The sequence below is a fragment of the Aethalodelphis obliquidens genome, unplaced genomic scaffold (assembly GCF_003676395.1).
Source record: "Aethalodelphis obliquidens isolate GAN/ISIS:26980383/991018 unplaced genomic scaffold, ASM367639v1 scaffold1, whole genome shotgun sequence".
NCBI lineage: Eukaryota > Metazoa > Chordata > Mammalia > Artiodactyla > Delphinidae > Aethalodelphis > Aethalodelphis obliquidens.
The window spans coordinates 2,284,548-2,353,147 of record NW_020837945.1 but is presented as its reverse complement, the minus strand read 5'-3'; the positions used below and the strand labels follow the sequence as shown (position 1 = coordinate 2,353,147).

General features: G+C 55.2%; 2 protein-coding genes and 1 long non-coding RNA gene across 3 annotated transcripts; 2 read left to right on the top strand and 1 right to left on the bottom strand.

The window, feature by feature from the left end:
- Positions 1-22,684: 22,684 nt before the first annotated feature.
- PDXK (pyridoxal kinase) lies at positions 22,685-52,905 on the top strand. The gene is made up of 11 exons (XM_027083475.1): positions 22,685-22,954; positions 36,350-36,404; positions 39,792-39,896; positions 40,483-40,566; positions 40,981-41,027; positions 41,655-41,740; positions 42,934-42,979; positions 45,191-45,302; positions 46,225-46,361; positions 47,281-47,347; positions 47,558-52,905. Exons 1-11 carry the CDS (start codon positions 22,868-22,870, stop codon positions 47,668-47,670), a joined length of 939 nt encoding a protein of 312 aa, XP_026939276.1. The 5' UTR covers positions 22,685-22,867; the 3' UTR covers positions 47,671-52,905.
- LOC113607903 (uncharacterized) lies at positions 36,413-38,612 on the top strand. Its single transcript, XR_003428145.1, has 2 exons — positions 36,413-38,017; positions 38,245-38,612. It is a non-coding gene; the product is annotated as an uncharacterized LOC113607903 (long non-coding RNA).
- Positions 52,906-55,740: 2,835 nt separating the features above from the next.
- CSTB (cystatin B) lies at positions 55,741-59,662 on the bottom strand. The gene is made up of 3 exons (XM_027083587.1): positions 59,485-59,662; positions 56,481-56,579; positions 55,741-56,054 (listed from the first exon to the last, which is right to left on the bottom strand). The coding sequence occupies exons 1-3, from the start codon at positions 59,548-59,550 to the stop codon at positions 55,926-55,928; spliced, it is 294 nt and encodes a 97-aa protein (XP_026939388.1). The 5' UTR covers positions 59,551-59,662; the 3' UTR covers positions 55,741-55,925.
- Between the last annotated feature and the right edge of the window lie 8,938 nt (positions 59,663-68,600).

Below are 68,600 nucleotides of genomic sequence, written 5' to 3'. Positions count from 1 at the left end.
CCAGACACGTCCACAGAGGGTCACTTAACCCATAAAATAACACCTGGAACACCCGTGAGACCCCCACGCCCTCATACGTCCTCCCCGACCCCCGTCTCAGCAGCAGGACCACGAGATGCCTGTATCCACCCGTTCCTCCAGCGACGGGCGTTTGGTGCCAGGCTCTTGCTGATATAAACGGAGCTCAGATGTCAACCAAGCTTTCCAGTCTGCCTGGTGCCAGTTGGGACTCCTCCCCGAGGTGAATGCAAAGTCCCAGCAGGGTCTGTGTCCTCGGGCGCCCATACCCGCTGTCCGCCTCTGCCGGTGTCTGGTTCCCCATCCCTTTACCTGAGTGCGGGGCAAGGGGCCTGAGCCCGGCCCACCCCTCCTGAGATGCTGCAGGCACCAGGGAGCCAACCTGTTCCTGAAGGTTCGGGGTTAGGGGCAGGGTTATGTCACTCAGCCACCACTACCTAAAATCACCTTGAAACACGGCGGTTCTCAGAGTGGGGTTTCTGGGGGTCTCTCACCGTTTCCATGCCCTCACCCACAGACCCATCCATGTGTTCAGCACCCCCTGGCATGCTCAGTGCCCTCCCCCTTCCTACGTGGCAGACGATAGCCCTGCAGGAGCCACCCTCCTTAGAAGACAGACTTCGGAAGTTCCCTGGCGGTCCAGTGGCTAGGATTTGACACCTGGGCAGGGAACTAAAATCCTGCGAGTCACGCAACGCGGCCCAAAAAAGAAGACCGCGAAATGGGTATCTTTCCCTCCGGTACTAGCAGTGTGTATCCTCTATAGCAAATCACTCATTCATTCAGCAGATGCTGAGTGCCTGCCGTGTGCCAGGCCGTGTTCTGTGCTACATGCTGCAGCGGCAAGAGTCAACACAGACCAAGTCGGCGCCTGACGATGCTGACCCAGGGGCCGGGGTGAGGGGGGTGAACAAACAGATAAAATGCATGCCTGTCACCTGGGGACAAGAGCTCCATGTGGAAAAAAATAAAGCATGTGGGACTTCCCTGGTGGCGCGGTGGTTAAGAATCTGCCTGCCAATGCAGGTTCAAGCCTGGTCCGGGAAGATCCCACATGCTGCAGAGCAACTAAGCCCGTGCACCACAACTACTGAGCCTGCGCTCTAGAGCCCGTGAGCCACAACTACTGCACCCATGTGCCACAACTACTGAAGCCCATGCGCCTAGAGCCCATGCTCCGCAACAAGAGAAGCCTGTGCACCGCGAGGAAGAGTAGCCCCCGCTCGCCACACCTAGAGAAAGCCCGCGCACAGCAATGAAGACCCAACACAGCCAAAAAAATAAAACCGTTTTTTTCTTAATTTACCTGACTCTGCTAGGAAGAAGGAAACATTTGAACAGAGACCAAAAGAGATTGAAAAGTGAGCCGTGGTATGTGAAGAAAGTATAGCCAGCAGAAGGAGCAGCCCATATAGGGGCCCTGGGGCAGGTGCACATGCAGGGAATTGAGAGAGCAGCCAGGACAGCCGGGACCTGTAGAACAGTCGTGCCAGGAGCTCAGGGAAGCCGCCCCCAGGAGAGACCTGACAGGCTGGTCACACTTAGCAAAGAACCATTCAGAGTCCCTGGAGATTGATCGAAGGGCTTAGGACAAACTGAGAAGCGTTTGTTTGACAATATGTACAGAAGCTCGTGAGAACCGTGGAAGCCGTGGCGCTGGAGCTGGGGCCGTACCCACACCTCACAGGGATGGCTTCAGTGTGTCGGCGGCCGCCTGGCGGTTCCCACCTCCCTGCTGCCCTGGGGTGGAGGAGCTTTTCCTGGGAGACTTGGCGGCTGAAGAGTAACCTTTACCTGCGCTGCTTCCACAGCTCCAGGGAGCACAGGGAGGGCCAGGGCTGCTGGCGTGCTGGTGTAGGGGCTCTGCGGGTAGCACCTTCTAAACCTCAGACAGAAGGGGACTCTGCCGCTCGGGGCAAAAGCCTGGGTCTCCCTCCGGCCCCAGGAGGTGTAGGAACTTCTGCCGGGGGGCCCTCTCTGCTGCCAGGCTGCCCTCTCTCCTGCCAGGCTCTGTGCCTTACAGATATCCCCGCATCCGGTCCTCAGCGTCCCGGCAGGTACATTGTGATGAGTCCCTGTCACAGACAAGGAAATGAGGCCTGGAGACACACGTGCAGAGCAGGGCTCTGATCCCAGCTCACCTGTCCTGCACGCCGCCAAACCCTGACTCCTCAGCGTGGACCCCAGCCGGCAGTTAGGGGTTAGTCGCCCCCAGGCCCGGTGAATCCGTACCAGGGGATTAGGGCACACACAGTGGGAGGAGCCCTGGTGCAAACAGCAGTGTTAGCGCAGGGCTCTCGACGCAGGAGGCTCCTCGGCAAACGCGCTGACCTGAGTCGACCCCAGCTGCAAACCCACAGAAGCAGAGGGCTTTTCTCTGCGCTGCATCCACCGGGTCCGAGCTAGGGAAACCCCGCCAGAGCCCTGGGCCCCAGCCCTCCCCTCAGCCTTGAAGTTTTTGAGCTACGTGAGAGCAGAACAAATAACCCCGCAAGCTCCCCGAGAGCCACCGTCTGGAGTGAAGTGATGCTGACATTGGCCACGGGTTTGTTGATGCTCTTTTGGACTGAACCCTCTCAAATGATATCCCAAACACCCCAGCCTGCTCTGCCGGAGAATGACGTTCTCTGTAACCACATCACTGCAGTCTCGCCAACCCAAATGAGAGCCCCAACGTCCTCTCTCACAAGCCCACGGTCAAATTTCCCCCAGTTGTCCCCAGACATGCTTTTTCTAACCAGGAAATCAAGGATCACACGGCATTTGCTTATTGTGTCATAAAGGTTCTTATGCTGCAGCATCTCCTCCTTTACTTTTTTCTCACGACATTGGATTTGGGAAGAGTGTGTCTAACCTTGACCCTACAGCTCCCAGGTAGACTGTGATTGCTCTGGGGATGGTCTCGCAGGGGTTGTGACCTTTCTGCTTGGTCTCGGGACCCCAGGGTGGGAAGCCCAGCAGTCTGACGCCCCCGGCATCGCTGGCCAGGTGAAGCCTTGGATTGATGGGCTGGTTGCCGTGATCTCCAACATCAGCCTTCCAGCTTTCTCAGGAAGCTGATACAGGGAAAGGCTTTATTTTCAACTCCGGGAAAGGATGAGTTCCCCTAGCCCAGAGTCAGGACTGGGTCCCCAGAGCACAGGCTGGTTTTCTCTGAGACCCGGGCCCAGGGGCAGCCCAGGACTGGCGCATGGTCTGGCCCAGTTCTCTATCTCTGGGGAAACAAACCCAACGAGGAGGCCAGTTCTCACCCGGCCAGGTGCTGAACCAGGCACCGTGGGGACATGGCAGACCCCAAAGAACATCATCTCCCCAAGAGGTCCTGCCTCCACATGCACAGATTATCACCTGATTTTCATCTTTCAGCTGTGGATCCACCTAGGACGTCAGATAAATTCTGGGCTTAGCACACGGGGCAGCAGGCCCGGACGCGGCCGGACTGTGCAAAGAGTCAACGGAACCCCGAATAAACTTGATTACTTTACCAGCACCCTGACTAAATACACGAAACATAAGCCAAGTCAGAGTTCTGTTTACAAGCACAACACGAACGCAGAGAAGTGACGAGGCTCAGCTCTGTTTTCTGAGCCTCCTGCTGGAGCCAGGTCTGCACACTCGGGTAGTGACCCTGCTGGGGGCTCAGAAGGTGGGAGAAGGCCCAGCTTCCACCCTGCGCCGTCACCACCCCCGGCCACGTGCAGAAGCTCAAGATGGCCCCCGAGCTCCCTCGTGGAAGAAAGGGCCCGCAGAGGCTGGCAGAGGGGAGGGCCCTCTGTCTCCCCCAAGACCACCTCGCCCTTCCTATCGCAAGAGCTGGGAGCCAGGCGGCAGGCGGGCCTGGTCCTTACTTGACTTACAATACGGACTGGCCTTTCAACCGGCACGTCGGCTCCCAGCCTGGTCGAGGAGCAGGCCCGAGGCCACTCCCTGTGGGGCTTGTTAGATCAAATTCATATTTTATGGTAAGACAAGAAAAATTTAAACAAAAAGTGCTGCCCTTTGGCGTCCTCTCCCCCGCACTGTGCCTCGTATATCCGCGTTAGGAGTCGACCAGGGCTCCCCATCGACAAATTCCTGCTCGGCCAAGAAGAGCAACATTCTCCCAGCATCTACAAGACAACCCCTTAGAGGTGACGTTCCTTCTCGGTCTTGTAAGGGACCACGTGGCCCAGCACAATGATGCTTAGACCTGGGTTACGTAAAGTGTCAATAATAGGTCATTTGACCTACAGCCCTCTGTCTCAAAAACCTTACATATCTGTGTCTTGACTTCTAATGGGCGGAACAGTCCTCAGAGCTTTCTGAGATGCTCTTCCCGGGTTAGAATCCTCAAATTTGGCTCAAAACTTTCCATTTCTTTCTTAGATCGACTGATTAACTTTTCTGGCGACAGGATTTGGGGGGAGGTGACAGGTGAGGGGCTTCCAGAGGGGGATCCCCTTCGGGGCCAGCGGGTGTATGCACCTCGGCACCCTCTGACCTTTCTCTGGGAACAGCTACCTGAAGAGGGCTGTCCGCACACTGCCCACGAGGACGGGCCTGGCTGCCGGGGGCTGGCGAGGGCAGGAGACGGGGCCTGCTGTGTGCGTGGCAGGGGGGCTTGCTCTAGTCCCGACGGCAGGGGCTGCAGGTGGGCGAGACTCTGGTTGACTCAGCCGTCCCCCCTCTGTGGGTTCTGACGGTACGTTTCCCTTTGGGGAAGCAGCTCGCACTGAGCCCCAAACTCAGCCCGTGGAAGCAAGTGGCAGGGGGGCCGGGCCGCCTGCGTTTTGACTCAGTTCAGCCTCGTGTTCATCAGATGCCTGGACAACCCTTTGTTCCCAGGACTCGTGGCCTCTGAGGCCCCATCTAAAACGACTAATTCCTCCTGGCATTAGTCACCGCCAGCTGACTAAGGCTTCAGGCCGTCAATCTTTTTTTTTTTTTTTTTTAACATCTTTATTGGAGTATAATTGCTTTATAATACTGTGTTAGTTTCTGTTGTACACCAAAGTGAATCAGCTATTACGTATACCTATATCCCCATATCTCCTCCCTCTTGCGTCTCCCTCCCACCCTCCCTATCCCACCCCTCTAGGTGGTCACAAAGCACTGAGCTCAACTCCCTGTGCTATGCGGCTGCTTCCCACTAGCTATCGGTTTTACATTTGGTAGTGTATATATGTCCGTGCCACTCTCTCACTTCGTCCCAGCTTACCCTTCCCCCTCCCTGTGTCCTCAAGTCCATTCTCTACGTCTGCATCTTTATTCCTGTCCTGCCCCCAGGTTCTTCAGAACGATTGTTTTGATTCCATATATATGTGTTAGCTCATGGTATTTGTTTTTCTCTTTCTGACTTACTTCACTCTGTATGACAGTCTCCAGGTCCATCCACCTCACTACAAATACCTCAATTTCATTTCTTTTTATGGCTGAGTAATATTCCATTGTATACATGTGCCACATCTTCTTTATCCATTCATCTGTCTATGGGCATTTAGGTTGCTTCCATGCCCTGGCTATTGTAAATAGAGCTGCAGTGAACATTGTGGTACATGACTCTTTTTGAATTATGGTTTTCTCAGGGTATATGCCAGGTAGTGGGATTGCTGGGTCATATGGCAGTTTTATTTTTAGTTTTTTAAGGAACCTCCATACTGTTCTCCATAGTGGCTGTATCAATTTACATTCCCACCAACATTGCAAGAGGGTTCCCTTTTCTCCACACCCTCTCCAAGGCCGTCAATCTTGAAATCCTATTAGTACTTCTCAACCTAGGATTTTAAGAATAAAAGTTGACAATATACTCAGCTGACAGCTCGCGGGTTTGAAGCCTGTTTTATAGGCACCTTCCCTCGGGCACCGCTGGTAGCCATCACAACGCAGATGTCCTGGCCCGTGTCTCACACTGACAGTGACTCCAAAAAGATAACAGATTCTATGCTCAGACTTTTCCCCAATAACTAGCTTCCTGTCCGTGAGAGGAGACATTGCTCTTTCTTCCCCAGGAGCAATTCTGCCAATGCTATTTACTTTTTTTTTTTTTTAATTTATTTTTGGTTGCATTGGGTTTTTGTTGCTGTGCACGGGCTTTCTCTAGTTGCAGCGAGTGGAGGCTACTCTTTGTTGCGGTGTGCGGGCTTCTCTTGTTGCGGAACATGGGCCCTAGGCACGCGGGCTTCAGTAGTTGTGGCGCGAGGGCTCAGTAGTTGTGGCACACGGGCTCAGTTGCTCCGCAGCATGTGGGATCTTCCAGGACCAGGGCTTGAACCTGTGTCCCCTGCATTGGCCGGCGGATTCTTAACCACTGCGCCACCAGGGAAGTCCCAACGCTACTTACTTTTAACACAGTTAAGTTGGCAGCTTTATCGTAAATGATAGTTGCATAAATACATCGTGAAATCTGCCAATGAAAACGCTGCAAAGAATGGGGATGAGAGCGGATGGCACTCAGGTGTGTTATGCCACAATTTTTTCCTAAGGTGCTGGACAGAGTCCCCCTTCTTTGCCTTCAGAGCCATCGAGCTCCCCATGCTCAACCACAGCCTCACCTACCCCATTTTAACTACACAGCTCACCTTCTGTTCCCCAAACACGCTGTGCTCTTTACCCACCGGGTTCCTGGAGATCCCGTGGCTGGAAGGCTTTCCTGCTCTTCCTGGCCAGTTCTGAATCCTGGGACCACTTGGGAATGTGCTGTGGGCTCCATGGGCACCTCCCAGATGAGTGAAGACCCCCACCCTTGCCTCCAGCTTTCATGAACTGTTTGAATAGATGCATCTGAGATGACTTCTGGGAGCCCAGTGGGTCCATGAAATAAACCTCAAATCATCCCATTTCATCCCCCATGTTATTATTATTGTTGTTGTTGTTGTTGTTGTTTAGGAATAGAAAAGAGTTTTATTTGAGCCAAAGTGAGGACTCTAGCCCAGAAGACAGTCTCTCGGATAACACTGAGGAACTGCTCTGGAGAAGCATGGTTTCCTCTCAGAGCAAAGAACATCAAACGAGTCAGGGATACATTCCCTGAAGGTTTCCAAAAAAAGTCGGTCAGCACGTACACAGCGAGTCAGCATGGCCTTGGCGCCTGGGAAGGGAATCTTATCATGGAAGGAGGGCCAGCTTTGGCTTTCCAGGAAGGAAGGCATTTAATCTTTAGTTTTAATATGGATATTCTTACCTTCTGGTCACTGTGCCCTTTTCTTTCATAATTAAAGCAGATTACAATATATGTTTTAGGCCACAAATAGGCTATTCTAGTTAGCATAAACTTCAAGTTAACTCATGTATAAGGCAGAGTGACTTCCCATACATCAATGTGTGAAAATTTCTTCTATCATTTCCCCCCTTTGGGCATAAATCTTTTGATAGAAAGCATTGATAATTAACATATTTGTCCCCTGATGCTAGAGTGGTTGCAGCCTGACCTGCTCCATAATGTCCCTTGGTGCCATGACTACTTCTTTCTATCTTCTTCCTTTCTCTCTCTCTCTTTCTTTCTTCCTTCCTTTTTTTTTTTTAATAGGAATAGATTTGCCTAGTTATCCTTGTTTGGGGTAATTAATTGAGGTAGTTGACAAACACAGTGGTCTATGCTGTCAAGGAAGAATTTTATAGGTTATACACACTATCAATCATATCCAGTTATCACACAAACATTGTATGTGTGCTTTTAGCAGTAGACTGAAAGCAAGCTGTGATACATATCATGAATAGCTTTCATCCCCCATATTATTAAACCCATGTTATGCATTGAATCGTGTCCTCAAAATAATGCTGAAGTCCTAACCCCCAGCACCTGTGTTTGTGACCTTATGTGGAGACAGGGTCTTTGCAGATGATCAAGGTAAGATGAGATCGTTAGGGAGGGCCCTACTCCATTATGATCGTGTCCTTATACAAAGGGAACCTGTGGACACAGACAAGGCACACAGGGAGAACACCATGTAAAAACAAAGGCAGAGGGACTTCCCTGGTGGTGCAGTGGTTAAGAATCTACCTGCCAATGCAGGGGACACGGGTTCGATCCCTGGTCTGGGAATATCCCACGTGCCGCAGAGCAACTAAGCCCATGCGCCACAACTACCGAGCCTGCCTGCTGCAACCACTGAAGCCCACGTGCCTAGAGCCCGTGCTCTGCAACAAGAGAAGCCACCACAATGAGAAGCCCGTGCACCGCAATGAAGAGTAGCCCCCGCTCACCGCAACTAGAGAAAGCCTGCACGCAGGAACAAAGACCCAATGCAGCCAAAAATAAAAAATTAAATTAAAAAAAAAAAACAAAGGCAGAGATCAGAGTGATGGTTCTACAAGCCAAAAGACCCCGAGATTGCCGGCACACCACCAGACGCCGGGGGAGAAGCCTGGAACAAATTCTCCCTCAGAGGCCTCAGGAGGAACCAGCCCTGCCCACACCTCGATCTTGGACTTCCAGCCTCCAAAAGTGAGAGAGAACAAATCTCTGTTGTTTCAGCCACCCAGTTTGTTACAGCAGCCCTCAAAACTATAGACTCCACTTTCACAACTGAGGAGACTGTGGCAGAGAATGGTCGCATAAGTTAGTGAGTGGTGAGGCTGGTTTTGAGCACAGGCCGTGTCATAACTGCCTGTCTGCATTCCCTCTTAATGACGATGTGCTGCAATGCATCAGAACAAACTGGCCTGCATTTGGGACGGAGCCAGGTTTGGGAGGCGAGCTTCTCAGGATCCTGTGTCTGAGGGGAGGAGGTTATTCCCGAATAAAATATTTCCTCCTGTCAGACCCAAGTCCCCGTTTATAACAAACACTGAACACCTCCATCCTGAAATGAACCTGCTACATTCATATACTTTAAAAACCAATATTATGCCCTGACTATAATATAAAGGAGAAATACATTTATATCTCCATCAACTGATTTCGACATGTACATGCATGGGTGAGGGCCATGCTTGGGCTGACACACAGACCCATCAAAACAAACAATTACAAAAGCCACAGACACAGATACAGACGCACGGAATGGACCACTCAGGTCCCATCTGACATTGCCATTGGAAACATGATTTCATGAAATGGTGAGCAACTCTAGGTAAAGGTCAAAACAAAACAAAATGTAATCTGTCAATTTGCACGGCATTTGTACTCCTGGAAAATTACGTTAAAGCCATGCAAAAATGTCTTTGTGTTTATATTGGTCAGCTCAGGCGGCCAGAACAGAATACCACACACGGGGCAGTTTAAACCACAGACACTCATTTCTCACGGTTTTGGAGGCTGGACGTCCAGGATCTGGGTGCCAGCACAGATGGGTTCTTTGTAAGCCCCTCTTCCTGGCTTATGGATGGCCATCTTCTCACTATGACCTCACATGGTGGAGGGAGCGGGGAGAGCTCTCCAGTGTTATAAGGACACTAATCCCATAGGATCAGGGCCCCCACCCTTATGACCTCATTTAACCTTAATTATTTCCCTGGTGCAAATACAGCACACTGGAGTTTCAGGACCTCAACCTATGGATCTGGGGAGACACAGTTCAGCCCATACAGTGTTTAGATGTAAAACACACTTAGAATCTAGATGAGGCTCATAATTTTAAAAATTTTGCACACTTGAAAATGTGCCAGGATCTTTTGTGTCTGTGAGACCACCTGCACTTTGCTGGATAGAAAGCACCCCGAGCTGGGTTCGCCCAACCGAGCACCACTGTCCACAGGAAGTCACGGAAGACCCTTCTGTTGGGAGGTTGTGGGGTGCGGAGGATTTTTCTAGGGTGGACCTGGGGATAGTTTTCTTTTTATTTGTCCTGCTTGGGGATCACTGTGTTTCTTCAGTTAATGGGTTGGTGTCTTTTGGAAGCTTCTCAGCTACTATTGCTTCAAATAGTGTTCCCACCCCATTCTCTCTCCTGTCCATGTAGGACTATTTACTCATGTACTGGGCCTTCTCACTACCCTCCACGTGTCGCTTAAGCTCCTCCTATGGTTTTTATTTAATTTATAATTAAATATTATTGGAATATAGTTGCTTTACAATGTTGGGTTAGTTTCTACTGTACAGCAAAGTGAATCAGCTCTACGTACACACATATCCCCTCTTTTTTGGATTTCCTTCCCACTTAGGTCACCACAGAGCACTGAGTAGAGTTCCCTATGCTATACAGTAGGTTCTCATTAGCTTCCATGGTTTTTTGATTTTTAGTATTTATTTATTTAAGCTACGCTGGGTCTTAGTTGCGGCATGCAGGATCTAGTTCCCCCACCAGGGATTGTGCCCAGGTCCCCTGCATTGGGGGCACAGAGTCTTGCCCAGTGCACTGCCGGGGCAGTCCCCCTATGGGTTTTTTTGTTTGTTTTTATATTTCATTTATTTATTTTTGGCTGCTTTGGGTCTTCATTGCTGTGCGTGGGCTCTCTCTAGCTGCGGCAAGCGGGGGCTACTCTTTGTTGCGGTGCGCGGGCTTCTCATTGCGGTGTCTTCTCTTGTTATGGAGCATGGGCTCCGGGCATGCGGGCTTCAGTAGTTGTGGCTCGAGGGCTCTAGAGCACAGGCTCAGTAGTTGTGGCGCACGGGCTTAGTTGCTCCACGGCATGTGGGATCTTCCCAGACCAGGGCTCGAACCCATGTCCTCTGCATTGGCGGGCGGATTCCTAACCACCACGCCACCAGGGAAGTCCCACCTGTGGTTTTCAAAAGCTCTGTTTTCTCTGTGTGCTGGGCTTCCCGTTCATTCATCATATGCCCATGTCCAATCTCCCATCAAATCCCCCGCTGACTTCGTTTCAGATGTTGCCTCTTTCCCACATGGTTCTCATACCCAGCTGGCAGTCATTTCCTTGGCACACATTTATACAAGTATGGTGTGGCAATATGCATGCAGATTCTCACACACGTGCACACCTTTTAACCCCAAAATTCCACTGTTTGGAATTTGACATTAGGCAATACTTAGGAGTGTGTGTAAAGGCTGTGCAAGTTTGCACTCCCAGAGCTGTTCATAACTCAGGGGCTGAGTCTATAGTTACCCCATTGGCAAAACTTGGGCGGAACCGAAATTGGCCTGGGAGTTCCACGAAGGCTGTCCCTCTAATGTTGGGACAGGGCGCTGTCACTCTGGTCAGTGGCCAGAAGAAATGTCTGACTTGTGTTTCCAGGCCACACTGCTCAGAAAGGACACAAGAGACCGGCTCAGCTGGCCTGCGCTCCCCTCGGGCAATCGGGGGAAGGGAGAGGAGCTTGGGGGTGGGGTGGGGGGAGGCGGCCCCCTTCTCACAGGGACACCAGCCCTGGCCCAGACTACAAGCCACACCCACACCCACTGCTTTTACTTTTTTTTTTTGACTGAAGTATAGTTGATTTACAATGTTGTGATAATTTATGCTGTACAGCAGAGTGATTCCATTATACATGTTTCTATATAATGCATTCCGTTATGGTTTATCCCAGGATATTGATTATAGCTCCCTGTGTTACACAGTAGGACCTTGTTGTTTATCCATCCTATACGTAAGAGTTTGCATCTGCTAATCCCAAACTCCCACTCCATTCCTCCCCCACTGCACTCCCCCCTGGCAACCACAAGTCTGTTTTCCATGTCCGTGAGTCTGTTTCTGTTTTGAAAATAAGTTCATTTGTATTTTTTTCTTTTAGATTCCACACATAAGCGACATCATATGATATTTATCTTTGTCTGACTTACTTCACTTAGTATGATAATCTCTAGGTCCATCCACGATGCTGTAAATGGCATTATTTCATTCTTTTTTATGGTTGAGTAATATTCCATTGCATGCATGTAGCACATCTTCTTTTTATTATTATTATTTTTTTTTTATTTTGGCTATGCTGGGTCTTCATTGTGGTGCACAAGCTCTTCATCGCAGGCTCCTTTCTAGTTGTGGCGAGAGCCCACAGGCTCAGTAGTAGCAGTATGCGGGCTCTCTAGTTGCAGCGCGCGGGTTTAGTTGCCCTGAGGCATGTGGGATCTTAGTTCCTGGACCAAGGGTTAAACACGCGTCCCCTGCATTGGAAGGAGGACTCTTAACCACTGGACCACTAGGGAAGTCCCTGTACCACATCTTTATCCATCCATCTGTTGAAGGACATTTAGGTTGTTTCCATGTCTTGCCTTTCCTTTCTTTAATAGGTGGTTTCACTCTCTTTTCTTAGGCTGAGCACTTGGAGTTGAATTCACGCAGCTTAAATGAGACTCTACTCTTGTGAAGAAGTGACAACCTAAACATCCATGAACTGAGACAAGGATGTGCTGAAGAAAAAACCATCTATTTGAGTAAACTACAGTCATGAAAAATGATGATATAAAATAATTATCGATGTGGAAAGATGCGGACAGTCATGCATTAATGAAAATGGTAGGTTATAAAATAGAATGAGAGATCGGACTCTTCAACTCAAAAAAAACATAAAAATTCTAGATTTAAATCAAAATGTTACCGATGGGTCATAGAATTACACACGATTTTTATTTATAAACTTGTATCATTTTAATTCATAGATCTTATTTTTTTAGAATAGTTCTAAGTTTGTAGAAAAATTGAGCAGATAGTACAGAGACTTTTGATCCACCACCTCTCACATACACAGTTTCCCCTATTATTAACCTCTGGAATTAGTGTAGTACATTTGTTACAGATAAGGATCCAGCATTATAACATTGTTATTAAGTGAAGTCCATAGTTTACAATAGGGTTCACTCTTGGTGTTGTACATTCTGTGGACTTGAACAAATGGGTGATGACACACGTCCACCATTTACAGTCTCACATAGAGTAGTTTCTCTGCCCTAAAAACCCTCTGCACTCTGCCTATCCATCCCTCCCTGCCCTCCCCGTCGGCAACCACTGATTCCCTTTTCCTACCTGTGTAGTCTTACCCTCTCCAGCTGTCACACAGTGGGAATCATACAGTCTGTCAACTTCTCAGATTGGCTTTTGCCACTCAGCAATGCATTCAAGTTTCCTGCATGTCTTGTCTTTTCGTGTTTTGATGGCTTATTTATTTCACTTCTAAATAACAGTCCACTCTGTAGACGTACCTTGGCTTTTCCATCCACTCGTCTACTGAGGGGTGTCTTGGTTGTTTCCATTCCTGGCAATTGTGAGTAAAGTTGCTATAGGGACTTCCCTGGTGGTCCAGTAGTGAAGACTCTACGCTTCCAATGCAGAGGGTCTGGGTTTGATCCCTGGTCTGGGAACTGGGATCCCACATGCTGTGTGGCATGGCCAGAGAAAAAAAGGCGGCTATAAAGTCTGTGTACAGGTTTCTGTGTGGACATAAGTTTTCAACTTATTAGGTAAACATCAAGGAATGCAATGGCTAGATCGTATGGTAAAACTATGTGTAGCTTGATTAAGCTTTATTAGCCAAACAGTGCTCCAGAGTGGCTGGACCAGTTTAGATTCCCACCAGCAAAGAATGAGAGTTCCTGTTGCTCTACACCCTCGTCAGTATTTGGTGTCGTCAGGGTTCTGGACTTCAACTGTTCTAAAAGGTGATATCGTTGTTTTGCATTTCCCTGATGACATACAGTGTTGAGAAATGTTCACATGCGTACCCTCTTGGGTGAGGTTTCTGTTCAGATCTTTTGCCCATTGTATTTTATTTATTTATTTATTGGCCACACCACGATCCTAGTTCCCTGACCAGGGATCGGACCTGCGCACCTTGCAGTGGAAGGGTGGAGTCTTAACCGCTGGACCGCCAGAGAATTCCCTTGCTTATTTTTAATTGGAGTGTTTGTTTTCTTATTATTGAGTTTTAAGAATTCTTTGTGTATTTTGGACACTGGTCCTTTATCAGTGTTTTATGAGATTTTCTTTGATGGTGGGACACAACACACTGACACCCAGGCAGATGAAAGGCTGGACTCTCCATTACTTAGAGGTCCAAACAGGAGTAGGCTGCCACACAGGGCCACACAGAGGTTGCACCTGGGAACATCAGTAGACTGACGTGACCAAGGAAAGACTCAGTGAGCTTGAAGATATGTCCGTAGAAACCAACTGAAATGCAGAGAGAAAAAGGAATGAAAAACATTGGACAGAAGATCCAAGGACTGTGGGACAACTGCAAAAGTTGTAGCACACACACAGTGGAAACACCAGGAGACAAAAGAAAGGAACAGATGAAATAACTGAAGCTACAACGGCTGATACCTTTCCAAAATCAATGACAGACACCAAACCACAGATCCAGGAAGCTGAGAGAACACCGAACAGGATAAACGCCAGAAAAAACTACACCCAGGCATATCATATTCAAACTGCAGGGAGTCAAAGACAGAGAAAACGTTAAAAGAGGTCAGAGGGAAAAACCACCCTACCTACAGAGGCACAAGGATAGGGATTACATCTGACGTGTCCTCAGAAACGACACAAGCGAGAGGGTGGAGTGAAACATCCAATGTGCTCAAAGATAAAACCACCAACGAGATTCCGTATCCAGTGAACTCTTCCTTCAAAAGTGAAGGAGCAATAAAGACTTTCTCTGACAAACAAAACCTGAGGGCATTTGTTGCTGGTAGATCTGCCTTGCAAGAAATGTTAAGAGAAGTTCTCTGGGTATCCACTCAGAAGCATTTCTGGGTCTTTTCTTCCTCCGCTCACTTGGGACAGCAAGCTGGGGGCTGCCCTCCCCCTTGGTCAGGCAGGCTACGGGAAGGAAGGAAGGAAGGAAGGAGAGAGAGAGAGAGAGAGAAAGGAAGGAAGGAAGGAAGGAAGGAAGGAAGAAGGGAGAGAGGGAGGGAGGGAGGGAGGAAGGAAGGAAGGAAGGAAGAAAGAAAGAAAAAGAAAGAAAGAAAGAAACAAAGAGAGAAACAAAGAAAGAGAGAGAAACAAAGAGGAAGAAAGGGACAAAGAAAGGAAGGAAGAAAGAAAGAGGAAGGAAGTGGGGAGGGAAGGAAGGAGGGAGGAAAGAAAACAAGAAAGGGAGGGAGGGAGGAAGGAAAAAGAAAGAAAACAGTTTTGAAAGAATGACCTCCCTGTGCATCTCTTTTCTAAGTTTGGATTTTTCCTTGAAGGATTCAGTTTTCTTTTTTCTTTTTGTTTTGCTTTGAATGTCCTTTTCTTAAAAAATTTAAAAACAGCTTTATTGAAATATAATTCAAATGACAGAGTTCAACCATTGAAAATGTATATTTTGGGACTGCCCTGGTGGTGCAGTGGTTAAGAATCCGTCTGCCAATGCAGGAGACACGGGTTCGAGCCCTGGTCTGGGAAGATCCCACGTGCTGTGAAGCAACTAAGCCCGTGCGCCCCAACTACTGAGCCTGCGCTCTAGAGCCCGCGAGCCACAACTACTGAGCCCGTGTGCCACAAGTACTGAAGCCCGCGTGCCTAGAGCCCGTGCTCCGCAACAAGAGAAGCCACCGCAATGAGAAGCCCACGCACCACAACAAAGAGTAGCCCCTGCTCGCCGCAACTAGAGAAAGCCTGTGCACAGCAACAAAGACCCAACGCAGCCAAAAATAAATAAATGTTTATAAATTACAAAAAAAGAAAATGTACATTTTGATGATTTTTAGTATATTGACAGAATTGTGCATCCGCAGAATAATCTAATTTTAGAACATTTTCAGCAAAACCCCTCAAAATCGTGTCCGTATTTAGCCATCACTCCCATTCTCTGCCCAGACCTCAGCTGTGAGCAACCACTGATCGGCTCTCTGTCTCTATGGATCTGTAGAGTTGCCTATTCTGGACGTTTCGTAGAAACGCAGCCTACAGTCTGTGACCTTGCGACGGGCACCTGTGTTGTCTGGGGAAAAAACTCCTCTGCCGCCTCCCCTCCCGTCTGCTCCGAAGGGCGGGGCCTGGGCAGCGTCCCGCGGAGCCTGAGAGCCCCAGTCACAGACACGTGGACCACGGGGGTGGCGCCGGGTGCTGTTCCCGTGTCGAGGAGCCTGCGGGCCAGTGCGGATGCCCCGCCCGGGAGGCCGCGCCTGCCTCTTGTCCGACGGGCGCCCTGTGTTGGTGCCCCGGGAGCTGGACAGCAGGAGAGTCAGCACGGGTCAGAGGAGGAAGGAGGCCAGGCTGGAGCTTTCGAGAAAGGAGGAAAGTCACTGGGAAGAGGCTGGGGAAGACGAAGGGGAGGGAGGCTGAGGATGCAGCACCAGAGACAGCATCGTGGGTCCCCCTCCATCCGGGGGCCTCACAGCTGGGGAGACCCTCTGGAGACTGGCTGCCCAAGAGGAGGGAGCACAGGTCTGAGCACCAGGCCACCCCAGGCGCTCGGGGCCTCTGCTTGGCGTGAGGTCTCCAGGCCCCGCCTCAGCTTCCCAGCGTCTGGAATGAATCAGAAGCCCCGGCCACACCTCTAGCTTTGGGTTTTGTTCTGAATGAACGTTGTTTTACCACCCTTGGCTTGTCACTGGGTTTGTTCTGCTTAATTTTGATGTGTCAGCTCCTGGAATGGAGAATTTGCTTTCATGACGCTGGATAACGCAGTGAGCTTGCTTGCCTTGTCCTTTTATTTTGCAGTAAAGTATACAGAAAGTAGATTTACCACTTTAACCACTTTTAAGTGTACAGTTCAGTGATATTAAATATAGTCATAATGTTGGCAACCATCACCACTGTTCTTCTCCGTAACTCTTTTCATCTTGTAAACCCATTACACGCTCCCTCCCCATTCCCACCCACCCCGGCACCCACCACTCTACTTTCTGTCTCTACGATTTTGACTCATCTAAGTACCTCACGTATGCAGCAATGAAGACCCAATGCAGCCAATAAATAAATAAAATAAAATTTAAATGGAGTAACTATGGTTCAGGCAACCAAAATGGAGCTGGTTGGCCATGGTGGGTGTGGCTTCAGAAACATTCCTGCATCACTGAGAACTTGAATTTTTGAACTGTATGAAACTCAAGCACACCACAAACCATTTCCAAAACAAAAGCTGCCGGCAGCTGCCGGCGGCAACCTTGTCGTTTCAAAGTCCCCCCATTTCTCAACTGTGCAATCGTTTGGAACCCCAGCCAATTATTTTTTTTAAGATGATTTGATTTTTTTTTTACCTAGTGATCTATTTATTTATTTATGGCTGCGCTGGGTCTTCGTTGCTGCGCGCGGGCTTTCTCTAGTTGTGGCGAGCGGGGGCTACTCTTTGTTGCGGTGCTCAGGCTTCTCATTGCAGTGGCTTCTCTTGTTGCAGAGCATGGGCTCTGAGAGCATGGGTTTCAGTAGTTGTGGCACGTGGGCTCAGTAGTTGTGGCTCGCGGGCTCTAGAGCGCAGGCTCAGTAGTTGTGGCACACGGGCTTAGTTGTTCCGCGGCACGTGGGATCTTCCCGGACCAGGGCTCGAACCCATGTCCCCTGCATTGGCAGGTGGATTCTTAACCACTGTGCCACCAGGGAAGCCCCCCAACCAATTACTGTTTAACAAGCGCCCTTACTTCTAGCCAGATCCAGTCCTAGTTCTTGGCAGACAAGTTTTGTAACCTTGCGGTTTGGGACTTTACAAACCTCCCCCATTTTGTAGTCCTGCAGAGCACAGTTCCAGCGCTTCTTGAATCTGTGTCTCCCGGGCTGCAGTCCTAGCAAAGCCCAAATAAACGCCTCTTTATTTCAACCATGTCTCCATTCTTGGAATTCTTGGTTAGCACTCTAAAAATCCAGCTTCTACAATTAGGTCAGTCCCTTTTATTTGCATATATAACTTCTATAAAACTCTAGGGAGATGTTACACAAGTTCTTATCTAAAAATGTCTCATATGTTTTTTATTTTCCAATTTTCAAGGATTCTTTAAAAATACAGGTGCCTAGTCCTGACGAGTCTGTGCTAATTATCATCAGCTGCTGACAGGAGTGTCAATTACACACCTTCCTAGAGTATAATTTGGCAACATATAAGTAATCTAAGATAAACTACCCTTTTACCTGTCATTCCACTTCAAGGAATCTCTGCTAAGAAAGTAATGAGACAACAAGGTCCTACTGCACAGGACAGGGAACTATATTCAATATCCTGTGATAAACCGTAATGGAAAAGAATCTGAAAAAGAATATGTATAACTGAGTACCTTTACTGTACAGCGGAAATTAACACAACATTGCAAATCAACTATACTTCAATAAAATTTAAAAAATAATAAATTGATAAATCTTTTTTAAAAAAGTAACCAGAAATTCACACAAAGATTTACTTACAAGTAAGTCCAATGAAATATTTATAATACTGAAAAGCTGGAGACAACCTGACTATCAAATAATAGAGGATTAAAGAAATTCTTGTAACTCCATATGATGGAAATAACGCAGCCATGAAAGACTACGGAGAAATATTGGAGGACGCCATTGATAGCATGAAAATATGGCTGATCCGCTTTGCTGTGCAACAGAAACTAACACAGTAATGTGAAGCCATTATACTCCGATAAAGATCTATTAAAATAAAAAAAGAAAAAGAAAAGATAATATTACATATACACATAGTACATTACAATCCCAATGTTTAAAATATCTACCATCAATGTTTCTTGAGCACTTACCATGTATCAGACACTTACCAGGTATCATGTAAAACCAGGCAGCTATGCATAGAAATAAGGCCAGGAAGCTACACACCCTCAAGGTAATGGGGCTCTGAGGAGTTTTGGGTTTTTTCTTTGCAGTATTTGTAATCTCCCCCAGCTTTCTACAACACGAGTTTCTCTTATAACTAGAGACACAGTGAATGATGTTTAAGAAACCCTGTGGGGCACAGTGCATAGAAAGAAACGCAGCCCTTGCAGCAAAGTTAATCCCGAACCATCTAGGACAGCAAACGTTGCTTCCAGTTCGATGGCAGGAAAATCCAAACGCCCGCGCAAGATGAATTCACGGTAAAAGAGAGAACTCCCTTGCTCTCTCTCTTTTCTTTCTTGGTGAATCATTCGTCCCAAGAGGCCCCTTGAGGATCTAAAATTCTTGGGTTTGGGCCCAGATTTTGAATCTTTTCTTAATTAGAGTATCACTAGGGAGAGAGAGGAAACACTTCCCATGAAGGCTGGCTGGAAAGAGGGTAAGGCTTGAAGTTATTTCTGTGGGTGGGGACGCTGAGCCGTGATAACCCCTCCCAGACTAGCACTGAAACTTAGCGCACACACCCATGATCTCCTGGGGGAGGACTGTCCAGGTGGCCTGCAGCTGTCTCAGGTGGAGCCTGAGAGGAGCTCAGTGACCCGAAGGCGGCGACACCCGGACAGCCCAGGAAAGAATCTGGGGGATTTTCTAGTGTTTTGAAGACACTAGCCCGAAGTGTTTTAAAGGTTCAGAAAATCTTGGCTATTCCCAAGATTAAGCAAAAAATAAGTAACTAACCTACTCTAATGAAAAGAAAACGAAAAAAACAAAACTTGTAATCTAGGCTTCAGTTCAGCTGCTGTCTCTTAAGACATTCTGAAACTGGGAGACATCCCTAAGCCTGTTCCCAGAAGGACGGAGCAACTTTGTAAATACGGAAGGATTTCAAACTAGATCCTTCATCCCATAAAAATGGCTCCCGGAGTCCATTAGTCATGAGAGCAAGCGGACTTTTCCACCAGCTTCTGTTCCAGCAGGGCCAGGGGAATCCTGGATAAGTATCAAAGAGGAAACTCTTAGCGAACACTCACGCACGCCAGGCCCTGTTCTCAGCTCCATGTGGGCCAATCTGCTGACTCCCCGTAACATCACTTGGACATGGTTACTATGATCATGTCTCTGCTTGAGGAAATGGGGAAACTGAGTCCAAGGGTTGATCTAACTTGTCACTCCGAGGTGATACGCCCGTCAGAGGCGCTGGGATCCAACCCGGGATGCGTGGCTCTGAAACCCACAATCCAGATTGGACCTCGAACCCACTGTCTTTTAATCGAGATCACACGCCTGGTCTCAGGACTTAATGAAGCTCAGGGTCTTTATGTCTGGTCACAGAAAGAACTCAGTGAGAGACAAAGTGATAGGTACGAAGTGGTTTTATTTAGAAAGATACACAATGCATGGACAGAATGCAGTCTGTCTCAAAAGGCAAGAGGGACGCCAGGGCATGGGGTCATCCGGCAAGTGAGAGCAGCCCTGGGAGAAACGCTCCCCACAGGGGAGGGTGGGCCATCTCAGAAGTCGAGAGACCCTGAATACGGGGTGGTTAGTTTCTATGGGTTGGATAATTTCATAGGCTAAGGAGTGGGAGGATTATTCCAACTATTCGGGGGAAGGGGTGGAGATTTCCAGGAATTGGGCCACCGCCCACTTTTTGACCTTTTATGGTTGGCCTCGGACCTATCGTGGTGCCTGTAGGTGTGTCATTTAGCATACGCTAAGGCATCACAATCAGTTTGAGATGAGGCTCAAGGTCTCCTGGAAGTCAAATCTTCCACCGTCTTGGACCTAGTTGGTTCTAGGCGGGTTATGTCGAACCTCAAGGGCTATGTCATTCTTTTAGAGGTTGTGCCCTGCCCCGTTCCCTCCTGTTTCAGCTCCAGAGTCCAGAGCTCACCCTAGCGTATTAACTACATTTTCTTAGGTTCTGTATTCTTTTTTTTTTTTTTGGCTGCTTTGGGTTTTCATTGCTGCGCATGGGCTTTCTCTAGTTGTGAAGAGCGGGGGCTGCTCTTCTGTGCGTGTGCGGTCTTCTCATCACAGTGGCTTCTCTCCTTGTGGAGCACGGGCTCTAGGCACGCGGGCTTCAGTAGTTGTGGCTCGCAGGTTCTAGAGCACAGGCTCAGTAGTTGTGGCGAACGGGCTTCGTTGCTCCGCGGCATGTGGGATCTTCCCGGACCAGGGCTCGAACCTGTGTCCCCTGCATTGGCAGGCGGATTCTTAACCACTGTGCCACCATGGAAGTCCCTTGATCTTTTTTAAAATTATTATTTTTATTTTTTGACCACGCTGCTGCGCGGCATGTGGGATCTTTGTTCCCCAACCAGGGATCGAACCCGGGCCCTTGGCAGTGAAAATGCCATGTCCTAACCGCTGGACCGCCAGGGAATTCCCTTAGCTATTATTAATCAACAATTAACTATTATTAACTATGATGTGCTTCCTCTTTAAATTCTGGATGGCTAAGACCCTGCCCCCTTCCTCACTGTCCCAGGCAGAAGCCAGGTCACTGCAACCACTGTTCTCACCAGGCTAGAGAGGTTTAAACTTGCTGACTTGGGTCACCAGAGGGACAGAATTCACTGTGTCTGCAAGGGTGAAACCCCAGAGGCAACAGGTTGGGAGTGAGAGATAAAGGGCAGGGTCATGACCACGGCGCTTGAAACCCAGCAGGACTCTGTGGGGTCCTCCCAGGCACAAATGTTTTCTATGTCCCCCATTTCTGGTTTGTAGGAAATAGGCTTCTTTCGGCCTCCTAGACCTTCCTGAATATCAAAGAGCAGATTCAAACAGTTGCTAATCAGGGGAGTAATGAATACAGAAACAAAGGAGGAAAATCAAGAAATTATAGTGCAGCGATTGAAGCAGGATCCTGGTTTCTCCTCAAGGGACAATATCTTTGAGTTCTTCTGCAGGAACTAAGGCCCCAACCCAGGTGAAGGATGGTAACTTCAGGCTGAGCACAAGATCCCTGGATCACCCCCACCACCAACCCCCCTTACCTCACCACCAACCAATCAGAAGGAAGTCACACACCCTACAGCCCTCACCCCACATTTTGCCTATAAAACTTCTCCTTGGAAACCATGGAGGAGATCAGAGTTCGAGCACCGGCCACCGCTCTCCTTGTTGGGCTCTGCAGTAAACCTTTCTCGGCGCCAAACTCCAACTTTCCCGTTTGTTTGGCCTCACTGTGCATAGGGCACAGGAACTTGCCTTCAGTAACAGGCTGGGCTCCCACCACGTGGGTTTGCCCTTGCCTGCAGGTTCTGAAAGAGGACATTGCACTGGGGTGGTGCAGTGCACACTGGCCAGGTGGCCAGGCCCAGAACACCCTGAGGCAGAGGGCCAGCCACGTGTCAGGGGTTGGGGAACTGGGCTCCTGGGGGTCCCCAAGGGTCTCATGGCACCGTGGAGGTGTCCGCCCCCCAGGCCTCTGCGGGGTAGTTTGGGTCCCCGCTAGCTGGGTAACTCCGCGTGGATCAGGTCTGCGTGCCCTAGGCGGGGGCGCACCTGTGGACAAGGTGGGCCTGGATCCTTGGTCCTGCGGGGCGGTCGCGGGGCTCGTGCGTCCTAGCGCTGGTCTGCGCGGTGGCCGCAGGGGCCATGGACCGCGCGGGGGTTCCAGGACCCTCAGGGCCTGGAGTGGGGACCCGGCACTGCGCGCCACGGGGCCCTAGGGAGGGCTCTCCCGGTAACTCCCAGCCCGGCCGCCCCTCTGCTGGCACCCCTGCCCGTGCCCACTCTCGGGTCGCCGCACCAGTGTGTTTCCTCCGTGGGAGTCCTTGTCTGACCGCCTCGTACTTCAGCGGCGCCGGGAAGTGTGGGTTAGAGGCGTGGCGCAGGGCCAGGGGGCGGACCTCAGTGGAGTGAATGAATGGCGCGAGGAACCGAAGGATGAAGGCCGGACGGCGCTGCAGTGCCCTACGGGGTAAAACTGAAAGTGCACGCCGGGTTTTGGAGGGTGGCCGCCCACGTGCCAGGAGCGCTGAGTGACGTGGCTGGGCCGCCCGCGCCGGCGGTGCGGTCTGCATTTTCCCTGTCCCCCGGCAGGGGCGCGGGGGGCGGGCCCCGCACGGATGCCCCACCTCGGCCCCGCCCCCTTCCCGCCCCGGCGCAGCGCCGGACCCGCGGGTTCCCAGTCGCGCTGAGGTCAGAGGGAGGCGGCCTGTCGCCCAAGCGGAGCGCCTGCGCCGAGCGGGGCGGTAGCGGAGCAGAGCCGGAGCGTGGTCCGAGCCGAGCGGAGCGCAACGCCAGCGCGCGGCGGAGACGCTGACCCCGCCCGGCCCCGCGCCGCCGCGGCAGGCCCGGCATGGAGGAGGAGTGCCGGGTGCTCTCCATTCAGAGCCACGTCGTCCGCGGCTACGTGGGCAACCGGGCGGCCACGTTCCCGCTGCAGGTACGCTTACGTAACCCGGCGGTGTCCCCTCGCCCGGCCGTTGCGGGCCCGCGAAGGGGTGGCCGCAGCCGGGCCGCGTGACCTTGGCCGGGCAGCCCCAAGGGTCTGGAGCGCGGGGTGCCCAACGCGGGCGGGGGAGGCAGGCGCTTTGCGGGGGCGGGGCTTGGGGCAGCACTTGGACCCTTGCGGGTGGGATGGGGCAGGGATGCGGGCCTTTGGTTAGAATGAAGCCCCCGGCGCGAGCGGTGCTCACCCACCGGCCCGACCCTGGGGACGAGAAAATGCGGCGTCGCGGCCGGAGACCCTGCGAAGGAGGGCGCTGGGTAGGCAGGTGTAGGCACTGCTCACCTGGTGGGCTCCCCATGCCGTCCCCGCCCCCTGTGGGTCAGGATGCTGGCCGGGAGGAGGAGGAGGAACCCCGCAGTGAGGCCCCGGGCGGCAGGGGTGGGCTCCATCCTGCGATTGGCCGTGCCGGGGACGTGGTCCCGGGCAGGGGACGGGGCAGAGAAGGCCTACCTGCCGGTGTTGGCTCTGGAGAAGAAGAGCCCAGCGGCCAGTTCGGGCCCGGGCAGGGTCTGGCTTTAGAAGCCGCTGTTACATGTGTAAGCCTTTCCTTACTGGGGTGCCCGCGGGCTTCCTCCTGCCTCCCCCTCCTGTCCTCGGTCAGGGGCTCTCCGTCTCTCTGGCTCATCAGCCGGCACCTGCTGCTTCCTGTCGCAGCCCCGAGGTTACGGTGGGGCGGCCCTTGGAGGGGCGGGGGGAGGCCTGGGTGCAGTGGGGTGTCATGCTGGGGTGTCAGCATTGGGGTCCCTGGCACTTGCCCTGTGGGCTCAGGAGGAGGCTGGGCGTCCGGGCAAGGTGGTGGCTCTCTTGGACCACTCACCTTTGGTCCATTGTCCCTGGGCCCCATCCGTGAGTAAGGAGCCGGTGTCGGGCCCCTGCTGTGTGTGCCAGGCCCCTGTTCTGGGCCCTCAAGGACGAGAAGGGCCACCCACTCCCAGTGGCCTGTGGGCTGTGGGCTGGCTGGAGGGACCCTGGGGAGGGTTGGAACCACCTCAGTAGAGATTGAGGGCCGACCTGAGGCAAGCAGGAGGAAGCAGTGGAATGAAGACTGAAGGTGGAAAGGTACAGGGGTTCAAGTCCAAGGGACCTGCCCAGCCACCACTGATCTGTGAGCACCTGTGGAGATCATGTGAGGTCCTTGGCCCTCCCGTTCTGACCAGTGGGGCTGCAGACCGCGGGGGTTGTCAGGGTGCGCGCTTGCACCTGTCCGGAGGCCCCATCTCTTCTTGGTCACTGATTGCTTGGGCAGGCCCAGTGCGGTGGGACGATGCTGGGGGGAAAGCGCAGGGTCCCTGAAGCAGGGGCAGACGGGAAGGTGGAACCAGGCAGTTCCCCGGCAGATACCGGTGGCAGCCGCCCCCCGCACTAGGAGGGAGCCTGGGGAGCCGCCCTTCCCAGAGGTGTGCTGAGGTGCGCAGGCCTCTGCTGGCTTCCCTGAGCCTCTGCCTCTCCCTCCTCTCCACCCGCCTGCGGCCTCTCCCTTTCTCTTTCCCTGGGGCAAACTTTCTCTGCTCACCTTGTTCCTGAATTTCCCAGCACTTAGCCTCAACTTCCACACCAAAATGTCCTTTTCCAGTTACTTGACGGAGTGCTCCCCCGGACCACCCACTTGGGGAAGTGCCTCTGAAGGACTGAACCTCGGTTCTTACCTGGGGTCTCCCCAGTGCCTAGCATCTTTACCTGTGGGCTTGAGGGACATAGGTAGAAGGTTGTCATCTCCCTCCTGTCATCCCTGGGGTGGGGGTGACACCTCTGCCTCTGACTTAATCCCTCCCTGCACTTCCTTCTGTCTACTTACAGAAAAACACACAACATGCGGCTTGTGAGTTTAAGGTTATTTTCCCCCGCGGACTTACTGAGGATCGTAGCCCGGGAGATGCCGCTCTGAAGAGGTTGGGGAGAAACCAGTTTATATGTGATGTCTTTTTAGCTGGGAAATACATGCAGTCAAGCATACATCTTGGTAGAAGGTTACTGCTAATCAGGAAGAACAGATATCTTAAGTTAATGATTTTAGTGCTTTTCTAAGTATAGGAAGATGCAGGAATTTGGCATCATTGAAATTCTTTCTGAGATATGCATCTAAGTATCTTAGGGCCTGTTTACCTAAAGCACAGAGTGCCTCCCAGGTTTTTTTTTTTCCTGCGGTATGCGGGCCTCTCACTGCTGTGGCCTCTCCCGTTGCGGAGCACAGGCTCCGGACGCGCAGGCTCAGCGGCCATGGCTCACGGGCCCAGCCGCTCCGCGGCATGTGGGATCTTCCCAGACCGGGGCACGAACCCGTGTCCCCTGCATCCGCAGGCGGACTCTCAGCCACTGCGTCACCAGGGAAGCCCTCCCAGGTTTTTTTTTTTTATCCTGAATTCTTCAGGTGGGCGACTGAAGTGGGTTAGACTTAGGCCTGTATCAGTTGAACCGGAAGTGAGCCAGGCTCTTTGTTTTTCTTTGTTCACACTCCCCTGGAGGCTTAGGAGGCCCAGGAAGAGGGGCAGGTCTTTAGCCCGTGACCTTGAGGAAGCTCCCTTCCGCCTTGAGTCCTCTGGTGCTCAGTTGCCTCATCTGTAGAATGGACACGATGCCTGCCTCACGTCATTTTGGGGCCAGGGAACATGGGAGGGTGAACGTCTCTGGGAGATGCCTGGGAGGCGCTGGCTGCTGAATGAGGTGGCCCCAGTGCCCGAGGGTGCTTTTCGTACCCCTCACTGTGCAGAAAGACCAGACAGGAAGGTGGTAGGGCTGGTGGCAGCAAGCCTGCCTGGGGCATCTCGGGGAGGCCAGGACCCCCCTCAGGACTGGATGTGGGTTAGGGTTCCTTACGCATGTCCTTTGCCCTCATGACCTCCTCCTCCTAATTACAGAAATAAGACGTAGCCTTGGAGGATGGAAAGAGCTGAGGAGAGGGAGAAAGTCGGAGAGGGTGGCCCTCAAAACGTGTTCCAGTGCACTTCCAGCCTGTAGGTTTGTGAGACAGTAAACTTTACTTTGCGGCTTGAGCGCTAACACGGTCCCTGTTTGAGGTCCAGCTTGGGGCGCACAGTTCAGCCCATAACAAGCGCAATTTCCAGAGATGCCTTAGCTTGCTAACCGCTTAGTGCCTCCTCACCTGGAGTCCAGATTTCTCCTGGGTCTTCCTCTTGCTTGGGCCCAGGCTGCGGAGCCCTTGTAAGTACTGCAGGATACTCCATGGGGTCCCATGCAGGCATCTTGCTCCCCTCCCCATGTGAGCTGGATCAGGGAGAGGCAGGGAGATGGGTGGCGCTGGCCCGCAGACCCGGCTTGCACCCCGCAGCCTTAGCCCAGGATGGGCTGGGGGTCAGTGGAGCCTGGAGGTGGCCTCTCCCCGCACGATTCCAGCCAGCCGTCCCTTAACTCCACAGTTCAATCCACTGTAGGCTAGAAGGAGCCTGTTCGGAGGACTTTAGAAGTGGCACAAATCGGAGGTTTGATTAAAGGCCCAGAAGTTGACACGACATCCAAAAGCTGTCCTTTTTGGGAAGGATGGCACCGGCGGCGACAGGCTGTTCAGCTGCGGCTCCTGTGTCTCCCTCCCAGCCCCGCGGCCAGGTGCTTTTCCCGCCAGCAGCCGCTCTGCTGGGCGGACAAGCCCGTCTGAAGGTGTGCAGCCGGCTCTGTGGTCGCCCCTCCTTCTGAGGCTGTGTCTGGAGTTTGGCACTGCTGCTTTAGCACGTGTGACCTCTGTGGTAGGGGTCACCAGAGGCCCACGGTGCCTCCTTGAAGGGCCATGCTGGGGGCAGGGACATTACATTATGGAATTCTGTGGCCTTGAGATTCTGACTTGGGACCTTAGCTCAGAACCCATTTAAACACCACGTCGCCAAGATGGGAAGGCAAGACCCCAGGCGGCCCCGGAAGATGGTTTAGGGGGACATCTCAGTTTGGGGCCTGCAGAAATCCACTTCATTCTCTGAGTTTCCTGGCCCCTCGGTACAGAAGCAGAACTGAGACGTCTAACGGGGCTGGGTGGAGACTCTGTTTCTTTGTACAGGGACCCCAAAGCCAGGCCTGATTGCCAGAGGGCTGGCTCAGACACCCCGCGGGAAGAGGCAGGCTGGTGGCAGTGGGTGTGCTGAGAGGCCCCTGGCCTGGAAACCTGGGTACAGGCCCCTCCCTTGCCTGGTGACATGGCCAGAGGAGCTGAGCAGAGGTGGACGGTCCTGGGGTGTTAGAAGCACATGTGCACGTGTGGACGACTCACCCAGCGTCTCCTAGAGGCTCGTGCCTGGGTCCCAAGGAGGCGCTTCAGACCATAAGGAGTTTATTTCCAGCCTCTCACATTGAAGAACCCTCTGAACCACGAGGTGGTCTTCTCCGGAGGTGTCTTGATGCGTGGTCAAAATACCTGGTCCTTTGGAAAATCTTTACATTTTTTCCTTAGAATTCCTGGGATAAAAATGACCTTTGCAGCAGAACTGCATTTGGAAGATGCTGGAAGAATGTCACCTGCCCTTTAAAAGACACAGTTTTTGCCTTCGCATTTTTCATGGTGACACATGCGTTGGCAAACAGTGCAAGGGAGCCGACGCCCCAAAGCACACCTCCCTCCCTCTGGCCCCACTCCGGCCACCCAGCACTTCCCGGGGCGGGACACACTGGGGCCGGAACCCTGTTCTGTGCTCTGCAGGCCACATGGATCTGCTCGCTCCCCTCTGGCCTCTGGAAGCCCCCATCTCATCCACAGTGTGTCCCAATCCTGGAACTTGGGTGTTGCTTCATTATTTCTCCGGCCGTTTATTTTCCCAAGAAGGTCCCGAATTGCTTAATATCTTGGTTTCCTGACTCTTGTAGTTTGGGACTGAAATTTCTGTTATTCTTCTCTGCCTCTCATGCAGAAAGGCACGAACTTAATTGTCTGTGGTGTGTGTGGGTGTAGCATGCGCGTGAGCATGTGCGTGTGCGTGCTCAGGTGTGGGTGTTTGCGTGTGTGGACACCTGTGCAGTCGTGTTATGCGGCACTGCTGTATGCTTGGTAGCACCCTGTGTTGTGCTGCAGTGACCGCCCCTCACAGGGACCTCTCTGGAAGCGTCTGCCAGCAGGTGGCTTCCAGGACTGCGCCCAGCAGGGACGGTTGGCTGGGGGGCTCAGGGGCTTGGATGTCCCCTGGTGCTCAGCCACTCGGAGCTTTTGAAATAAGATCACAGAGTGATCCGGAAGAGTGATGCCGAGGAGGAGAACAAATGGAGTTTCTCAAGAAGAAGGGAAGGAGGTGTCCGGCCACGGGCCTTGGGCTAGAATCCACGGTCAGCCGCGGAGGGGCAGCTGCTCCCTCCCCTGCTGACACAGAGCTGCTTTCCTGTCCCCCGTCTGATGCCAGTGCCACTGGGAACTTGGGGCGAAACCCCTTCTTTTATTTAGGGCTTTGCAGTGCGGCCCAGCTGAACATGACTGGCTAGTGTGCAGGGCCTGGGAGCCGGGGCGGGTGCGCTGTGCTGGGAGCAGGGCTGGGGCTGGGGTGATGGAGTCCGGGGCTGTGACGCTGAGGTGAGAGTGCCCGTGGGGCGCAGGTGGCCTTGGGACTTAAGGCTGCATCGGGGAACACAGGGCTGTTTCCAGTAGGAGTTCCCATTGGAGACTGGAGGGTGGGGGTTGAGCTGAGTGGTAGGGCTGACCAGGGATGGGTGGAGTGAGGGACGCCAGGCACCCAGCCCTGAGGCTAATCAGGCCCATCACAGGCATGGGGCTTTCTTGTGTCCCCTCTTTCCTAAAGCTGATTTCCTAGGAGAGCGACTAAAGGTCTTGCAAAACAAGCCACAGTGAGGGTTTCTGAAGATGGTGAAGTGACCCCTCTCGCTGCCCAGCACTGACCCTGGAGGAACCAGGGTGGTCTGAGCTTCCCCGCTCCTGCCGTCAGCGTGCTCTGCTGAGTTAACGACCGGGTCTCACTGTGTCCGCCCGGCTGTCAGCAGTGAGTTGATGACGCAGCAGCCGGGCGGGCAGCGGGGAGCACATAACCCCCGCAGGCCGCGGGATCAGAGCGTGGCTCCCAGCCCCCCAGCACGTGTAGCTGCCCTCGGGGAGGGATGCTGTGCCCGCAGAGGTGGACAGGGGTCTGCGTGGGGCGAGAGGCGGGGGCCTCTGTGGACGGCGTCTTTGGCGTCCCTGCTCTTTGTGGCCGGACGCCTCTGGCGCCATCTCGCCGGCCTCCCCCACTGTTCCCAGGTGCGCCTGCGCATCCGTCGTTGGGGTCTCCCCTGCCCCGGGAGAGGGGTGGGAAGCTGGAGCGTGGGGTTGCGGGGCAGCGCCTGACGCTGGGACCTCGCCCAAGTGCCTCGGTTTTGCCTGTGCGTCTCGGTGGGCCTCCCGGGTCTGAGACCGCATCCCCGGCGTTAGCTGTGCTCACGTGGTCGCGTGCGGACCTGCACGAGCCCAGTGGGCAGCAGGCCGGCTGGGTGTGGTGCTTTTCGGCTGAGGCTCTAGTTCTTTCTGCTCTGGGAGCCTGAGGCCCGGCGTTGGCCCCCGGCCTGCATCCCGAGGCCCACGGGCCACAGCTGGCGGGGAGCTCAAACTCCTAAAATCCCCGCAAGTCCAGGCGCAGAGAAGGCAAGGTTTCCAGCAGGGGCTTGGGGCCAAGAGACCTTTTTCTACACTGAGGAGAGGAGCTCACAGAGGCCAGAGGCGACAGAGCTTTGGGGGCTTCAGAAAGCGGCGTGGAATTCACAGGCGGTGGGACGTGCAGCCTGCGGTCTAGGCTTCATCCCACGGCAGCCCTCGAAGGTTGGGGGTCAGTGAGGTGCATCTGGGGCCCCGGGGCCAGGGGAATATGGCGGCACAGAGGCTCCCACGATGGGAGTGAGGTCTTGAAACAGGCCCTCTTGGGCCATCTCCACAGAGAATTCCAGGAGCATCTGCCCCTGGCTGGCGCCGGGCTGGGGACGGTGGAGGAGGGGGATACACCGGAGGGGGGGAAGGGGGGAGGGGAGAGGCCAGAGGGGGTGTTTCTCTCTATCTCGTGAGGCCTCACTTCCCCTCCCCTCCCCTCTTTCTCTTTTTTCTTAAAATGAGTCTTGTTGCTGGTAAATGGTGAAAATAGCAGGGGTGGGGCAGGGCCAGTTTCCCAGTGTGAGTAATCCCACCGGCTGCCAAGCTGAGTGGGAAGACAGGCTTGTGGGTTCCCGAGCCCAGGATGCGGCCACAGCAGTGAGTGAGCCTTGCCGTGAAATGCAGTAACTAGTGGAGGAGTGTGTGCTGGGATCGTTACAGACCTGCTGATGTAAATATAATTGACATCAGCGTGAGCATTATGGCTGCACAGCTGCATCGCTCCTCGAGGGGCCTCCGAGCTCAGGGCCAGCAGTGCACGATGTCTTCTCGTTCAGAGCACGCTGCCTGCCTCTTCCGCCCCAGCCAGAGAACTCTGCTTTGCTTTTTGTTAATTGAAGCGTAGTTGATTTATGATATTTTGTTAGTTTCAGGTGTACAGCACAGTGACTTCGGTTATACATATATATTCTTTCAGATTATTTTCCATTATAGTCTATTACAAGATACAGGATATAATTACCTGTGTTATACAGTGTTTTATATGTAGTGACGTGCTCCCATATTCCTAATTTATCCCTTCCCTGCCTTCCTTTCCCCTTCTCTAACCACACATTTGTTTCCCGTGTCCGTGAGTCTATTTCTGGTTTTGTATTATTTTTTAGTATCCACATATATGTGATATTGTCTAATATTTGTCTTTCTCTGTCTGATTTCACTTAGTATGATAATCTCTAGAGCCACATCCCCATTGCCGCAAATGGCAGTATTTCATTCTTTTTTATGTCTGAGTAATATTCCAGTGTGTGTGTGTGTGTGTGTGCGTGTGTGTGTGTGTGTGTGCGTGTGTGCGTGCGCGCACATAAATAAGCTCTAAGAGAACAAAAAACTTAACTTTGTTCAACTCTATTTCACAAGACCTAGAAAAGTGCCCAGCACTGGGTAGGCTCCTACTAAGTCTGAGTTAAGTAGAAGAATGAATGAGTGAATGGATATATATACACACACCACATCTTCTTAAACCAGTCGCCTCTTGACGGACACTTAGTTTGCTTCTGTTGACGAAAAATTAATCCGTCAATCTAAGAAAGAAATGGAAAATTTTATTCCAGCCAAATTTGAGGATTATAACCCAGAAAGAGCATCTCAGAAAGCTCTGAGAACTGTTAGGCCTGTTAGAAGTCAAGACACAGTTACATACATTTTTGGAGACAGCTGGGCATCAAATGTCATATTATTGACAGTTTACATAATCCATGTGACCCCTCACAAGATCAAGAAGGAATGTTATCTTTAAGGAATTGTCCTGTAGATGCCGGGAGAATGTCACTCTTTATGGCTGAGCAGGGATTTCTGCCCACGGGGAGGTTTGTAGATGCAGATATATGATACAAAGTGGGGGGAGAGAGGAAGCCAAAGGGCAGAGGACATTTTTTTATGTTTAAATTTTTCTTGTCTTGCCATAAAATAGGAAGTTTATTTCATACTTCCGTGTCTTGGCTACTGTAAATAGTGCTGCTGTAAACACTGGGGTGCGTGTGTCTTTTCGGATTAGAGTTTCCGTCTTTTCTGGCTTTATACCCAGGACTGGAATTGCTGGATCATTTGGTAGCTCTATTTTTAGTTCTTTAAGGACCCTTCATACTGTTCTCCATAGTGGCTGCACCAATATACATTCCCACCAACAGTGTAGGAGGGTTCCCTTTTCTCCACACCCTCTCCAGCATTTGTTATTTGTAGACTTTTTTTTTTTTCCTTTTTTTGCGGTATGCGGGCCTCTCACTGCTGCGGCGTCTCCCATTGCGGAGCACAGGCTCCGGACGCGCAGGCTCAGAGGCCGTGGCTCACGTGCCCAGCCGCTCCGCGGCATGTGGGATCTTCCCGGACCAGGGCACGAACCCGTGTCCCCTGAATCGGCAGGCGGACTCTCAACCACTGCGCCACCAGGGAAGCCCATTTGCAGACTTTTTGATGATGGCCATTCTGACCCATGTGAAGTGGTACCTCATTGTACTTTTGATTTGCATTTCTCTAATAATTTGCGATGTTGAGCATCTTCTCATGCGCTTGTTGGCCGTTTGTATGTTTTCTTTGGAGAAATGGCGATTTAGGTCTCCTGCTCATTTTTTGTTTGGCTTGTTTGGTTGGGGTTTTTTTTTTCTATTGAGCTGTGTGTGCTGTTTGTGTATTTTGGAAGTTAAGCCCTTGTTGGTCGCATCGTTTGCAAATGTCTTTTCCCATTCTGTAGGTTGTCTTTTTGGTTTGTTGATGGTTTCTGTTGCTGTGCAAAAGCATTTAAGTTTGATTATGGCCCATTTGTTTATTTTTGCTTTTATTTCTTTTGTCTTGGGAGAAGAGAACTCTGCTCCTAGAGGGTGCGTGTGAGTAGGCTGGACTCTCCTGGGGCTTCCACCCACACTCCATGGGGTTGTGCAAGGGTGAACCAGGGGTGAGCTAAGGGGAAACAGAACGGGGAGTCTTCACAGTTGGTTGATTTCCTTTGCTATTGTCACTGCTCTTGCTTAATAAGGTTTGCTCCTGCATTCTTTTATTCCCTTAAGATTGTTAATTGCTGAGAGCTGTTCAGGGGCAAGCACTGTGACCAGACTTAGGTCACACATGGCTTAGACCACAAGTGGCTTCTCTTGTGTCAAGAAAGCCATGCCTGGTCCTCTTCCTCCTGGGACCCCCCCACCCTGTCTGTCTACGGTTGGGACTTAAAGCTGAGGGGTGGGGCGATGTGTAGGGCTGTGTAGTGCGGGTGCTGGGAGCAATGGAAAGACCACAGCTGCTTCTGGGGGCCCCCCTTCTGCAGGTGAAGAGCGGTGCTGGGGTAGAGTGACCAGCAGAGGCAGGACCCTCCCCATCTCCCAGTCTCTTCCCCTCAGTGCTCAGTCGGAAGCCCCTGGCTGAGCAGGGATGTGATGTCCGGGGTCGCAGTCCCAGATCCCAGAGCTGAGTACAAAATGTGTGTGGGGGGTGTTGAGCTGAAGACTAGGTTTTAACAGCAGACACCTCCTTTTTCTGGGGTCCAGGGGCTCCCCTGTTGGAGCCTGGCCCTGTGCCCTGTCTTCCTGCTGCGTCCCCCGGCCCTGCCCTCACACTAGCCTGTGATGCCAGTTCATAAGCTGCTGGTAGGTGAAATGGAGATGCCAGCCCAGGGGCTTAGCGCTATCGTTTAGAAGCTGAGAACAGCGGCTTCGAATGTGCGGGCTCTAAAGGATTAATTATCTGTGCATGCGGAAGCAGTGGAGCAGGCTATTTTGAAAGGATTTTCAGGATGTTTGTCATCGTTGCTTCAGATCTTGTTTCTTTGAAGTCGATGAGAATTTAGGGACCTGGAATACCGCAAGCTCCGTCTAGGAGGCCGTGAGATCTGGCAAGTAAAGTTGCACAGTGCCGATTTTAAGTGTCTAGTTTAAGAAGACTTGATTTTTGCTTTATTACTTGAAGTCCTCATGATACTGGCTTGAAATTTTTAGAAAGACGTTGAAATACACGTCATAAGCGTGTAGCTCCACGTGTGTTCACAGAGGGAGCGCGCCTGGGGAACCACCGCCCCCCGGGAGAGCTGGGGTGTGGTCCTCATCTGCACCCAGGCCCCCCCCCCAACACCCCGAGTCACTACCCTCACCGCCCGGAGAGACGCTATCCTGGTGGCCAGGGAGCTTTGCCTGTTTGCGATATTGAGGTGAGACCTGAAGGTTGGTTGGTGTTGTTCAGGTGAAGAGGGAGGGAGGGTTTGGGAAGTTACTGGTGCACAGGAAGGCACGCACAGCCAGGGCACAGTGGCCGACGGTGGGGCCCCTGGGGCAGCCACGGCCCGGGGTTTCCATGCTCTCTCCCTGACCTCCGTCTCTCCGAGAGGTTCTGCGGGTGGGGGCCCCGCTCTCACCTGCGTCCCCCCTCCGCAGGTGCTGAGATTCTCAGTTACCTGGGCTGTGCAGTGTCTGTTTCCAGAGTTGGTGGAATTGCTCACCTGCTGCGTCTCCTTCCCCTTCTCTGTCCTTGAGAATCAGTTATAAAAGGATCCCTTTTTCTCATTTTTGCGGTTTCCGGGAGAGAGAGGGCCCGAAGGTCAGGGTCCACGTCTCGCTGGGCGTCCCCGGTGGGCGGCATCTCCTCCTGCAGCAGTGAGCTCAGCGGGTGAGCTCAGGGGCCGGCCCCACTTCCCACCCCGCAGGGCACTGTCTCCTGCTTCCCCCGGTGGCTGCCGGCTTCCCCCAGCTTGTGTGGCTCCTTTGGTGGGGTCTCTGGTGGCCCGTGTGGAAGTGAACTTCCCAGCTGAGACCCGGCTGGGGGTGGGGAGAGGACGGAGGGGACTGGGCACCAGGGCCGGGGTGTAGAGGGGGGCGCCCGTGAGACCGACGTGTGTGTCAAATGAGCGAACACTCATCAGGCCCTGCTCCGTGCCTCGTCCCGAAGAACAGGGTCGCAGCTTCCCTGGGGGGTGGGGCAGGAGCGCCGTAGGGGGGGAGGGGCGGGTCCAGGAGAGGAGGAGGAAGGCTTCCGGGCAGGTGCCAGGGTGGCTCAGCGCCAGCCGCTGGGGCACCGTGTGCGAGGCGGGGAGGGGGCCGGCGGGGGTGGGAAATGGTAGGTCGCGTGGGAGGTTCCAGGAGGCCGCGCTGGTGGCCTGGGGTGGGGGGCAGGGGCGGGAGGAGACGCACCAGGAGGCAGAGGTGCCGGGTTGCCGCCTGGTGGATGACGTGGCCTTCAGCTCAGCCCCCTCCCCAGAACCCGTGGGTGGGAAGAGCCTCCCCCAGCGGTGGCGCCCACGAAGGCTCAGCTCCGGGCAGGCAGCGAATCCGGTGGCGGTCGGGGCTGGCGGCTCCAGAGGCAGGCTGGCCCTGAGCTTGTTCGCACTGAGTGTGGGAAGGCGGCCGTGGTCGGAGTCCACGCGTGAGCCCCTTGCCTCCCCAGCGGTGGGGGGACACGAAAGAAGGCCTGAGTGGGTCACTTGTGCTCTGCCCCTCGGGGGTGGCCGCCTGGTGCCGCAGGACGCGGCCGGGCCCTGGGTGCCGCTCACGCCGGGTGGACTCCTGGGTGTCCGGCCTCGCCCGGGGGGGTAGTGCTTCCCGGCTGTACCCCGAGCACAGGGCCCTGCACGGGGGTCTTGGTGCCGTGCTGGCCGCGTTCCTCGGGCAGCTGGGGTGGCCGGCCGTGTGGAGCGATGCAGTGGATACTCTGAGAGGCGGGGAGGGGACCACACTGCGGGGCCCTTGTCCCGGGTCTGCCCACGGCGATGGCGGTGAGGCCAGCCTGGAAGAGGCCGGTGGGGCCTGGCGGGGGTCCTGGGCCCTGATGCCCACCACCTCTGAGGACCGAGGGGGCCCACAGGGAATGTGACTTCTCCCGCCGAGGGATCTGCGATGTCCTGTACCTCAGTTCACCCGAAGGAACCAAGACCGATTCAATGCAGAAAAATAGGAAAGTAGAGATACGCACAAGGAAAGACCGCTGTGGGACTTTGCGTGTCACGAGTGCACGCTGTCAGACTTGTGGAGTCGTCCGGCCATTTTAGACACAACCCCTTGTCCCCGTCATTAAGCAGGGGGGCTTCTGCTTCATAAACCTGACTTTAGCTCCGTGCTGGCTTTACCTTTTCTCCAGTCACCTGCTCTGACTGCTGGAAGGAACTTTCTAGACCTTGTGTTCAGGCTCTCTCGGCACCAGAGCGCCACCCCTCCCCTCCCTTAACTGCTCTGCCCCCGGCGCCTCTGGAGAGGCTGGTGGCCCAGGTGAGGGGGCCGAGCCCCGGTGGCCAGGTGACCTGAGCTGGGACCGCGTGAGGCTGGCCCTGTGGGGTGGGGTCCCTCTCTCGTCTGGGAGCGGGTCTGTGGCTGCGATCGCTTAGGACCTTTGGCTCCGGGCTGGGTACCTTCTTTCTCCCCAGCTGGCACGTGACGATGCAGGGGCTACAAGCCAGGCTCCCAGGGAGGGACTGGGAGCCCTTGGCCTTGCCCGCGCGTTGGACTGGGGGCCGGAACACAGACGACCTCGCTGCCCTGTGTCCCGACAGATGGATGCCTTGCTGGTCTCTGTGAACACTTCCATTTGGTGGCATTTCCGGAAGTGAGGTGCTGAGTTCCAGCGGGCAGGCAGTGGCCTCTGAGCCCTGGCCCTTCAGGGGTGCCTGCTCCCCGAAATGTTTCCCGTCACCTCCACGCACGTCACCGGAAGTGCGGGTGCTGAGGCTGACCTGGGGAGACCCCCCCCTTCCTGTCCTCCACATCTGGGACCCTCCAGCCAGCCCCAGGCTGGGCCAGGCACCTGCCGTGGGTCCCTGGAAGCCCACCAGCTCTCTTACACCCGCTCCTTCTCTGTCCGTCTTGCAGGTTTTGGGGTTTGAGGTCGACGCAGTGAACTCTGTCCAGTTTTCAAACCACACAGGTAAGGCGTCAGCCTCAGCGGTCCTCGCAGAGCTGAGTGTGGGCGTAGGACGCGGTCCCTCACCTTCCAGACGGGAAATGGAGCCGGGGGTGTGGTCCTTGCCGAGGCTGCACAGCACGTGCACACGGGGCTCAGGGGGCCTGGGTTTGCCGGCTGCGTGTTTACATCAGTGTGGCTGCTTCGGAACTGGATGGCCTGGCGGGTGACGTGACCTCTCGGCCCCCCGCTTTCCTCCGTGAACCAAGGACGGTGATCCTCGTACCTGCTCTGGGCCCCCCCACCTGGGTGGCACTGTGGACTGGGTGGGGAGCAGATCCCAACTTTCTCGTGAAAGCAGAGCCTCGGGGAGCTCGTGCGTGTGTCTCTTCGTGCACGGGGACCCCAAGGATTTCTGTGCACAGAAAGCTGTGCGAGCGCTGCCGCCTCGGGTTCGTGAGGGTCACAGCCCTTGGAAAGCCCCCAAGGTGTCAGGCGAGGGCCCCGGGCTCCCCACCCCCGTGGCCTCAGAGACGCCCTGACCTGGGATCCCTGAGCTGGTGCTGGCAGGGGCACAAAGCCTCTCGGTTCTTGGAAACATTCCCACATCCCTTCCTTGAAATGACTCTGAACCTGATGGAATCTCAGAGCACAGAAGGTCCCAGAAACTGCTGGCCGAGTGCCGACCAGATTCGCGGAAGGGTGCTTCCCCTTGGCCCGATTCTTCCGGGTGGGGTTCTTGGAAGGGAGGGGGTGTCACGAGTCACCAGCACACTGGGTTCAGATGAAAAGGCTACAGTTCCCACTAAGAGTCCTTTCCTGCCTTTGCTTTCGGCGGGCCGGGCACAGTGACATTTGGACACGTTCCCAAAAGTTGTCAACCCAGTGAACCCCTTCAGAGCTTACGGGTTTTACTGGCTGTTTTAACTTCCCTCTTTTTTTTTTTTTTAAGTGAAAGAGCCAAGTTGGCTTAGACATTAGATGACGATGCCCACCCCCCGCCCCCCCCTGTGCCCCCCACCACCCCACCCCCGCTCCAGGGCAGCGCCGGGCTCTGAAGCAACAGCCGGTGTTCTGTGGTTGTTCCTTTAGCAAGAGTTTCCTGTTACCCAAGATCCAAGCCCTTGGACGAGCGGCTGGAAGAAACTGGACGGGGCTGGAGGTTGGCGGGTGGGGCAGGGCCAGGCTTCCAGGCACGTAGGGTTTGGGGTGTGACCTGCTGCCAGGCCTGGTGGTGACCCCCTGGGGGCGCAGGACCAGGTGCCTGCAGCAGACGTGCAGGGAGGAGCTGGCTCCCTCGGGGTCACCGGCTCGGCCTCTGGGGAGTTTGTTGTTTCATCTGTAAACTGTAAATTGGGTGGGTTGGACAGAGGACCAGAGTGCCCCTGTGTTTCAGAAGGGTCTCCTGAGTTTGGAGAGGAGAGGCTGGGTTGGTGGGGGGGCAGTAAAAGGAGGGGGCCCGAACCTTCTCATCATGTTAGGAAGCTGGCTCGCTGGGCAGGGGGCGACCCATGCTTGAGACCTGGCGGGGGCTGACTGCACATCACGGGCTGCACTGTGTCCCCTCAATTCACGTGTCAGAGTCCCAACTCCCAGGACCTCAGATGTGATAAGGTCTTTAAAGAGGCAGTTAAAAGGTACATGGGGGGCTTCCCTGGTGGCGCAGTGGTTGAGAGTCCGCCTGCCGATGCAGGGGACACAGGTTCGTGCCCCGGTCTGGGAAGATCCCACATGCCACGGAGCGGCTGGGCCCGTGAGCCATGGCCTCTGAGCCTGCCCGTCCGGAGCCTGTGCTCCGCAACGGGAGAGGCCACAACAGTGAGAGTCCTGCGTACCGCAAAAAAAAAAAAAAAAAAAAAAAAAGGTACATGGGGTCATTGGGGTGCCCCTGCTCCAACCTGATCGGTGCCCATGGAGGAGATTAGGACACAGACACATGCCCAGAGGGGCAACCACGTGGGGACGCAGGAGAAGCCCGCCGTGGGCTCTCAGAGCAACCAGCCCTGCGACACCGTGATCCCGGACTCTGGCCTCCAGAACTGTGGGAGCCCCTGTGGTTCTTGGTCACAGCAGCCCTAGGACAAGAGAAGTACATGTGCAACGGAGTCAAACCACACGGTGTTGGGGATTCCCTGGCCGTTCCGTGGTCACGACTCGGCGCTTTCACCGCTGAGGGCCCCGTTTCAGTCCCTGGTCAGGGAATTGAGATCCTGCAAGCCACGTAGCGCAGCCAAAAAAAAAAGAAAAGAAGAAAAAGGAGAAACCACCACGTCTGGAATGATGTTCGGAAAACCAAGGGGCAGGAAGGGCCGTTGTTCCTCCCGCCTGGGCCGGTGGGATTTTGTGGCAGCAACACCTGCGGGGACACAGCCAGAGGCTGCCAGCTCTTAGCAGACACCTGAGCCTTGGGGGACAGCCCTGCGAGAGATGGGTCACCTCGCCTTGGCGGACCCTCCTTGCCTCTGGCCCTCCCGACTGGTTAATGGGCGTCCACCAGAGGCCACGCCGTCCTGGAAAACTGCTGACAGGTGTTGTCGGGTGTTGGCCCCTCCGCGGCAGGAGAGCCCTCGCCCCACGGGCACAGGGGGCGCCGCAGCCCCTTCTCCAGGCCCACAGCCCAGCCGGTGCGGGACCTGCAGGACAACACCCGAGACGGCAGGGAGGGTCTGGGGCTGTGGCCGGGATCTGCCTCCCGTGGTCTGTACTCGACTTTGCTGTCATAGAAGTCAGCCCTCCCCGAGGCTGTTACTTATGTGCTTAGGAACCCGTCCGTTTGAGTGGTCCCTCTTGGCGTAAGGGCTGCCAGGATGGACTTGCCGTGGGCGGACTGCGGGGTGTCCCTGGTGGGGTGCGCCCGCCCCAAGGGACCTCGCGAGGGCCTCCTGCCTGCCCCGTGTGCGCTTCACCCGGGTGCCTGTCGGGTCAGGAGCCCCGGCCACAGCCTCTTGCTGGTTCACGTTCGGCTCTTGGTCAGGATTTGGCCCGAGACTTGGATGAGTTGCTGCTCATCTTGGATGGAGGTGGGGATGCAGGGAGCCCCTACCTGCCAGGGGGCGCAGGTAACAGTCTTCAAGCAACTCAGCCTGGATGGGGGACGCGCACAGGAGAGGCTGGCAAAGCCAGGGACAGTGACACGATGGAGACGCTCCCAGGTGCCCCGCCAAGGACAGGGAGAAGTTTCGCAGCCCTGCGTCCTGTCTGTTGGTACAATGCAGGCTGCACAGGCGTCCTCAGGCGGCCTGCAGAGCTGGGCCCTCGCTGCACCGGCTGGGAGGGTGGACCCCGGACTCAGTAATAACAACCCCAGAACGTGTCGGAGCCAGACGCGCTTTCGGGGGGGACCTGCCGAGGGCCGTGTCGCCCGCGTGCCCCACGCGTCAGGGCCTGCGTGTTCTGCTCTCCCCCCACCAGGCTACTCACACTGGAAGGGCCAAGTGCTGAACTCAGATGAGCTCCACGAGCTGTACGACGGGCTGAAGCTGAACGACGTGAACAAGTATGACTACGTGCTCACGGGTGAGGCCCAGGGGACGGGGTGCCGGAACCGGGGCCTGGCGCCCACCTGGGGTGGGCTGGGGAGGCCCGGAGCACCCCTGACCTGGGCTGCTACCTGGTCCCTGCCTCCCTGCCATCAGGAACTCAGTGGGGCCCTAGTGACCGCATGACCTTGGGGGTCCTGGCTGTGCCACGTCTCCATACTGGGGTTTCCACGCTCATGGCGGGGGACAGGCGGGGTGTTGGGAAGGGGTCTGGGACAAAAACACCCAAACAGGCAACACGCTGACACCTGGTGTGTTGGTTTCATTTACAAACCCACGTGGTTGCGTTTATTTACATACGTGGTTAGAAGTGAACATGCTGATTCTGGAAAATGGAAAAGAGGAAGGAGAGCAGTCCTCGTACACCCGCGGCTTCTTCCTTTCCTGTAAAAGTTAACATTTCTGTTGGGAAGTGCGCGGTGTCCCCTGGTGCCTGAGGTCGTGGGGGCACCTGTCTTGGCCCTGGCCGCGGGGTCTGGGCACTGCCCGCCGTTCTCTGGGCAGGTGGGCTTGATGTGCCGTTACCGTGGTTGGGTGACGAGAGTTCTCTGTCCCTCCCAAAGGTTACACGCGAGACAAGTCCTTCCTGGCCATGGTGGTGGACATCGTGCGGGAGCTGAAGCAGCAGAACTCCAGGCTCGTGTACGGTAGGTGCTGGGAGCCCCAGGAACGGGCGGCTCAGCCTCCTTCCTTCTGGGCGCCCCATCTTCACGTTCTGCTCCTCCCAGCACACGGGCTCTGTCTGGGGACGAGAGCCTCACAGGTGTCCTCACGGTGAACCTGGCGTCTGTCTGGGGCGGATGAGAGAAGCCGGTGACCACACAGGGCTGTGATCAGTGTCAGGGTGGGGTGTGTGACCACCCGGTCCCTGGGTGGGGTGAGGGACTCCCCAGGTGGGGCCCGGACAGCAAAATGCAAAATGCCAGGTAGGAGGTACATGAGGACGGGAGGCCGTGCTTTCCCATTTTAGTTGCGTGTGTGAAACTTAACAAGTCAGATGTGGGGCGCACTCCTCTCAGCGCCGCTGCTTTTGCTGATAAGATGCCCTTTGTCTTCCGCAGTGTGCGACCCCGTGATGGGAGACAAGTGGAACGGAGAAGGCTCCATGGTTAGTGCTTCCCCGCGTTGGGGCGCGGGCCGTGGGGCTGTTGGCAGCACTCTGAAAGTGTCTGCCTGGGCAAGACACTGCTCTTGGGCCAGAGACACGTCCTTGTCCCTTGTCGGGAAGGAGGGGCCGGGGCTGGCAGAAGAGGTTTCCACGAAGGGCCCCAGAGGAGGTGTTTCAGGGCCTTGCATCCCTGTTGCAGCTCTAGCAGCCGCAGATGAGTTGCAAAAGAACGAACATGGCTGTTTTTTAATCGAATTTCAGGTGTGGACACTGAGCTTTGAATTTCCTCTAATTTCCACGTGTCACAGAATATACTGCTTTTCTTTGGACTTTCCCCCCAACCATTTAAAAACATAAAAGGCACTCAGCCCACCAGCCACACACCAGCAGACTGTGGGCCTGGGTTCCCGACGCTGATGTGGGCTGAGCGGGTGGTGTCATCGCACGGATATGGTGGAAAGCCGCTAGTGGGGACCTGACCCGGATCGTCAGGGTGGATCATCAGGGCTGGCTGCCCCAGCCCTGCCTCGGGACCCCCTGGAGCCTTGGGGTCCCCACAGCACGGGCCGCCCTGGCCTCCCTCCCTCACCCCTCACGCGTCAGCTCGGTCCTGTCTTTTTCCCGCAGTACGTCCCTGAGGACCTCCTTCCAGTTTACAGAGAGAAGGTCGTGCCGGTTGCAGACATCATCACCCCCAACCAGTTTGAGGCTGAGTAAGTCATTTGAGTCGGCTGGAGCAGTCAGACCCACCCCCATCCCCATGGGGAGAGTGACAGGGACCCCGCTGGAGAGTCCCAGTCTGCGGGGCAGGGAGCTGCCAGCCCACCTGAGCGCCAGGGCGGGCGCTGGTTGTCAGCAGCAGTGGGCAGTTGTTTCCCTCCGACTCCCTGTGGTCATGCTGGTCCCTGAGCAGCGAGAGCCTCTGGGGACAGAAGTGGGCAGAGGCGCTGTGGCGAAGCCGGGGGTGCACGTGGCTGACACGGGCGATGGGACAGGGAGCCCACGCCAGCTGACGCGGGCCACCGCCCCGGAGCTCTGAAACCCACATCCCAAATCTCTGCACGAGGTTAAGAGGACCATGCCGGCCCCGCTGCTCAGCGCCATGTTTCCAGGGGCCTTTCTTGGTTGCCCGGCCCCCCCCCGATGGACAGGAGAGCTGGGCACTCAGGGGGTTGAGGAGTGGCTCCTGGGGCCTTGGGGCGTGAGCACGGCGGTGGGTGTGTCCCCGTCGCGTTCGGCTCTGTTAGGCCGGCAGCGATATCCCCTCTGGCCCCGAGGCCACCCTATAGAGTAGGGATGGGGCCCCTGGACTCTTGGGGGCCTGGGGTTCCCTCACCCGCGCCTGTCGATGCTGGGGGATGGCGGCTCACCCAGAGGTCCCTGATGGTTGGTGGCTCAAGAACGTAGTGCACTGAGATTTGCAGCTGTTTGCGAGGACGCTGGCTGCCCTCAGTGGCACCGTGTGCTGTGACCGTTCACGGCCGTCCTTCCCCGTTGTTATGCGTAAACGGTAATCACGGTCTGGAACTTCAACCCGCCCCCATGACGTGTGAGTCCCTTTTCACTTTTTAAATTTATTTTTATTTATTTTATGATTTATTTGATTACGCTGGGTCTTGGTTACGGCACCCATGTGGGATCTGGTTCCCTGACGAGGGATCGAACCCGGGTCCCCTGCGTTGGGAGTGCAGAGTCTTACCCACTGTGCCACCAGGGAAGTCCCGTGAGTCCCCTTTCAAACTGACTCTTGACTGGTCCCCAGACACGGTGGCCGCCTGGTCCGCGACGGCGGGCGGGGCCAGCCAGTTCCCTGTGGGGCAGGAGGGGTCACCCGTGCACCGTAGGTAGGTAGGTAGCCCTGGGGCTCTTCCGGGCGATGGCTCAGCTGTGCTTGTCTGCCTCCCAGGTTGCTGAGCGGGAGAAAGATCCACAGTGAGGAAGAAGCCTTAGCGGTAAGGAGGCCGTCCTGTGCCTGGTGTGGGGCAGGCAGCCCGGCTCACGGTGGGAGGGGACAGCCACACGCCCTCCGGCGGAGGAGACGGGCACCTGTGTGGCCAGCGTTGGCTTCCCGTCAGCCAGCCACCCGAGGCCCGGGGAAGCTTTGCAGATTCCGTTTCGGCCCCTTTTGGTCACCTGCGGCCTAGTGCCTGCTGGGTCTGGGTTCGCCCGCTGCCCGTGCCAGCTGTCTCTGCATGAGCGTCCGGGGCCGTCGCAAAGCGCCGCACACGGGGTGGCTGAGCAGCAGGGCTTTGCTCTCATAGTTTCGGAGGCCAGGAGCCCAGGCTGGCCGGCTGGCCCGTGCTGTCAGCAGCCTGTAGGGAGAGTCCTTTCCTGCCCCAGCCTCTGGAGGCGGCTGGCAGTCCTCGGTGTTCCCGGGCTTGTGGGCACACCACCCCAGGCTCTGTGTGTGTATGCGGGGTGTGTCTGCACGCACGTGTGAGAGTGCATGTGGTGTGTGTGTGTGTGTGTGTGCGTGGGAGGATTCCTTGCACGTAATGGACCCGTATCTTTGGGGGCTGGCTGGGCATTTCTGGAGTCCACAAGGCAGGATTCCGGAAGGGAAGGGCGGGCTGGGCCTCTCAGGCAGGAGCTGACACCGCAGCCCTGGGCGGATTTCTTCAAAGCTCTTTTCAACCTTCCCTCGGTCCTTGCCGAGGGTCCATAGGTTTCCTGCTGGGATTTAGCTTCAGGTGGGGTCTGCCACCCCTGCGCTGCGTGCCCAGAGCACCAGGGGCTGCCAGGGCCTCACACCTTCCGCGTCTGGGCCTCTTCAGAGGCCGAGCTCACTTCACGGTCCAGGAAACACACACTTGGAGGAGCCAGGTCCCTGGGTCAGAGCTGGCGGCGGCCAGTCGTGGCCACCCCTGGGCCCGTGGGGCTGTGTGTCTGTTTCCCTGATAGGCGGAGAGCTCACTGGGGCAGGAGAGCAGGCTGGGAGGACCCCCCTTCCCTGCTCTGAGGGCCTTGCTCTGGGCTGGCACAGCGGCTGGGCAGTCTCAGAGCCAGGTGACCCTGGGGCAGGAAAGAAGCAGGGCCGTGGGCACAGTGACCCCATCTCTAACACACCTGCCCAGCTTGGGAACCAGAGGAAACTCACGGTACCCAGTGCAGGGTGGGTGCTGGGCTGGTGTCACACCTCGTGTGTGTGTGGGGGCGGTGTGCATGTGATGTGTGTGCGTGCGTGTGGTAGAGGGGGTGTGTACGCGTGCACTTGGGGCATGTGCACGCGTTGTGTGTGTGCATGTGGCGTGTGGCAGTACACGTACGTGCATGTGTGTGCTGGGGGTATATGCGTGCATGCAGGGTGTGCGCGTGTGCACACGTGTGTTTGTGTGGCCGGGGACAGCCTGTGCTCGCAGGGCGTGTTCACAGGCACCTCTCTGAGGCTTTTGCACAAGGAAAACGGGACCACCTACAGCTGTTTAAAAAAAAAGCCACCCAAAGTGACGTCTGTTCCTCATTACCCGGTGACCCTCTGGCCGGTGACCTCCCCAGCCTGCAGGCCCCGGGCCGGTGAGGGGAGGGTTAGTGGTGGCGTCGCCTCCTGCCTGATACGAGGCCTCCCACCTCCCACCCCTCCTGAGCCCCAGTTCACCCCAGTGAGCATTTTCCCTGGCGTGCTGCTGGGGAGGGGGCGGTAGACGTTTGTTGAATGGCTAAAGGAGTGCATAGTTTCCCAGGATGGACAGCGTGGAAGCGCTCATCGCTTGATGGTTGCCGGGCACGGCTCCTGCTGCCCCGGAGCCCAGGCGAGAGGAGATGGTGGCCTGGCTGGTTGGCTCCTTCCTCCGGGGTTCGGGCACAGACGGGGTGCAGGTTGGGACCGATGGACATGCGCCCTTGGACTTGAGGCTGGAGGGAACTGGGACGGCTGGGACCTGGCAGAGCTGTCACTGCTGGGCAGGGGCGGGGCCCATGGTGTGGCCCCTGTTAGCTGTCTCTGTCCCATCCAGGCAGACTGTAAGAAGCTGAGGGGCCGTGGGAGACGGGGTGAGGCCGCCAGGGCCCCGTCTCGGGCGGCCATGGGGCGGCTGATGCACTCCCCGTGTCCGGCGGCCACGCGGCGGCTGACGCGCTCCCCGTGTCCGGCGGCCGCGGGGCGGCTGACGCGCTCCCCGTCTCGGGCGGCCACGCGGCGGCTGACGTGCTCCCCGTGTCCGCAGGTGATGGACGTGCTGCACGCGATGGGCCCCGACACGGTGGTCATCACCAGCTCGGACCTGCCGTCCGCGAGGGGCAGCGGCTACTTGATCGCGCTGGGCAGCCAGAGGACTCGTAAGTCCCCGCCCGGCACTGGGCTCCCTCCCGCCTTCCCGCCGCCTCCCTCGAGGCTTCCGAGGTTGGGTTCAGTGGAAAGAAAATCGAGCCTGACTCGGCAGGTGGCCAATCTCCCCAACTCCCGACAGCTCCAAGAAAGATCAGACTGAAAACAGAGCCAGGAGAGGTTTCCGTGAATCAGGGTGCGGGAAGCGTGGGGTGCTGACTGCTCCCCCCGCGGTTACCACGCAGGTGTCTGTGACCGTGCTGGCGGCACACAGATGACATCCCCTCTTACGGGCTTGGGGGTCACGTGGACCAGCCCAGCTGGAGCCCGGCTCCTGGGGAACCAGGTGTCCCCAGGCCTGCCTCCCCCCAGCCCCCCCACCTCAGAGCTGATGCCGACATCGCTGGGAGGACCGTTCACGCCCTGCTGTGTCAGTCGTTCAATTATGCTGATGCCGCAGCGTAAAATGACACAGGAGGCTGGGGTCACACCAGCTGCCCCGAGCCGTGCCAGGTGTAGCCGTCACCACCCCCTCTGTGTCTGTGCAGAAGGACGCTTACACACCCAGATACACTCACAGATGCACGTGCATCCACACACACTCACGCCCACGCACGCACCCCGACCTCAGTGAGTGAGCACCGTCCCTCCAGCTCTACCCCCACCCCCATGGCTCCCGTCACACATCATCGCATGTTCCGGCCCCTCGTCTGCAGCCTGCATGGTGTCCCCCAGGCCGCCCTGACCCTGTGGCCCTCCGGGGCTCCAGTCTCTCACTTTCTCACTTGGGACGGGCAGCCACTGGGAGGCATGGGGGACCCCTGCAGGCTGAGCCCCCTGACGCTGTGCAGGGGAGGGCAAGCCGGTTCCCGGGCCGCGAGGCCTCTGCCAGCTGCGGGTCTGGGGGCCCAGCTGCCGGACGCTTCCCCCCAGGGACCCCCGACGGCTCCATAGTGACACAGCGCATCCGCATGGAGATGTGCAAGGTGGACGCAGTCTTCGTGGGCACCGGGGACCTCTTTGCCGCCATGCTGTTGGCGTGGACGCACAAGCACCCCAACAATCTCAAGGTCAGTGGGGCACAAATGGGGGAGTGCGTTAAGAGCCGGAGGGGTCCTGAGCCGGAGGAAAAGGGAGGGCTTCGCTGAGGATGCCAGGGGAGCTGTAGCCTCAGCAGCTCGGGGTCTAGACGCGTCGCGCAGGAGGGAAATCCAGTCACAGCTCGTCCTAACATACGGCCGCTGCAGTCAGACTTGCTGGAGACCCCTCTCTTCCTGGGGATCGTCCCCCACACCCCCGCTTTGTGTGTGAATGTCCACAGTGCCCTCGCCTGCTCAGGCGCACCCATGCCCTTTGACCTCCTTCTGGGCAACTGTCCTTCTCCTGGGGGGCAGGCTCGCACCCTCCCCAGCAGTCTGTTCCATGTTGTGAAATGCACGGCTGGGATGGGGCCCTTCCCCTCACCTGCGGGCTCAGGGGCGAGCGCTGAAATGCTGTGGTTTCCCCACCCCCCTTCCCTCGAGGGCAGAGGGTGAGCACGGACCTGCTTCACGGCCAGCTGGTGCCCAGAGGAGGCCTCGCCGGTCGCCCTCAGCCAACCCCAGATTCAGTTCTGCCCTGGGTCCCAGCGCTGGGGAGGGAGTCCACTTGCCTCCCCAGCCTGAGAAGCCCTGAGTTTTTAACCTTGAGAGGCCAGCAAGCGATGACGTTGGCCAGCTCTGGGGCAGGAGCTCTTTCCCGTGTAGATTCTTTATAACGGATTCCTTCCAGAAACGCTTCTTAAGCACCTACTACATGCCAGGCAGTATTGACAGAGCTGCCTGTGGTCCATTTAGTGCACAGGCCTCTCTGCTCAGCTCTCCTGGGATCTTTGCAGCGACGGCTCCGTGACGGGGGGAGCGTGGGATTGTGGTCCCCAGTGCCGTGTCAGTGGGCAGCCCCACCCAGGCGGCCTGGGGGCGGGGGCTCAGTGTACTCTCCTCCCTGCAGGTGGCCTGTGAGAAGACCGTGTCGGCCATGCACCACGTTCTGCAGCGGACCATCAAGTGTGCACAAGGTACCACCTCACGGGCTGGCAGGGGTGCAGTGCTGCGCTGTGAACAGGGCTGGGGCAGGGGGCAGCGTTGTGGAGCTCCCTGCTGAGATGGGAACTCAGGGATGATCCAGAGCATTGGGGGCTCTCACAAAGGCGAGGGAAGGACGAGACAGATTCAGGATCACTTCTGCTGGCTCTGTTCCCATCATTAATGCTCTGCCTGTTCTGCAGCCAGGGCTGGGGAAGGACTGAAGCCCAGCCCGGCCCAGCTGGAGCTGAGGATGGTCCAGAGCAAGAAGGACATCGAGAACCCGGAGATCGTCGTCCAAGCCATGGTGCTGTGAGGGCCGCGCGAACCCACCTCCTTAACGCCCAGCGTTAGGTGTCTCCGTTTCCATTCTTGTGAAAAATGTAATGTCTGCCTTAGAGCTGTGACCGAAACTTGGTATTTTTTTCTTCTTTCGTGAGTGTCCAGCATCCACTGATCTTCGTTGTGAAAATGTGCTGGTCGTGCTTTTTAAAAATAACAAAGCGATCACAGAAATTTGTAATTCGGGACCCCAGCTCCCCTCCCACAAGGCTCCTGGAAAACCAGCTCCGTGTTTACGTCCCGAGGGCCTCCTCCCCGGGCTGGCTTGGGGTACATGGTGTACCCCCGTCCTTTGTGCAAGACCCAGGGAGGCCCCTGTGTCTGCATCTCCGAGAGCGAGTCGGGGCTTAGTGTCCATGTCCAGAAAAATGATGGCAAATGTCTTTATTCTGGGTCCGACCGCACCTTCTGTGTTCCTGCTTCAGAACTTTTTGCCTCTTACTTTGCTGCAGGGTAGGCCCCTGGGGGTTTCAGATTCTCCCCTTCTGTTCTCGGTGTGGACGGGCTCCTGCAGCTCACATGCACAGACGCTGCACAGTCACTTTGGCGGGGACCTTCCCAGGACCCCGAAAACCTGCCCGTCTCGCGCGTGTCGGGGGACTGCCTTGTAACTCAGAGCGTCTCTAGGGACCGCCTGGGCGACAGGACAGAAGCTGGTACGCGGCCGAGCGCGCCTGTGGGGAGGTCCCTGTGTCGGGCTCCTTTTGGAGAAGTCGCCCAGTTTAGGGCAGAATGGGTCAGGTGCTGTGTGTTGCCACCTACAGCTGGTGACAACCGTGTTGTGTCAGTGTGCAGGTACAGAGGGCAGGGGTGGGCTCCTGCCCCACCCCCCGCTGGTGTGCTTAACCCCACCGGCCAGTTATCTGACCCCCTCCCCCATTCCCCCCGCAGCCCCGCAGTCCCGCGTCCTGTGCCAGCCAGGTGCCCGGAAGCGAGAGGCTTCCCGGGGCCGCCGCAGCTCTGCCCCTCCCCACAGCGGGCGGGGGCCGAGCTTCACAGCAGCGGCTGTCACACACCTCTGGCTGGGGCAGCGCCGGCCGTGGCGCAGGCCCTGTCACCAGTCCAGCCGGCCGCTGCGGGGGTGACCTCCCTGGCCCCACTTTACCCAGAATTTTGAGGACCCCCAGGCATGGATGCAGGCGGAGTCGCCCATCCTCAGCACCCGCCCCGACCCTGGGGGCTGCAGAGTTTGCACCTCTCAGGAGCCCACAGTCTGGAGGGGAGCAGGGAGGCTGCAGGATGTTGGGGCCCAGATGTGGTCCCTGGGGAAGCAGGCTCTCCTAGGGCAGCCCTTGTCCCCGACCCCCGGCCTCGCCCCACAGGCAGGCCCTCTCCCGGAGCCCCCACCCTTGTCTGGCTGTGCCCGCGTCTCTAGGACTCTCGCCGCCTCAGTACTGCCTTCTGCCCTTTGTTGGAAATGCCCCCGGACGAAGGCTGGCCAGTCTCCACTGGACTCTCTGCACCCTCTTCTTTTCTTTCTTCCCTACTCCACTCACATTCCAAATGTCGTCACTCTCAGGCGTTAGTGCCTGCGCGCAGGGTGGGGGGGCCTCAGCTCCCCTCAGCGGCCGGTGGGTCAGGGCATCTGTGTCCCTGTCATGTTTCCCGGTCCCTGCAGGGCCCGCTGGCCCAGGAGGAAGGGGAAGCCTGTGGCCTGGTGGGGGACAGCCCCCCAGCAGGGCAGCCCAGGGACCAGCCATAGTCCCCCAGGGCCCTGGGCCTCTGCAGAGCCTTTCATGGAAAATACTGTCACTGCCAAACAGAGCTGGGGAGACGGCCACACCGCCAGCCAGCGGGAAATCTCCATTTTCTTCTCTTTCCTTGTTCTTGTTTTTAAACCTTGGAGAACAAGTGTAAGACCAGGGAAGGAGCCAGAGGATCTCCTCTCTTCAATGAGACGGTGAAGACGCGCCCTGCAGCCATGGTGCTGGGGGTCGTGGCTTGTTCTGTGTGCACCGTGAACTTGAAGGAAATGCACTCTGGTTCTTTACGTTTTATGTCAGAGTCCTGGCCCCCGCAGTGGGTTTTACCCTCAATTCTTGATATCATACATAGAACGATGAGAATTGTTCCTCCCGTAAAATCATGAACTCTTCTATCTCCTCCAGCCATAAAGCCCCAGCCATCTGGAGAGCTGTGGCCTGAACCCCCTGCCCTAACAGAAGGAGATCGAGGCTCCGGAACCTTAGCTTCTGTGGGAAAGCACGTTCGACCTCCCCACCCGAGCAGAGTGTACTTTTTGTCGTGACGTTGCTGAACCTGTGTATCTCAGGCTCGTTTCTGCTGGGACCTAGTCCCTCTGTCACGATGACAGCAGAGGCCCCCGGTTGTCTCTGTTCAGAATTTCCCATCTAGAAGTTCCATGGCAGTCGCAGTGGGTTTTGATACAGTTTAGGTCCAAGTTAGAATTCACCTTTTTTTTTATATTCCCTTTCCACAGTTTAGTAACATGGAAAATAATCATTTATTTTAAGATGAGAGAAATATTGGCCCTGAATTGCCTGCTTATTACCAGAGTGTAGATTTCAGACCTTCTCCTGGAGACCTTAAAGGTGGATTCCAAAACACGGTCCTTGTTTTTTAACCAGTCTTGACTCATTGCCAAGTCCCGCAAAGGTAACCAGGTTAGTCTGCGCTGATTTTGCCGTGCAGGCCAGTGGGGGTGGAGCAACGATGCTTTGCTTGTTGTCCTGTCCTCAAACTCTTAGGACCAGTCTTCAGAGTATGTTCCATTTTGCGTGGCCGAGCCTGGCTTGACGCTTCTGACCTCACCGCTTGAACCTCACGTTCACTCATCAGTTGAAAGGCAGAGAAGAGGGGGGACAGCGTTCCGTCTGGAGGCCGCTGGACCCCCAGTGTGCACACGCCCTCTCAGGACCACCTGCCTGCGGCGGCAGGGCCCGTGTCTGTGAATCAATGCCCGTGACCACGGGGCTGGGCTGCGCTCCACTCCGGCGCCAGGATCACCCGGAATCCCTGCCTTGGCCACCTGCCTGGTCTCAGGCCTCATTCACACATGTCTCCCCATGGGCAGGGGTTGGCTCAGCCCCCAGCACCTGCCTGGGCCGGAAGGAGGGCAATTGTGAGTGAGCGGAGTGGGTTATGTGCCAGCAGGGACGCGGTGAATGTGGTCCGTCCTGGCTTTCTGAGTGGGTGGGAGCCACATGGCCCCCAGACTCACTTCTCAGATCCTGAGCCCACCCGTTTCCATTCCACACCAGGCTGCAGGGGCTTTCCTTCGCATCACCTCGTGTGGTTCTTTGCGTCGGGACCCCCTGGAGAGCTGCTCCCGTGTCTATAGAGGGAGCATGTCAGTTGGTGGGCACTCGGGGGGAGGCGGCTCTGGGAGCCCAGGTCCACGGCCCTAGGCCGGGAAGCCTTGAGCTTGGGCCTGTTGGTCAGGATGCACATCCACCCAGGAGACCCTTCCATGTTCTCCAGGTCGGCCCATGGGCGTCGGTCAGGCTGGGCCCCCGCAGAGCAGGGATCGGGCACTGCCCGCACAAGGGTGGCCTTGGAGCTGTGTGCAGAGCTGGTGTACCCTCGCGTGCGTTTGCTTCTGCAGCCGACAGTGTCATGAACTCCTGCCTGTTTTTACAGACAGCGCTGTGGTTTGAGAATCTAGTCACGCGCTTCCGGCCTCTGCCAGAAGGGGGCGACGAGGGCAGAGGTCCCTGCCCCCTCCCTGGTAGGTGACACACAGCAGCTGCCCTTCTAGGGGCTTTTTCTTTGGGGAATTAGTCTTTCCTGTCCGGTGACTGGAACCAGGCTTTGTAGTCTGTGCTGCACGGCACGGGGAGGAGGCCCGTCAACGTGTCCCGCTGCCACGTGGCCTGGGGCCCTAGTTCCTAAAACAGCTCTCCTGTAGCGCATGTCTTCCTGCGGACTCCTGCAGTTCATTCTTGGTTCAGAACGTTTTCTGTTCTTAATGTGCAAAGACACCGATTAAGAAAGGATGTCTTACGAACTACATTCCTGCCTTTCGTTAGAGGTTTGCGCTCACGACGCGGTGTGTGCGTTTGGTCATTTGATGAGTAATCTTAGGTCTGACGTAGAGACTATTTTACAACTTTATATGAATGGAAAGTTCTTCCTAGAATTTTTTTTTAACTTCTGGCAGAGTAAACAGGTGTGTTTAAAGCTTTCCACTGTCGGAGCTGAGCAGAGCCCTGTACTCAGAGCGGGAGACCCTATGTCCATCTCTGACCCTCAGGGAGGGGCCCCAAGCTCCAGGGTTGCAGTGAAGGAAGCTCCCAGCCCCACATCAGCGTGGGGCAGGTCCCCGGTCTTCTGTAGCAGGAAACCCGTTCTGGGAGGACATACCTTCGTGAGGCCATGGGCCACTCACCCTGGCCTGGGGCATCACTGCCCTGCAAGGGCCAGGACTGGGCAGGCAGGGGAGGGCACGCCGCCCTAGGCCCCTGTGCTTGTGAAGCCCCCAGGCAGGCCTTACTCCTTGTGCGTCCGAGGACGCAGAGCCGGGCACCCTCCCTCGTGCTCTTCTGAGCCGGAGCCGGGTCAGTGGGTTTTGGGCCACTAGTTGCTTTCTCACTGAGGACCCAGGTTCTGGCACAAGGAGAGTGGGTGTAGGGCATGGTGGGGGGTCAGGACAGAAAGGGGGGGAATCAGTAAGCCTGGCAGCAACACCCCCAGTGTGCCCCAAAACTCCAGCCTTAGTGCATTCCTGCAAAATATCTGGGACTGTCGTCTTGATGGGAGGTGTAGATGTTGATAGATGGGGAAACGGAAGTGAAGTCTTAATTTACCCCATGCAGCCCCTGAAGGATAAGAAGTATGTGGGTGGCGTTTTGAATGTTTTGAGGTTCAGCTGCATACTTTCTGATTTAGAATTTTCGTTGGGATTTCCCCCAACAGTTGCAAAACTGGACCCCCTGGAGGACTGAGGCACTGACTCAGGCCAGTCGACGCCAACCCAGTCCTTCCCTAACTGAGCTCAGATTCTGGGGGCTTCTCGGGGGAAGCAATGCAGCCTTGGGACACAGCTCGATCCCGGCTGCAAGTTGGCGGGGGGCGGGGGCGTCTCTGTGTTTCTGGCAGTGGTTTCACTAGCCCCGTGCTCTACCAGCCCCACCTGTGCGCGTGTGGATGTGTTTTAAACGTAAAACTCGTTCCAGTGCTGTAGAGGCTGTGTCTGTCTGTACTGGTCTTACTGACTTATAATTATCACAAATAAATATTTTCATGGTGATTGTGTTGAAGTGTGATTTCTTTTTTCCAGAGGAGCTCCCTTCTGTGAACTAGGACCTAAAGCTGTCTTAAACAGCCAACCAAGCAGTGGTTACTGCTGGGGACGGAGGGCAGCCGATTCCCTCGGGGAAGGACCTGACATCCCTCTTTCGGGGAAGGACCTGCACTGTCCTGCCCGCCATGGCCAGATGCCCTCTCCTGCTCTGTTCTCTGCCCTGGGAGGGCTGGTTTGGATGCTCTGGGCAGGGGGCTCCAGGCGGGCTTCCCACAGGATTGGGCTCCCTTTCCCAGCCCCTCCCTGCCCGGAGGGGACAGGGAGGACCAGCTTCAGTCACTGACCAGCTGCTTCCGGCTTCCTTCACACCTGGGTGGTGACAGCGCTGGTCCTGTGAGCCCGGCAGGTACCTGCTCTCCCCAGGATCAGCCCACATCTCTGTAAATAAGGCCTCAGGTCGCCTCCGGGCAGCACCTGGCCCTGCTGGACAGGCAGGGAGGGGTGGGGGAGGACACGGGATCCTGTCCCAAGTGCCTCTGACTCAACGTCTCAGATCCACTTCCGCCAACCCTGTGCTGCTCTGCTCACCAGCAAGGCCCTCCTGGCCCGGACTCCGCCTCCTGGTGACAGTCTCCTGTGGCTGCTGTGACACGTTCCCACTAGTTGAGGAGCTTAAAGCAACACAGATGTATTCTTTCACCGTCTGGAGGTCAGATGTCTGAAAATGGTGGGCAGAGCTGGCTCCTGCCGCGGGCTCCGGAGACACTCTTCCCTGCCTGCCTTTTCCAGCTCTGGAGGCACCTGTGTTCCTTGGCTCATGGCCCCTCCTCCACCTTCAGTCTCTCTGACACTGACCCTCCTGCCTACCTCTCACGGGGACCCTGTAATGACGCTGGGCCCACCCGGATATGCCAAGACCATCTCCCCATCTTAAGACCCTTAGCTTAATCACATGTGCCAAGTCCCTTTTGCTGTACAAGGTAACATCCACAGGTTTCGGGCACTGGGACACGTGTTGTATGGAACTTTCCAGGGGCCTCTGGGATCTCAGCCACACAGCATCGTCCTATCTGTAACTCTGCCTAAGTTAGGACACTGAAGAAATTCCCCATGAGGTGCAGACTCAGGCCGGCCCCTGCGGCGGTCTGAACCTGCACAAGGCTGTCCCAGGCGGTCTGAACCTGCACAAGGCTGTCCCAGGCCCCCGCGGCGGTCTGAACCTGCACAAGGCTGTCCCAGGCCCCTGCGGCGGTCTGCACCTGCACAAGGCTGTCCCAGGCCCCCTCCATGGTGTTGCTCTGCTTTCCCTGGAGTGTGGCTGTCATCCATGACCTTGGGGTACAGGGTAGGGGGGATGGGGGAGAGGAAAGGAGAGGAGAGTAGGCCCTTTCCTCCCTCTTCCATCCATCCCTTCCCCCACTGCTGAAGATTTATTCAGATATAATTCACATTACATGCAGTTTGCCCACTTTGAGTGTGGAATTCAGGGTCTCGTTATAAAGGTGGCACCCTTGAAAAGGATGCTAAATTTAGCTTTGACTGGTGTCTCCCCCAAAATCAATGGTGTCCTCCAATAAGTCAGGGCCACCAGAACCTCAGAATGTGACCTTATTTGGAAATAGGATCTTTGCAGATGTACTAGTTGAGGTCCCACTGCATTAGGGTGGACCTAAATCTGGTAACTGAGGTCCTGATGGGATGAGGAGGGACACAGACACACAAAGGCAGACACGTGATGCAGCCACAAGCCCAGGGACGCCTGGGGCCTGGCAGCCCTGGCAAACCAAGAAAATGCGTTGTGTTGAAAGTAGGGTCCTTAAAGGGGAGGAGTGGGCCCTGAGGCCTGGGATGGGGACGTTTGGAAGGACACGTCTGAGGCTCTTGAACCCCTAATTCCTCCAGACGCCCAGCAGCCCACCACACTCGCCCTGGCTGAAAATCAGCTCCCGCACCTGGAGACCAAGCAACAGCCACACACCTGAGGCAGGTGCCTCACAGACGGACACTCTTCCCTTCCAGATGCACCTCTACCACCTCTGGAGCTCCAGGCCAGTCACCAGCCGGGTCTCAGCTAAGCGGAGAGGGAAGCATAGGCCTGAGCGGCCAGGAATGCCCTACATGCCCAGGAAGTGCAGGACTGGCTCCTGGGTGCCGGCGGCCATGGGGAGCGTCCGGTGGGCAGGGGTCTCAGGGGTGGGAGACGGTGCAGACCACGTGCAGCCCAGAGGCTGAGCTCGCAACGGCCTTGCAGGCTGATGGCGCTCGGCCGTACCTGCAGGGTTACCGCCTCTCCTGCCCACAGCTGACCATCTCTATACCAGAGCCAGAAATGTGCCAGTGTGTCTGAGGACATCTCGAGCTAATGCTCTAGAATCGGATTTGCTGAAAAAAATGTATCCGTGTGTTTATGTATTTATTCATTTTTGGCCGCGCCATGCAGCTCGCGAGATCTTAATTCCCCAACCGGGATGACCCTCGCGCTCGGCAGCGAAGGCCCGGAGTCCTAACCACTGGACCGCCAGGGAAGTCCCTCAAATCCTGTATTTTAGAGACAGAATAGAGTCACAGCAACGGAGGCGTGTGGAGCTGCGGTTAGAACACAGGCTCCTGGAATCCTGGGTCTACAGCCCGCCTGCTGTGACCTGGGCATCCCCCACCCCTGCTCGGCCGCTCAGGGGGAGGGGTCTCAGGCCACACGAGGCCCAGCGGGGGCTCCACCCTGGACAGCTCGCACCTCGTGACACCTCTCTACTGTGATTACGGCTTCAGATGAAGAAAAAACCCCAAAACAGAAAATTTGTGAACACTGAAAAAATACATACATTTAAAGATAACACAAGCCCTCCTTGAAAGTAATTTACTTAAGATCATTGACTGGGAGAAAAAAATGAACACAATGAAAATGAGGAATAGAGACACCGGAGAGGTGCATCCCCCCCCACCCCGAGTGGCACCACGTGAGGTCCCAGACACAGGTTGGCAGTGGAGAGACCCACATGGGCGACGGGCTCTGTGCAAAATCGGGACTAGAAGTAGGTCAGCTCGTCGTGTCTGCTTTTGTGGGTCTGGTAGCTGGCCAAGGCCAAGGGCTTGTTCTCGTGTGGGAGGCTTTCAAATACTCGAATGTGCACGAAGTTATCATCATCCACTTGAACCTGGAAAGACAGTCCAGTGAGGGGCGGGCGTGGCCTCCGACCCCTGCTCCACTGGCCTCGGCTGGACTGGGAGAAAGGCCCTGGGTGCCAGGAGGCCATGTCCCTTCAGGTGACCAGCGACTGGGCTGAGGACATTCCCACCTTCCTCCATCGAGTGCAGGGGACGCCCTCGTTGCCCCAGCCAGCACCCGGCACCCACACTCACTCCATCAGAGCCCCGAGTCCCCGAAAGGCTCGGTCCTCCCCTCCAGGAGGCTGTGCGCACACGTGCACACACACACGCGCGCGTGCACACGCATGCTCATTTTAGATGGCCAGCAACCCCCTGAAGCTGGGGGCTGCCACTCGACCCTCTTAAGCACCCCTGCCCAGGCACCTAGGCGCCCCCAATTCAGGCCAGACCCTCCGAAGAGGCTGACATCCCACCTTGATGAAGAAGACCCTCCCAGCGACCACCTGGCTCTTAAACTCCACAGCCTTGAACATCGGGAACTTCTTCTCCTTCTCTTCCAGCTGGGCCCTCACCTGCGGGAGGAGAGAACGGAGAGACGCGTGCACTTACTTCAATTAAGTGTCACAGCTGAACTCTGATGCCGGCCCTCTGCAGACTTTCTACAACACGACTGTTATTCACAACTGAGCAGACACATTAAATTGTCAGCTCTGATGATAAAGTATAGAAAACAGCTCTCTAATTCTGCCGAGTTTCAACGGTACTATTTCTCTGTATCATTTTCCCTTTCTTTTCCAGGCATGGAATAGTTTGATATTTTCATTATCACAACAACGTATGTAAGTTCATACCGTTTTTCTTTTACTTAACAGACAGTTCATTGCAAAGAGTATATATAGTTTTTTAATTACTCTTTTAAATTCTTTTTTTTAATTTTAATTTTTGCTGCATCGGGTCTCAGTTGCTGAACGTGGGCTCTCCCTTGCGGCGTGCGGGCTCAGTAGTTGTGGCGCACAGGCTCAGTAGTTGTGGCACATGGGCTTAGCTGCTCTGCGACATGTGGGATCTTAGTTCCCTGACCAGGGCTCAAACCTGCGTCCCCTGCATTGGAAGCAGGATTCTTGACCACTGGACCACCAGGGAAGTTCCTAATTACACTTTTATTTGCTTATTTTTAAAGAAATTATATTTATTTATTTATTAATTTATTTTTGGCTGCATTGGGTCTTCGTTGCTGCTTGTGGGCTTTCTCTAGTTGCAGCGAGTGGGGGCTACTCTTCGTTGCAGAGCACGGCCTCTAGGCACGCGGGCTTCAGTAGCTGTGTCACACGGGCTTCAGTATTGTGGCACACGGGCTCAGTAGTTGTGGCACACGGGCTTAGTTGCTTCGCGGCATGTCGACCTTCCCAGACCAGGGATTGAACCTGTGTCCCCTAAACTGGCAGAAGGATTTTTAACCACTGCACCAACATGGAAGTCCTTAATTACTCTTTTAAAATTGAAAGCTAAAACAGTTGAAAATGTTAAACTAAATTTAATCTTAAATTTAATCTTCCATCTTCTAGATGTGCCTTAATTCTCTTAAGAATTCCCAATTTCTTGTGACAGATAACGCAGCAGGTAACACTTTTGCAGGGAAACTGCTTTGCTGCATTTTTAGATGATTTATCTAGGATGCAGTGCCTTTGGGCGGAGGCTGTCCCTGATCCTTCGTCAGACGGTAATCACACTTTCCGATGAGTCCTGTTTTCCAGGGTCTTGGCCTTTTGGGAACCGAGCATTCTGATGGAGGAAGGGGGAGCAGGTTGTTCTGTCTTGACTTGAAAACCTAATCTAGTTTCAAAGTGCTCCGGCTGCTCTCTGGGTTACCGGCAGGCACTAGAGCGCGCTGACTCTGCACTGCAGTCACAGGACCGGTCCTAGAGGGTCGGAGGATTTCACTGAAGCCCGGAAGCATGCTGCTTTGGGAGCTGAGGGGGTCACCGCCACACATGCCAGCGAGTCCCTGTGGCAAAGGCCTTCAGGGAGGGGGGCTCCCTGTGGATAAGGTGGGCAGAAAGGACAGGAGGGAGGGTCAGGAAGTGAGAAGGCAGGCCGCCTTCTCTCCACGCAGCTGCCACGGCTCCCACGGCGGTGCACGTGTCCCCAGGGGCTGGTGCCCACCTGCGTCTGAACACTCCCCCGTGGGGCCCTTCTTCCTGCCAGGTGCCTGCCAGGTCTGCAGGGAACTGACCCTGCAGACAGTTTACAAGGCCAGGGGGGTGAGTGACATCCACAGACCCTCCCGGGAGTCTGAGATGGAATCGTCTCTCTCTCTGCTTCAGGGGGGCTTGCACAGAGCCCCCGCCCAGTGCCAGGACTGATTGGCTTGAGAAAACCCTAAAGGACGTGGCGGAACAGAGCATGTGCAAGCGGCGAACGCCAGGCCAGGCCACGGCCTGTGGGACGGCAGGTCACTCACACCGCTGCCTGCCGGCCAGGAGAAAGATGACCTGGGCTGTAGCCAGGGGGTGTGTAGAAGGCCCCGGGTCACTTAGGAAGCTGCCAGTTCCCGGCCCTGAGGGGACCAGGTGGGGCAGAGGGCCAGGGAGGGCCCTAGGACAGGGCTGGAGGAGACGGGGGCGGAGTGCAGCACCACGACGTCCTTCTGACCCGGGCCGGTCTCTGGCCTCTGATCTTCTCATGTGCAGCCCAGACTGTCCCAAAAGCATCAGTACAAAGGGCCACCAGATGGTGCCCATGCCCCTCACAGAGACCACCCAGCACAAAGGCGGCCTCCTTGTTCCCAGGGGCAGTGAGAACGGTCCACTGACATATCACTTTCAAGGAACTGACCCCAAATGAAGGGGCCCTTTGAGACAGTAACCCTTCCCTCCCGAGTGAGCTGACACACGTTTAAAGTTCACATGACAAGCGGGGAATTCTCAGGCCCGGAAAACCACGAAGAGGCGGGAAGGGGTCTTGCTTGTCAAGAGCCGACTTTGCTGACACACGAGGATAGGCAGGGCAGGCCCGGCTCCTCCCACCCTCACCTGATCCTTGGGTGCAGGTGCCTTCCTCGGAACCCGGCCCGACAGCTGCCCAGGGTCCGAACCAGGCTCTGCCTCCGCGACCCAGGCTGGACTGCGTTTCGAAGCTGTTCATTTGGAGAGAACCTCAAACGTACACGGAAGTGCCAGACTAACAGCCTGAGTCTAGGACGCCTGTGGACCCCGTCCCCGGACTCACTCAGGGTTACTTCACCCCTCCTACTGTACCGTTTGCTCTCTAAGTGCTTTTCCCCAACGGGCACGTCGCGGCCCTACCCCTGTGGACACCTCCGCTCGCGGGTGCGCTTCCCAGGCGGGGAGGGGCATCGGCTCTGCGCCGAGCCCGGCCCACGGCGGGATGCGCTCGGGCGCACCGCCTCTGCCCCAGCGGCGATGCCTACGGACTGCCCGGGCCCCCAGGACCCCATCCGCCCCCCGGGGCCCTGACCTGGTCGGCGATGGCCTGGGTGTCGGCCGTGGCCGGCTGCGTGGGGGTGGGCGCGCCGCACATCATCTCGGCGGCGGGCGGGGCGGGCGGGCGTGGACACCAGGCGGCGGTCACTCGGGAGCAGCGGACGCGCACGAGCACCGGACTCCGGCGGGAGCAGCTGACCGAAATCAAGCCGCCGGACCTGGCGCGGCGGTCACGTGACGCGCGGGCGGAACCACGGCGCGCGGCTGGGGGGAATCCGGGACCGGAAATGGCGTGCCGGGCGCCCGGGACGGGAATGGGGCGCGGGGCGTCCTGGTAGGGTGCGCCGTGGGCGGGAGCAGGCCGCAGCCTGGGACCCCCGGCAGGCACCTTCTCGGGACCAAGGGTCGTGTGCTGTAGGGCTGGCCCCCCTCCCTGGGTTTGGTGTCAGCCACCCCCGTCGGCTGAGTCAGAGGGCGGGATGGGGGCGCGGCCGCAGGACTCGGGGAGAGGGTGGGCGGGGCCCTGCAGGATGTGGGTGGGAGTGCGGGCGCGGTCCGCAGGTTCCCGGGAAGGGTGGTGCTCCGGCTCCCGCGGTGGCTGGGCGGGCGCTGCCCCGGGCACTGGCTTGCGGGGGACCTCGGGGGTACCGGCCCGGTGCGGGGCAGGGCGCGGGGCGGAGTTGGCCCATCCTGACTCCTCCCTGGCCTCCCGGACCACACAGTGGCCCCAGACCCCACTGTCCTGTCTTGGTCTCCGGGTCCCCACAGTTTGACCCACTGCGTGAGATGACAGTAGTGGGTCCTGAAACGACAGGGGCGTTTGGGGTCCGGAGAGCAGCGGGCAGCTGGACCGAGGGCGGAGGGGAGGGAAGCCCCCGCCCAGCGCGGGAGCTGGGGGTGCTGGGGGAGAGGGGCAGGGGCGGGCTGGCAGGCCCTCCCTCCCGCGGGCATCTGCCTGCCTGGCGCCCCTCATCCCACGGCCCGGCCCAGCGCCCCACCTGGGCTGGCCTGTCGTGTGGGCTGCTGTGAACATCGTGGGCCTGTGACCCGGGAACACAGTGAAGGGCTGACGTGGGTGGACGGAAGAGGCACAAAGGAGTCCAGTGATGGGGAGGTGATGACTCCCAGGGTCTCAGGCTGGGGTGCGGGCAGGTGGATGGAGTTAGTTAAGGGCTTGGTTCTGACGGGGTTTGGTTTGGGATTGAGACATCCTGGGATGAGAAGGTTCAACATCCTGGGAAGGGAAGGGTCCCCGTCATATTGGGGCAGGGTGGGGCCTGTGCTGGGAGCTGTCTGGACAGGACTGGCCTTTCAGAAAGATCCAGCTGCCCCCCACCCGACAGGACTGCACCTCGGTGGTTACTGGGCCTCTCCCATCACTGGGTGCTGACTCCGGGCAGAGGCCCAGCCTCGCCTCCTGGCAGGCCCAGTGGGAGTGGCCCGTGAGCGAGTGTGTGGGGAGGTGAGCTTTTCTGGTACTTTCTAGGGCAGAGCCTGTTCTGTAAGTTCAGGGAAGCGTGGGAGGTCGTGTGTGGTTGAGCCCTGGGGGGAGGGGGAGGAGAGACTGACACCCATCCAAGGCCCAAGCACAGAAAGCCGAACCCTGACAGCGGGGTTTGCAGCAAAGTAAGGCTTCCAAGCAAGGGGGGAGGGAAGCCTCAGGTCCACTCCTCATCGGTCGGAGTTGGCAGTTTTTATTTTTCTTAATTGATCATTTGCATTTAATGAAAAGAAAGAACTATTCATTGAAAGACATATTTATGAGAATGAAACAACAAACCACCCACTGGGATATTCTCATTACACATACCTGACGATATATAAATAACTCCTGCCAATGAATAGATCAAAGATCATTAAAAATAGGCAGTGTACTTGAACTGGCACTCCCAATTTCCATTTAGAAAAATCGAGTTCGCAGTTTTTAAAGGGGAAGGACAGAGGAGCTGGGGTGAACCATCTGAGCCATCTGCCGTCTACGCGTCCGGTCTGGTGGTCTGTGACTCCGGAGTCTGTGTCAACATACTCTGTAAAGGTCATCTTGCCCTGGAAGATGACTCAGAACAGCACATAACCAGTGATGCTTCTGGAACGCTGTGGCCCCAAGCCTCTGACCTTCACTGCTCCTTATTGATTAGGCAAAAATGTGATCAAACAGGTATGGGCTAGGACAAGAGGGAAAACAAGAACAGACACCCGGATACGAGTGTTAATTATAAACCAGTCACAGGACTGGGTTTCAAGACTCCCACAATTCATAATTGAACAAATGAATGAATGAGAGACAGATTTGACCCCATAAAAATGGAAAACTCCTCTGTGTCAAAAACAAAGCGTCAGAAAATGACGACCCGGAAGGGCAAGGCAGGCGGTTCTGTGGCTTCTGTCATCCTGCAGCTCGGGGCAGTGCGGGGGGCACCTTGAGGCGCCTCGTTACGCCTGACCCTCTGTCCCCGCTGGACCTGGGTCTGCAGGTGCTCACATTTTAGAACTAGGAGGGTAACACCTGTGGAAAGGCTTGTTTTTTCGGAGCGGGCGGGAGCAGGGGATCCACCACCATCACTTGGGTTTTGACAGAGACTCACAGGCAGGCAGAGGAGGGGGCGGCTTACACTAGGTGTGCCCTGCTGGAGTCTCTGGGCCCGGGGAGGCTGTGGGCAGGCCCACTGCAAGCTGGGCGTCCTGTTTGATTGCTTTCAGGGGCATATTGGGCCTTCTCTGGTTGTCCTGAGTTAGAAGGGGGATGGGGCAAAAATTAGGGAAGGTGACGGTCACGGCCACCTCCTGACATTCTGGGCCAATGGCTGCAGAGGCTGTGGTTTGGCTTCTGGACGGTTGTTGCACAGATGGTGGGTCTCTTGTCACATGGACATGGTCTGGCCACTGTCTGTCTGTATAGTCATTGTCTCATGCTGCTTTATGGAGTCAGTGTTGCTTTATTGCTGCAGGTTTGGGTCCAGACATGTTTTCCAGCTGCCGTGGAAGGCAAGCTCTGAAGGTCAAACTCTTGAATGCTGATCCACCCTTTCCTTGCACCTGCTGTGTGGCATAGGAGTAACTGCTGAACCTCTCTGTGCTTAAATGAAGCACTAAGTGAATTAATGAGCATAAAATGCTTGGGACGGTGTCTGAGCCCTAGGGTGAGTTGATGATGTTACCACTATCATTGCCTATGATTACTATACTCACATAAGTCTAACCCATAATTAGCATTACTTTTTCTTCCCAAATGCCCTGAAGAATGTTGACATTCATCTCATTCCTTGACAACACAGCTTTTTATCCTACTAGAGCCAGGGGAAGAGACCTAGTATCCCGTGTCCCCATCTAGAGTCCCGAGGCCATTCACTTCAATTTGAAATCCCTATTCAGAAGGATCAGACTTTTAAATTCCAGCAATTTTGGAGTTTCACTTGTGATCTCTGATGTTCCCAGAGTCAGAAGAAACCAAGGTGTTTTGTGGGGTTTTTTCTCAATTTAATTTCTCACGTGTAGGAGCCCCAAAGATACGAGACCAAGGGTGAGCCTGGCAATCGAGGTTATATGCCTCAAGGAATGGGACGGGGGCCTGGGGCTCCCAAGGGGAGGAATGGGACGGGGGCCTGGGGCTCCCAAGGGGAGGAATGGGACGGGGGCCTGGGGCTCCCAAGGGGAGGAGGGCCCCTCATGGGGCGATACAGAGAGCTGAGTCTGGTAATTAATGTTTGCCCTGCTGTGCAGGGAAGTGTTTCAGATAAAAAAGTTATCTCTGGTAATAACTCTTCTTCCGGTACAGGCCCCCTATCTCAATTCTTTTAGGTAGTTAAGGAAGAGGTCATAGTTGTCCTGAGCCTGCTGGCTCCGATTGCCTACAGCTCAGAATAGTCTACATGCCAAAGGGGCGTATTCTGTCCTCCTCACAACCTGGCCTGTGTGTTTCCCTGTTGGCACGCTTAGGCAGGTGACTTGTACACCTGTGCCCCATTCTATTCAGTTGCTTGTGTTTCATATTGCAAAAATGTCATCGCCAGAATTCGTTGCTAATTAAATTCTAGCCCAAGAGACCCTTTGGGTGGGGGAGAAAAAAAAGAGAAAGATGAAACATTTAAACAAGTAAGCATTTATTACATTTACCTATTCATCTTCAATAACAAAGGAAATATCAGTGGAGGTAAACCTAAACATAGGTGCCCAACCTGGGCACATCGCTGCCCAGCCTCCTGCATCAGGACCCATTACAGGCCTGGCTGCCTGGCCAAGCTGGAAGCAAAGTGGACAGTGGCTTTACCTCCGAGCCAGGACCCTTGAAGCAGCCATCTCGAGCAGAGACAGCCCTGAGCCCCCTCTGAAAGGTGAAAGGAGGTGCAGAAATTGGGACGACTCAAGGGAGGGAACAGATGTACATCTTGAAGAGCCGTTGCTATAAACTAATGTAGGCAAAGGATTTTCTAAGCTTAGAAGCATCGGAAGAATCAGAAGGGAAAGGCCGGGACCCAGATGGGGGCAGGTGACTCTCTGGGAGCACCTGTTGACCTGTCCTCGGCCATCCAGCTGTTCTCTCTGTGTCTCCTAATGACCTAGGGACCCTTGTCCAGGCCCCCAGCAGACAGGCAGCACTGGGACTGTTCCCTGCCTCCGTACCCGTCACATAGGAGGCGTTAAATGAATATTTGACTCCTTCTGTCACAGAACTCACGCTGGGCTGCTCATCGCTCAGGAATACAATGCTAAGGGCCAAGTGTTGGGTAAGAGGAGACGCAGCTTTATTGAGGAAGCTGGCAATCCTGGGGAGAAAGTGGGCTCACGTCCCAAAGAATCAACTCTCCCTTGCTGATCAGGGGACAGGAGATTTTAAAGGGGCGTTTCTGGGGTGCACAGGCCCTGGTTGGGGGGAGCTGCATGAAGAAGAGCGCAGTCAGCTCTGAGAGTCAACTTGAAATTAGCCATGCGGCGATGGGATCACTGCCCTTCGATGGTTTAAGTACAGTTAGTCTTCAGTTCCAGAAGTGGTTCGTTCGCACCCCCTTGAGGCCAGTTCTTGGAATTGTGTAAGACAGACCAGCAGTTCCTGTCACGGCTGTAGTCTTGTCATCATGTAATTAACTTCTTCCATCTGGTGGGGATTTCAGTATCTGCAAAATAGCTCAAAGGACGTGGCTCAGAATATTATCTACAGACTTTGAGGAGGAATTAAAGGTCCTTGACTTTTTGTTTTTGTCATACCACGAGGCTCACGAGTTCTTGGTTCCCTGACCAGGGATGGCACCCAGGCCCCGGCAGTGAAAGTGCAGAGTCCTAACCACTGGACTGCCAGGGAAGTCCCAAGAGGTCCTTGTCTTTTTCTTTCTTAAAGTACTTTTTTTAAATTATACTTCTATAACTTAAAATTTTACTTATTTATTTATTTATTTTTGGCTGCGTTGGGTCTTTGTTGCTGTGCGTGGGCTTTCTCTAGTTGTGGCGAGTGGGGGCTACTCTTCGTTGCAGTGCGCGGGCTTCTCATTGCGGTGGCTTCTCCCTTTTGTGGATCATGGGCTCTAGGTGCGCGGGCTCAGTAGTTGTGGCTCGTGGGCTCTAGAGCGCAGGCTCAGTAGTTGTGGCGCGCAGGCTTAGTTGCTCCACGGCACGTGGGATCTTCCTGGACCAGGGCTCGAACCTGTGTCCCCTGCATTGGCAGGAGGATTCTTAACCACTGTGCCACCAGGGAAGTCCCAGGTCCTTGTCTTTAATGCCTAAACTATATTATTTTGTCTTGTTTGACAGCTTTCCTTTGCTTCTGCATGTTGTCTCCTCTCTGATTAAGTTTATTCTTTGGCTAAAGTTTTTCTACAGACAAGAGGCAGGCAGAGGACGCTGGGGGGACAGTCTGTCCTGGGAAGGCCCCACAGAGTCCTGCTCAGTTACACTTACACACTTCTGTAAATCAAAAACAAAACTGCAAATTAAATCAATTGAGGGACTTCCCTGGCGGTCCAGTGGTTAAGACTTCGCCTTCCAATGCAGGGGGTGTGGGTTTGATCCCTGGTTGGGGAGCTAAGATCCCACATGCCTCAAGGCCAAAAAACCAAAACATAAAACAGAAGCAATATTGTCACAATTCAATAAAGACTTTAAAAATGGTCCACATCAAAAAAATAAAAAAAATCTAAACGGGACTTCCCTGGTGGCCAGTGGTTAAGACTCCTCACTTCCAATGCAGGGGGTGCAGGGTCGATCTCTGGTCGGGGAGCTGAGATCCCACATGCCATGTGGTGTGGCCAAAAAGAACAAAATAGTCAATGCCAGGAATTTATTTGAAGGAAAAGGAATATAATGGATGGACAGGAGATTTATCAATAAACATGTCCATCCCAGAACTTAGAAGCCGCCTCCACGCCCAGCCTCCGTCCATAGCAAGGAGCCCTGTGTACTTGGGAGGAAGTGTTTACAAGAGCATGTCTGCCAGGGCCCTGATGTTGGCGGCACGGGGTGTTTGTTGAAATGCTGAGTTCCCAGCCCTTTGCCCTGGAGATTCCGAGTCCCTGGGGTTCGGTGGGGTCCAGGCACCTGTGGGATTGACGGATATTCACCGATGTTAACAGTAGCCATCACTAGGGGGTGGGGAATGGGTATTTAACAACTTTCTGTGATTTTCAGTATTTTCCCAAAGTTTTATTTAAAGGCCTTTTTGCTTTTAGAAGAAAGGTTTATTTTGGAATATTGCATCTTCTTGAGAAATTAATATCATGGGAGAATGCTAGATATGTTATTGAAAAGCAGTTTCAAAACTGTCAACATAGTGTGATTACTATAATATATTAACATAAAACTAACACAAATCTTATGCACAGAAAATAAAGAACAGATCTGTCAGAAATTTTTCTCTTAGGCCATGAGACCATGATTGGTTTCCTCCCCTAACTTTTTTTATTGCCCTGATTTTCTATAATAACCGTTGAGGGATACGTATCGGGGGAGGAGCACACAATATGGAGAGAACGGGTTTGGGTCTGGAGAGCAGCTCTGGGCAGCGGGGTGCACAGAGGACGTGGTGGGGGTCCCGGAGGGGCAGCGGCTGGGCCACGGCAGTGGACAGGCTGTCTAATGTATGTGCAAAATGAATCTTTGGGCCCTTGTTCAAAATGTATTAAGAATTTCAAGAAGGCAGCAGCAGAGCTATAGCAGGCGCAGCCCTTCTGCTTGGGGCCGCGCTGCTCACTGCACACGTGGACCACGTGCCACCTGTGAAGTGGTGCTGGTCTGGACGTAGGGCGCTCGCGGCTGTGCTGGGCAGACGGGCTGGCCTGGGTGTCACCTTTGCCTTGTCTTTTTCAGACTCCGGGCGAGAGCATAACCTGTAAGCCTCTTTGCTCACCTACAAAAGGGCAAATGCCACCCCTCCCTTGCAGGATTGTTTGAAGATGTATAAAGTCCTCGCACGTAGTAGGCCCTCATTAGGTGGTAGTGATGTTACTTATTTTATCTTCTTTACACTTTCTGTAGTGCGTTCAGTAGTGTCCTCCCAAATCACATCTACCCAGAACCTCAGAACGTGACCTTAATTTGGAAATAAGTTCTTTGCAGATATAACTAGTTAAGATGAGGTTAATAGTGGATTAGGGCGGGCCCTGAGTCCAATGACTGGTGTCCTTATAAGAAAACAAGAGGACACAGAGAGACAGACAAGAAGAACAGCATGTAAAGACAGAGCTACAGGGGAGGAGGCCACGTGAGGACAGAGGCAGATGTGGTGTGATGCAGCCGCAGGCCCAGAATCACCAGGAGCCCCAGAAGCAGGAAGAGGCAGGCAGGACCCGCCCCTGGAGCCTCCGGAGGGAGCGTGGCCCTGTGGACACATGCATTTCAGACCTCTGACCTCTAGAACTGGGAGACAATAACTTTCTATTGCTCTAAGCCACCAGTTTTGGGCACTTCGTTACAGCAGCTCCGGGAAACTGAGTCACCTCCCTTGCACATCACATACACGCTTCCTAGCACAGATGCGAAATTATGCTTCAAAGATGGGCCCAGCCTTCTTCACCAAGTTGAGCCTGGAGTTGAAAGACCATGACCTCGGAAAACACACAGGATCCACGAACAGGGGTTTTTCTACAGAAAACAAACACAGGCAGGACAACCTCGGGATGAGAAGTGGATCTCCATGATGCTGCGGGAAAGGAGAGAGGCTGGTCCTTGTGATTTGTGGAAGACATGAGCACACGTCTATTTCTAACTGGTACCTAGTGAGCTAGTCACAGCTGTTCCACACACCATCACCTCCTAGGCACCGTCCTGGGTGCAGACGAGTAGGACAGAGAAAAACCCTGCCCTCAGGGTGGGATGGGGTGGAGGGTGTGTAATGTGTGTAGAAGTGGGAAAATACATCCTTCCCCAAGTCCTGTCAGACTTTCTGTTTTTGCTTTTCTAATTTTTAAAACTTTTTATATTGGAATCATTTTAGGTTGCAAAAATACTATAAAGGTTTTGTAAACTCTTCATCCAGTTTCCCTAAATGTTAATGTCTCACACAAGCCTAAACACAGCATAGTTACCAAAAGCAGGAAATGAGCCTTGAGATGCACTGTAATGAGCTCGTGTCCAGAATCCACGCACGTTTTACTGCTGTCCCACCACAGACCTCTGTCTGACCCAGGCTCCTCCCACACGGTCCTTCGCGGTAACGTCTCCTGAGCCGGCTTCGACCTGGGACAGGTTCCCAGTCTTTGTCTTTCATGACCTTGACACACTTCAGGAGTATGAATTGTTTATTTTGAGGAAGATCCTAGTTTGGGCTTCTCTGATGTTTCTCCTGAACGGGTGGAGGTCGTGTGTTTGGGGCAGGAAGACCACCAAAGTGATGCTGTCCTTTCAGTGCATCATCTCAAGGGCGTGTGATGTCCATACGCCTTGCACTGGTGATGTAGACCTCCATCTTGAGTGAAGGCATGTCTACCAGGTTTCTCCATTGTAAAGTTACTATTTTCCCCATTGTAACCAATAAGTACTTTTGAGGCTATGCAAATAGTATGTCTGCCATCCTCCTTTTGCCACTAATTTTAGTATCCATGGATGGTTCTTGCCTGCAATGCACAGCGGACTTTGAAAAGTCTCCTAAAGAAGGATAATTTTGCATTTAGAATTGTCGATTAAAATTCAATTGACAAGAAGAAAAAAGAATTTTACTTGAACCAA

What these genes read in the sequence shown, in the direction of transcription:
- CSTB (XM_027083587.1), bottom strand. Translation starts at nt 59,550, where the DNA reads ATGATGTGCGGCGCGCCCACCCCCACGCAGCCGGCCACGGCCGACACC. An exon ending in CCCAGGCCATCGCCGACCAG is followed by an intron (nt 56,580 to 59,484) that starts GTCAGGGCCCCG and finishes CTCCTCCCGCAG; the next exon opens with GTGAGGGCCCAGCTGGAAGA. An exon ending in GGAGGGTCTTCTTCATCAAG is followed by an intron (nt 56,055 to 56,480) that starts GTGGGATGTCAG and finishes CTGTCTTTCCAG; the next exon opens with GTTCAAGTGGATGATGATAA.
- PDXK (XM_027083475.1), top strand. Translation starts at nt 22,868, where the DNA reads ATGGAGGAGGAGTGCCGGGTGCTCTCCATTCAGAGCCACGTCGTCCGC. An exon ending in CGGCCACGTTCCCGCTGCAG is followed by an intron (nt 22,955 to 36,349) that starts GTACGCTTACGT and finishes TCCGTCTTGCAG; the next exon opens with GTTTTGGGGTTTGAGGTCGA. An exon ending in CCCAACCAGTTTGAGGCTGA is followed by an intron (nt 41,741 to 42,933) that starts GTAAGTCATTTG and finishes TCTGCCTCCCAG; the next exon opens with GTTGCTGAGCGGGAGAAAGA.